This window comes from Erpetoichthys calabaricus, chromosome 17 (genome assembly GCF_900747795.2).
Source record: "Erpetoichthys calabaricus chromosome 17, fErpCal1.3, whole genome shotgun sequence".
Taxonomy (NCBI): Eukaryota; Metazoa; Chordata; class Cladistia; order Polypteriformes; family Polypteridae; genus Erpetoichthys; species Erpetoichthys calabaricus.
Genome location: NC_041410.2, coordinates 66578998 through 66651086, shown reverse-complemented (window position 1 = coordinate 66651086; position 72089 = coordinate 66578998). Strand labels below are relative to the sequence as shown.

Here is a 72089-nt window from a genome sequence, read left to right as displayed (position 1 = left end):
ATTTGAGGTGTGGTGCTTGCATGTGGAAGATTTTGCTGTGAAAAGACAACATGTGGTCAAAGGAGCTCTCCATGCAGGTGAAAGAAGCTGCCATTCTTAAGCTGCGAAAACAGAAAAAACCTATCCGAGAAATTGCTACAATATTACGAGTGGAAAAATCTACAGTTTGGTACATCCTGAGAAAGAAAGCAAGCACTGGTGAACTCAGCAATGCAAAAAGACCTGGACGTCCACGGAAGACAACAGTGGTGGATGATCGCAGAATCATTTCCATGGTGAAGAGAAACCCCTTCACAACAGCCAACCAAGTGAACAACACTCTCCAGGGAGTAGGAGTATCGATATCCAAGTCTACCATAAAGAGAAGACTGCATGAAAGTAAATACAGAGGGTACACTGCAAGGTGCAAGCCACTCATAAGCCTAAAGAATAGAAAGGCTAGATTGGACTTTGCTAAAGAACATCTAAAAAAGCCAACACAGTTCTGGAAAAACATTCTTTGGACAGATGAAACCAAGATCAACCTCTACCAGAATGATGGCAAGAAAAAAGTATGGAGAAGGCGTGGAACAGCTCATTATCCAAAGCATACCACGTCATCTGTAAAACATGGTGGAGGCAGTGTGATGGCTTGGGTGTGCATTGCTGCCAGTGGCACTGGGACACTAGTGTTTATTGATGATGTGACACAGGACAGAAGCAGCTGAATGAATTCTGAGGTGTTCAGAGACATACTGTCTGCTCAAATCCAGCTAAATGCAGTCAAATTGATTGGGCGGCATTTCATGATACAGATGGACAATGACCCAAAACATACAGCCAAAGCAACCCAGGAGTTTATTAAAGCAAAGAAGTGGAAAATTCTTGAATGGCCAGGTCAGTCACCTGATCTTAACCTAATTGAGCAGGCATTTCACTTGTTGAAGACTAAACTTCAGACAGAAAGGCCCCCATACAAACAGCAACTGAAAGCCACTGCAGTAAAGGCCTGGCAGAGCATTAAAAAGGAGGAAACCCAGCATCTGGTGATGTCCATGAGTTCAAGACTTCAGGCTGTCATTGCCAGCAAAGGGTTTTTCAACCAAGTATTAGAAATGAACATTTTATTTCCAGTTATTTAATTTGTCCAATTACTTTTGAGCTCCTGAAATGAAGGGATTGTGTTCAAAAAAATGCTTTAGTTGCCTCACATTTTTATGCAATCGTTTTGTTCACCCCACTAAATTAAAGCTGAAAGTCTGCACTTCAACTGCATCTGAGTTGTTTCATTTAAAATTCATTGTGGTAATATACAGAACAAAAATTAGAAAAACGTTGTCTCTGTCCAAATATTTATGGACCTAACTGTATGTTCTGATGCATCATCGTAATATACCTGTAATACAACATATGTATTATGTTTTGACCAAAACTTTTTAGCCTTCTAATTTCCTCTTCAGTTCGTGTTTGTTATCAGTATTTTAAAAAGTCTCTGTTATGACCTGGGAAGTACCATCACACATCAATTAGCCTTCCTGAGTTACAGTTTTAAAGGCCAGGATCCAGTTCTTGACTTTGCTACTAAGTTAGTGGAGTCTACACATTTGTCCTACCTTCACATGGCTTTTGTCTAGATACTCTGATTTTCTCCTATAGATAAAACACTTGCGTGATAGTTAGAATGACAATTGTAAGTTAAGGCAGTATGAAGAAGATTTGGAGTCTAACAAACTCCTGACCTGCCTTGTATCCAATATTGAAGAACAGAAATTAATTTTAAAAAATAAGTCAGAAGAGACCTGCAAAATAGATTGATTAACTGAGGTTAATTTTCTAAACCTATTTGTTTTATTTAAGAACATATAAACAGAAGAAAATTGACAAACAAGAGAAGAACATTCAGTCCTTCGAGTTTGTTTGGTTAAAAAAAGCGTGTTAAATCATCAAAGGTTGTAAGTGCAAGCTAAGAGAGAAGTAATAAAGATATTCAGTTGATTCATTCCCCCAGCACAACACCAAACCGCTATGATACTCCATATTTGTTTTGAGGTAAGGTTAGCTTTTTGCTTCTCCTACACTCTCCCACTTCTTCCATTCCCACTGTTCTTAATAACACTCTGCCACACACCCCATCTCTTTTTCTGATGTCACAAATCTTTCTTTTATTATCACTGTGTTACCCACTCTTGAATTCTGCATGTTTCTTCTGAAGTCTCAGAAGCATATGGTTGCTCCCTTCATTATGCACACTTGAAGTCTGTCTGTATGGTCCAGCTAAGTTCCTGCTATTCTTAAGCTTTCAAGATCTCAGACCTTTCAATTCTCTCCAGGATTCATTCAGTGTTCACTATCTGTAATAACCTCACTGGCTGGATGTCTACTAATGTCCTCCAGCTCACCATTATTGAATTGCATATAACAGGATTATTTGGACAACCCAAAATACTTGACTTGCTGAACTATAAAAACTTTGGTTTGCCACTAACATCACTCGTGTCATATGTGGTAGCCACATTCATTGGGCAATTTGACATATGAAAAGGGAGAACACCCACTAGGAATTGCTGTTCATTCGTTTCAGCTGTGCTTCTTCATTTCTTGCTTCCTGGTTTTTGGATATTTTGACAGTCTTTTGTTTATTGGTTTTATATTTTTGACTGCATTCTCCTATCATGAAACTATTTTTGTGATACATGAGAAAAGCGCTATATAAATGTAATGAACTATTATTATTATTATTATTATTATTATTATTATTATTATTATCTTTTACACAAATTAAATAAGAAAACTGTACTCATGATAATCGATTTAGGTCTTTGATTAAAAAATTAATAATTAAGATGAGCAGCAACCAGCCACTACTCATCCCAGAAAGAAAAAAGGAACAAGTTAGACATTAAGACTGGGAACATGGTGTGGACCACCAGTCAACCAGTCCTCAACTAAACTCAAGCAGGATGAATTATGATTAGGCACATGGGTGCCATGACCCCTCTCCACTACACTAGTGAAATCTTTCAAGGAAATTAAACAAGGAAATCAATATGCCCAAAGCTTATTATTTTTTGTATGTTCTGTCTTCCAGTTTGGTAAGCTTGGAACGTAATCGCACCATCTGACTTTCCAGTAAAGTAATCTGCTTTTTATGGTAGCTGAAAGTTTCCACTAGTGTTCTAAACTCGGATGAAATCTTACACATAGGTTTTACTTCTCTCATACCATTTCAGAAAGAAATTGCCAAATACAAAATGATGTGATGATTTCTTTTTGATAATTCTCTCAGTTTTCTGTTTACACTGCATTCACAATGGAGCTCCAACCTGGGCCGAAATTCTGCTTCTTTTAAACCTGGATATACTGTACCCCTAGCCAATATTTCATAAACTGTTGCAGGAATTTACTGGAATTTGATCATTTGCACAATTTGCATTATTCACTAATGAAAAAAGTTCTTAGAGCCCCCACCCTGTCACCCTCGAAAACAGTTTTCATTTCAAGCCGTATTCTGTTCATAAGAATTGTTTATAAATGCTTTCATTACAGTGTCTTTAGACTCGAAAACCCCTCTGGACTTGAAGTTTTGTAAGCCACATTAACTTACCCTTGCGGGTCATCACCTAATGCAATATGAGCAGTCAAAGTTACTCCTTTTCATAAAAGTTTAAAAAAAGGGGGATCGGTAATGTAGGCCTGTGGAGTGTCATTTTATAGTATCACGATGTAGCTGATCCCAAAATTTGAAAATATTTTTGATATTTGATCCTTTATCAGTGGTCCTAGCCCTCTAAGAGTCACTCCCAGTAGGTTATAATATACAAACTTTCAAGCATAAGTGTGTGGGGTTTTACTTTAGACAATTTCAAGGTCAGTGATTGGAAATATGATGTTGTTTTTGATTTTAGATCATTTGCTAGGAATCCACCCCCCTATGGACCAGTATCAGATGGTGAAAAATTACAAATTTCTATTACAATTAAGAACATTTTGACTTTAAACATTTCAATTAAAGACAACATTGTTATTTATTATATACTTCTACCTCATGAAGTAAATCATTACATTTTTTGAACACCCCAAATTAGGGTGGCTTACCCTAATTCAGACTTCTTTCATGTTCTTTGTGGTGTCACTGATATAAATAAATGAAGACATAATTAATTATAAGAAGAAATAAGCAACAAAAGTATATTTCATGATACATTTAATTATTTATGTTCACATATCATTGTGTTTTTTAATCTATTGTAACATTTCACAAAAAAAATGTATTTATTTGTGTATTAATTTACTTGATTTGATTTTGTCCAAAATATCCCTGCATATAACAGAATGGTGTGTTGTGCCCATGTGCTTAACAATACTAGTTCAGGAGAACCAGAACTATAAGCCTGCTCAGAATGGCACACTAGTCCCCTGCAGGATGCACTAGTGTGCAGATTTACACCTGCTCACATCTCGATTTTATAATTCATTAAATTCATATATGCCCAGGTACATCTGTTTGAGGATTTTTTTTTCCTCCCCTTCATTTTCAAGGTGCACACATAGCTTCGCCAAAATATACGTGCCTGGCAGCACTCAGTAACTGCACCTCTGTTCTTGCTGTCGAACTATGACCTCAAAAGTGACACTACTGTTTGCTGCTGACATTTGGCTGCCAGCTGATCTTCCAGGACTATTTTATTTTTTTATTTTGCTAGAAAGGATGCAGGGTTTGGCTTACTTGAACAAGACGACTAGACTGACAATCACTTAAAATGACATGTCAATTTTACAGTTGACCCAGGTGAGTATGCATATGCATGCCTTTTCTTCTAGTAACCAAACTAATGCCATTGAAGTCTGAGCGTGACGTTTTGCTAATTCTGACAATTAATTCCACGAGCCAGGCTCCGCTTACCAGTCCCAGCCAAGGTGACACTAAAGAGCAAACATTATTTCCTTTCATGCTTTTGTGCAGTTTGATAGATGAATAATGAACTTGCATAATGCTTCACAGATAAAGTGGAGACGTGGCACTTTCAAGTGCCTGGATCCCATTTAAATAGCCTGTTATATAGTCATAATTAATTCATACATACAGACCACTGCTGATAAGGTCAGTCTGGAATGGACAAGACTTGTCCGGCAGCATATCTAATCTGCCACTGAAACATTATGCAGTCAAGATAAGATAATGACAGACTTTCAAGAATGATTTTTTGTTTCCTTTTTCTTTATTCCAGAAAGTGTGTGCTCTTTTCACATGTAAGGGAATAAATCAGAATTCTGTCACCTGAGTAATTTAACTTTTAAGGACGCAGTTTAATGGTCTTGTAAGTTTAAAATGTGTGGCACGTGTCTTTCAGGTCAGCTTGCTCAGCCGAAAATCCTTAATTGATAACATTCAGGACAGCTTCATGTTTAAATTAGCAAGTTTTTTTAGTGGCTTACTTCACTCCTACCCCTATCTACAAATCATGAGTCATTTTCACCTTGAGTTTCAATTACGCCAGCTAAGCGTGATTGTGAGGTTAACAGAGCTGTCAGACACAAAGCATTGGATTAGATCGGGTCGGCCACATTTTCTGCCAGTGTAGTCAACACGTCAGTTGAATTAAGGGAAATCAGTTTTAAGAGAGGCAAGAGGACATTGATTTCTCTTTTCATCATGGATATAATAGCTGCATGAAGTCATTTGACTGCCGCTGATGTTCTTGTGGGGGGGAATTTTTAATTACCAGCTGGAAAAATATTCCTGAGTACTGCGTGAAAATGAGAAATTCAGCTATCAGACAGCAAGTGGGTATGCAGATAAGCTTTGTACTGAATATATACACTGTGACCTGTAGGGGGCGTAGCAAGACCTTAACACCCAGACACAAAACTAAACCACACAGTCATGGGTTCAAATACAGCATATTTTAATTGTAGAAAATACTATTTGCAAGGTTCTTCTGTTACCCAGTACAATCACGAATCCTTTCTTCTCCTCCACTCTCCACCAGCGAGTGTTGTCCACCACCTTCCAACTCTCACTCCCCTGATCAAAGTGAAGCAATGTTGAACCCGGGATTACTTCTGGTGTCATAGCATTGCCTGGTGGAAGCACTTTTGAGTCATATGGAAGCTCCACAAAACATGGAGGTCTTCTCTAAGCAGCACCCTCTGGCAGTACCCAAGAATATAAAAAAGGCTGGTCTTCAGAACTAAAGTCCCATTCAGCCCACCGGGTATCCAAACTGAGACCATGCCAGAAGAGCACCTATCATACTTGAGGATGAGCTGATACTGATACACAAACTCCTCCAGTATATCCATTAGTCTTTCTCCAAGACTGGTACCCATCCAGTCGTGGTTGCACCTCCATCCAATCTGTCCTTCTATTTTGGCCTCCTAGCCAAGTAAGTCATTGTTCTCCTTCCCAGTTGGGATGCCTGTCCATTCATTATAGCATCTACAACACATAGGCAGTGCAGTAACGAGGGTATATTCAGTCCACCTTCCCGAGTATGTTCTGGAGCTCCTTTAGAGTTCACCCTTCTGTGTAATGAGCCCATGACAAGGTTGTCCCAGCAGCATCTGGCGCAAGACAGGGAGTAATCCAGGACAGGCCACGTGTCCACAGCACACCTGTAATGTGGACTTACCTGGTGTCGGCAATCTATCAGGACATCTTAGAAATCTAGCAGGAAATCACAATCTCTTGAGCAAATCCAAATAACCACAGGGAACACATAGAAAACCACGAGAAGGATGCTCCATTTAAATCTACATTTTGCAAATTCTGATTTACACGTTAAGTGTCAAAGAATTAACCTATAGGTCAGTCAGTCATTTTCTATCGTGCTTAGTCCTGAATAGGTTTGCGGGGGTCTTCTGGGGCCTATCCCAGCCAGAATAGGGTGCAAAGCAAGAACAAACCAGGGTGCCAGTCCATCGCAGGGTGAACACACATACCCCAACCACATACTAGGACCAATTTAGGATCACTAATTCACCTAACCTGCATGTCTTTGGACTGAGGGATGAAACCCAAACAGACACAGGCAGAGCATGCAAACACCATGCAGGCAGGACCTAGGAAGTGAACACTGGCCACTTTACTGCGAGGCAGCAGCGCTCCACTGTGTCACCATGCCGCCCTAACCTAAAAGTATCTTTAGGTTTGTATGCATCAAAGTGGACAGCTTTACCTTCAAATTAAAGCCTGAAACCATTTTCATGTACATTGCAAACTCCAAAGGCTTTTGCCCATACTGCATTTATGAAATAAGCAGTTTCATAGATGGAGGAAGTCCTTGTTTGAGTGTCACAGCAAAAGATAACATTGAGCCTTGACGTTCTTAAGAAATAGCCAAGGGCTTAACATTATAATTAGAGGGAGAGAGTTATTTTTAATGTTATATCACAATGTCAGATGCAGGGGAGCCCCAGGGGTGTCTGAGTGCACATTCAAAAGGTGCAAATTGTTTATTTTACAATCACAGATGGTGCCTGCTGGCCTTTTAATGTGCTTCACGTACCCTGATAGTCGGACATCCCTGAGGTATCTTGTCACACATCAAAAAGCCAAAAGAACAGCCCTGCATTTAGAGGGAGACAGTCTGTTTTAATTTATGAAATGTCTTATTTTATTCATCAAACAACTGGAAGCTTCATTTATAATTAGGGGGAGAGAGGGGGTCATTTTTAATGCACCACAACCCTTACACAGAGAGACATCCCTGGGGACATCTCATAGAACTTATTAAGCAACCAAAATCTTATTTTACTGTTAGATTGCATCCATCGCTGTAATATGACTTGCAAACCCAGTCAGAGGTGCCTCATTATACCTGGGATGAGGAGGCATTTGTAGACATTTAATTTTCTAAATTCGTGTTTTCTTGTGAAAGTATTACAGATGGGCACTGAACTGGAGTCTAAGTGATGTGAGGCACCAATCCAACCCTTTGTGCCACAGTACTGCCCCACTTTCAAAAAATACTCAAGAAATACTTATATACAGTATGAATGTCCAATTCTTTGTACTTTCCAGATGCAGATATGCCATAGCATCTTAATAGGTGCTTAAGCGAAGAGGCTTTATGTTTACTGGAAGCATACGGCTGTCACCTGACTTTGAGTAAATAATTTAATACAAGCTATTTAAAGCATGTAGTTTACCAATAAACATTAGAATAGTATAAAAAGCACACAATAATAATAATAACTCATTTTATTTGTACAGCACCTTTCCCATTCTCAAGGCATTTATATTCTGAGTGATGTGAAAAAATGTGGAATTAAACTCGGATTAGGCTCATGACAGGAAATAGCGCTATGTTTACTGGCACATCCTTGCACATATCCACACTTGTACTCGCACACACTGACTCAGTTTCATGCATACATTCATCTATTTTCTGAACTCACTTATTACAAAATTTGAGGTGCAAGATTATAACTATCCTGGAATGGCATGTTAGTTCAGTACATGGTACTGGAACTCAATCTTACCAAGCCAATATAAATTGTTTAAATGACTGATGTCACACATGCATGTCTGAGGATAATCATCCAAGCTCTTCTCAGGTATGTAGTACAACCCTGGGCCAAGGGAGGTTTGCTGCCAGTAACAGCCTTGTCATGTTCTTCCTCCACAACCTGGAGAAAACGCCCAGTGGAGGCAACTGACCCCAACCCTTCCTGTCCCGGGACTTTAAAAGGATGACTGCCAAAACAGGGCCATCTTTGAACAAAGAGATGATCCCAAGAGAGAACCTCCTTAGGAGAGTGTGTTACCGGCAGAAGCCTAACAATGTTAGGCCACTTCACTACGTGGCATTTACTTTGTTGTTGTTTACATGCCATTGTATGTTATTTTGTTTAAAAGAACTGTTACCAAATGAGGAGGGCCATGTTCGCACCCCAAACTACTTTTGGCTTATTGACTCTTCTTCCCTTGAACACCACACCTAATATGCATGATTTTTTGGTTGTGTGAAGAAACTAGGGGAACGGGGAGAAAACTGGCAGGAGGAAGTGTAGGAAAATTTGTCTGCACATAGTTAGTGAGTGGACTGAGAACTGTGAGGCCACCCCACAAAACATTCCACTGCTACGCCACTCTTTTCAGAAATAAAATTAATAGGAAAAATAAATCCAACCGCATTTTTTTTGGTATAGTATTTATTTGTACTTCCATAATAACTAAAATGTTCAATTGGTAACTTTTGCTTTTAAGTCGAGTCCTTCCCTAAGCACATCTTCGTAGAATAAGATTTACTTGAAGATGGCAAGAAACAGCAGGCAATCAAATAAAGTCTAATTACAGTTAATGTGTGTTCAGTCTGATTCTAAAAATGTGGTGTGAGTCAGGCAGTGAGGACAAATCAACAGAGGGAAATTCAGTATTTTATAAAAGAGGAAATGGAAGCTATTCCACAACCTTGTGCATTTAGATAAACTGCAGAGAAGGAAGACAGTTAAATTTGTGCTATGGAGAATAACATGCATCTTAAAGGAAATCTCACAGGGGTTTGTTCACAAGAGGTGTGTTTCCTTTTCATTGTTTCACGAATGTCTGGCACTTGCCATCTGAACAAAGAGTATCAGGTTTGCTTTTTATTGATTCCATTTGCTCGATAATCTAGTTAAATTAAGAAGTAAGCTTCTTGGGTAATTTTATAAATATATTAATTTATATTAATATTATTAAAGATTTATGAACAAATATTTTTTAAAGGTGATGAGTGACAGGTTGAGAGCAAATGGGATCCTGTTACTAAACTGGAACCAACCTTGGGCAGAGCACATGCCCATTACAGAGACAACTCATGCACACACCAACTCACACAGAGACAATTTACAGTCACCTATTAACCTAACCTGCATATCTGGGGGATAACAGCAAGAGCCTCAGGTGCATGGGGAGAATAGATAGATAGATAGATAGATAGATAGATAGATAGATAGATAGATAGATAGATAGATAGATAGATAGATAGATAGATAGATAGATAGATAGATAGATAGATAGATAGATAGATAGATAGATAGATAGATAGATAGATAGATAGATAGATAGATAGATAGATAGATATTATGGGGTATCATATGCTACTTTTCAGTCTTTAGGAATTTCCCTGCAGTGCATAAAAACATATCTGTCAATGCATAAATATAATGTGCTGTTTAAATGATGCATAGGGGAAGGAGCTGAATGTGAAATAGTTTCATCACTGTTTTCCCTCTTTGCTGTCAGGTACAAAAACAATGACTCAGAAAATGAACACTGGACTCCTCTCTAACTCTTAGTAATCTTAAAATGACTTAGTAATTCAATCATATTTCGTGTGCTAACCTGTGAGTGTAAATTTTGCACAAACATTAGGATTTTTTTCTTCACACAGAGAACCATAGACACAAGGAATATGTTACCAAGTACTATGGTAGTCAGTAGGACTTTAGAAATTTTTAAGACTAAACTTGATGTTATTTTGGAAGAATTAAGTGGATAGAACTGGCGAGCTTTGTTGGGCTGAATGGCCTGATCTTATCTAATGTTCTAATCACATGTCCATAGCACTTCAATAGCACTACTTTTCTGTACTTTCTTAGATATCTCTACCACTTGTGTTGTACCTCTGATTGCCTCATTTCTTATTCTGTCATTCTTTGTATCTCCACACATCCATCTCGACATTCTCATTTCTGCCAAATCTAACTTCTTCTCTTGCGCTCCCTTTACTGCCCATTTCTCAGCTCCATACACCATTGCTGGGCTTAACACTGTCTTAAAAACCCTACCTTTAACCTTTGCCATAATTATTTGATAACACAATACTCAAGATACCTTATTCCAATTGTTCCATCCACATTTCACTCTATGGGTTAACTCTGCATCTAATTTTCCATCTTGGGCTACCACTGATCCTTGATACTTAAATTTATCCTCTCTTTTAATTTCTGAATCCTGATCATCATTAAACCTTGTCTATTCTGTCTTCTTCCTATTTAGCATTAATCCTCTGCCTTCCAAAGCCCTTATCCATTCTTCCAACCTTGTCTCTACTTCGTAATTTCTGGTGCTACACAACACAATGTCATCAGCAAAAACATTGCAACAGGAGGATTATCCAATGACTCAAAAGATCCATAACCAGATCAAGGAGGTAAGGAATTAAAGAAAACCCCTTGTGCAGACCTCCTCTAACTGGGGTCTTGTCTGTTACCCCAACACTGCTTTTAACCTGAGTCCACAATCCTTCATACATATCCTGGACAATTTTCACAAATTTCTCTGGTTATCTTTTCTCTCTCATGCACCTCCAGACCTCTTGTTGTGGCACTCAGTCATAAGCCGTCTTCAGATCAATAAACACCATATTCAAACCTTTCTGTTTTCCTTGATGAGCTGTCTAAATGCAAAGAATGCTCCTCCTTATGGTGGTCTCTTCCCTAAGCCTTATCTCTATAACCCTTTCCCAATTTTTCATTATGTGTGACATCAGCTTTATTCCTCTATAGTTTCCACAATCCTGACTGTCTAAGTTGGTGTCTGTCCAAAATTGAGAGTGTTACTGTAAGTGTAAAACTTGGCCAAAACCTTAATGATGGGATCAATCCAAATAGCTGTGGAAAAATTCAATGATTCAGTGATGTATAACAATAAAATGTGAAATCCTCTAATGGAGGTGAGTACATTGTATACTGTGTATCCAGGAAGGAGTCTCTATTTAATGGATATATCTGTTTTTTGGTTCTTTCCTTGGACGACTGTTGGGAATGATGATTCAGTTATCCTTCTGCTTTATGAATTAAATGATTTTTTATCTACTTGACCTTTACCAAATCAAATTCAATGCATCTGTTCTTGCTATACAAATAAAATAAAATAAAGGTAGCAAGGCTGCCTCACTGTCATTGTCTGTGTGGAGTTTTCACATTCTCCAAAAAATCTCATTCCTTCCTTTTCCCAGTAGTGTGTACATTAGTTTTGTCATTGACTTTAAATGTTCAGCTACAAGACACTGTGGGTGTCTGCCTGACTTCTTTCTTGGTTCATGCCCTATTTCCTGCTGTACCGAGACAGATGTTACTTCTCAGCAACTATTCTAATGAATGATAGCTTCAAAAAAATAATACAACAATTGGGTAGCCCAATGGTGTTTGATTCAAATCTTGGTTTGATTCCCAGCTGGGGTACCTTCTGTGTGATGTTTGCTAGGCAAACTCTGGAGAAGTGGTAAATGGTACTACGTTGGGGGAAAACTGCTAAGGAAAAATAGCCAACCAGGACTTGAAAAAGATACAGAACCCACACTACCAATTGCAGAGCACCTTAGAATACTGATGTGGGAAGAGTTCTAGAGAGTAGTATTTCCACAATGTTCCTTGTAAGTGAGTTTTTTGAGGATACCAGAGGGGTAAGAGAGGGTCTGAATAACTGGATGGGATCAATTACAAGTGCTCCAAGACAATATTTCTGACAAGAGACACATAATCATTGGGACCTTACCACCCTGAACAGAAGGAAAGGAGGCAGGCTCAGGAGTGCAGGGACACTGCTTTATGTGGACACCCCTTATCCCGAGATAGAGAGTCAGTGGAGCTTTGCCTGAGAGTAACTAGAGGATGAGATTTAATGTCTGTCATTTGATGGTGGGGTAACTGAGGATGGAGTCAGGAAATTAGTGGAGTGAATACATGCTATTTGAGAAAGGCGAGGCTTGGGTACTCTAAGACTTCTGTCTCATTCTGGAACATTTGCAGAACTCACTTTTGAGACACTGGCATATAGGGAGTGCTCTGCAATTGAGAGAATTGACTTATCTTAATTCTCTTAACATGTCAAACACCAACCTAGTACTCCTTTTGCCCCTGACAATTTCTTGGTACTCACTTTGGCAATCCCTTACAGATATTGTAGCTGTTAACTTTTGTAAATGATACTTATCAAGTGCCAAGTCGAACTCTAACCATTAGGTTGATGGTTTAAAATGCTATTTAGCTGGCTTGTGCCTTTCTTTCTTTCTCTCTCTCTCTCTATCTCTCTCTTTGTCCCCTATAAATGAAAGGATTTTCTCCCATCAACCCAAAATGTAAATGAAGTCTATCTATAGAGTCCACTTCCCCCAACTCACCTCCTCACTGCAAATTACTCAGTGACTGAATGAGACAGAGGCCCACTGCAGATGATGAACAGATGAGTAATCAACTTTGTGTGTGCTTACTGCACCTATGTAAACTGTCCTTTCTCTAACATCTGAAGGAGCCCTCTGGCGTGCACACATTTGCAATCTCAGCTGTGTTTGAATTCTTTAAGTCACTTTGACTTGTTTTTTCTGGGGAGGCAGGGGAGATGATCTTCATTATTGTTTAATTTTTACACTGCGACATTTGAACCATAGAATTCTGACTAGCCTATCAGTGTTCCCACCCCCAGAAAGTGAGCCTCATGTTGTTTGTCTTAAACAAGAAGGAAATATAATGTGATTTTGAAAGTGTTTTAAGCAGAACCGAGACAAAACGAGGAGATGATATGGGTGCCTGTCAGTGCTGCTTTATCTTCCACGCTTATCAAAACCAAACTGTTGAAACACACAGATTCCCTTAGGTTTGTTTTTTATCATCTGCTTTACCCTGAGCTATCAGGCTACTTCACACAGTTGCAAAAAAGATAATGGCAAAACCTTCTGTGTCCGCAGGTGGTGACATTTGAATAGTGATGAACTAACAGCAAGAAAAAAGCCTCATTCAAATCTGTCGCAGCAAGCTGGTGCCTGAATTTGCTGTAGTGGGGAAAAATAAATAAAAAGACAAAACGCAAAGGGTGATTTTAGCTCCAGACACCAAACAAATCAACTATTCAATCTTTACTATATACATGTTTAAAAATATACATACTGATTATTATATACTTCACTATATACACACTCCCTACACTCATGCTTGTCAGTGTAGCATAGTGGTTAAGGATTTGGACTTCAAGCCCTGAGGCTGTGGGTTCAAATCCTAATACTCACGTTTTGTGATGCTAAAGTAGTCTCTCCTCCTGTCTGTGTTTCAGTTGGAAAAAGAAATGTAACAAATTGTATCTCAACTGCTGTCACTTCGGATAAAGTCAGTCAGTCAAATGAGTAGATGTTAATGTTAAAAACATTAGCTGGACCCATACAGAGTTGCCAATTAACTTACTGTTTGTATCTTCTGGATTTTTGACTTAAACTGGAGTTCCTGGAGACAATAAAATTGTGTAAACTCCAGAAAAACATTACCTACAAGAGAATGCAAGCCCAGGAATTGTAAGAGAGCAATGTCAATATGAATAGTTACATAATACTATATATCCACATTATAATAATACACTAAAGTCTGTGTGTTGCAGTCCCTCTCACAATCTGATTGCTCGGTTTGGCTTTGATGTGATTGGTCAGTTTGGCATTGGTGACACAATGAAAGAGATAGTGCAAGTGTGAGATACTTGAGGAGTAGTAAAGGCATATGAGGTATGTTGACAGAGTAGCTTTTAAGATGGAAAGTATAAAGCCGGACAAGAGGCGAGAAAGGCTCCTCGAAAATAATGACAGTCTGAAAAACAGGCTTTCCAGTAATGTGTTCAAGAAAGGGAGCACCGATTAGGAGACATTTACGCATGCGAATACAGAGGAAAAGCTCTGAAAGTACACATAGGTCAAGAGAGAACAAATAAAGTATTATGAAATTATTCTATTACCGGTCTTCTACAAGTGCCATGACTGGTATTAGATACACCACCTCTGACTTACCACTCTTGGACTCAATATTCCAGCCTGCACTGTGTCTGTGTAGAGTCTTCCATTTCACATTATACAGTATATTTTTATGTTTCCTCCAGGTTCTCTGGTTTCCTTCTACATTCCAAAGATGTGCAGGTACGCTAAATGATAACTCTAAAATGGACAAGGGAGTGAGGAAGTGTGCCCTGACTGGTTTATTATTAGGTTTCAGTTGCTACCCTGCACGCAATGCTGACCAGGATAAGTTCTGGAATATTATGGAAGAATGGAGCCAATACTCGAATGGAAACACACTATTTAAAGTGTAACCCATTATGCTATCTTAAGCAACAAATATCAAACTATCCATCCCTTCTCTAAACCCACTTACTCATTACAAGGCTGTAGGGCGGTGAAACCAATCCCAGCAGGTTTGGGTGCTATGCCAGTCCATCAAAGGGGGCACTGACATATAACTTAGCTGCATTTCTTAGTATTTCAAATGGTTTTGTTGAATTGATGATTTTAAATAATTAAACAGAAAATACAGTGTTTCTTACATATTCAGTTTGACATCACTCTAAACTCTAGCCTGAAGAGGCACATGTTCTAGTTTTTTCCTTTAAAGAACATTCTAGTATCCTTATTTGGAAATTCTGTCATTGTTTTGCTTGTACCACCTGAGTTACACTTTCTTTTCCAGGATCTAGCCTGAAGTGGATATAATAATTTACATTAATAAGGAATATTGTATATCAATGGCTTCTTAAATGTGTATTAGTTAAAAATAAAAGACTATAATACATATGATAGATTAAGCCTAAAATAAACTGTTAGCAAAAGGTTTATAAGGCACGAAAGTCACACTGTGTTAAATTTCAGAGCTAAGCAAAAACCATAACTCTCGAAGTCACACTTGGAAAAGAATGTTTGTACTACCTTCAAAACATTTGCAATTTTCACCAGACTTACAAAGGAACAGCTGTTAAGTTCAGAAGTTACACTTTCAGGTATAAAGTGTCTTTATTAATTACAGCTAAGGGCAGAATGGTGGCTCTGAGGTTAAGGATCTGTGCTGGTATCCCGAAGGTTGTCGGTTCGAATCCCCGTCACTGCCAAAAGTGATCCTACTCTGCTGGGCCCTTGAGCAAGGCCCTTAACCTTTAATTGCTCCAGGGGCGCTGTACAATGGCTGACCCTGTGCTCTGACCCCAAGGGGTATGCGAAAACTAATAAATTCCTAATACAAGAAATTGTATAAGGCGAAACAAAGCATTAAAAAAAGAATCTAAGAAAGCAGTATGCCTAATGACTGCATGAGCTTAATTGCAAATACTGTGTACTACAGATTCTTATCTTTTAAAATGATTATAAAAGTTTTTAATATTAAAAACCTGACACAATTACCGGGTGGCATGGTGGTGCAGTGGTAGCGCTGCTGCCTCTCAGTAAAGAGACCTGGGTTCGCTTCCCATTTCCCATGTCTGCATGGGATTCCTCCAGCTGCTCAGTCCAAAGACATGCAGGTTAGATGCAATGGCAATCCTAAATTGTCTTTGGTGTGTGTGTGTGTGTGTGTGTGTGTGTGTGTGCGTGTGTGTGTGTGTGTGTGTGTGTGTGCCCTGCAGTGGGCTGGCGCCCTGCCCGGAGATTTGTTCCTGCCTTGCGCCCTGCATTGGCTGGGATTGGCTCCACCAGACCCCCATGACACTGTGTTGGGATATAGCGGGTTGGACAATGACTGACTGACTGACACAATTACCAGACTGGAGCTGCATTATAAGCAGTACAAACAGGGATTAACAACAAAGTTTTAATATACCAGACAGTTATGGACACACTTATTTCTCTTAAGTGAAAAATAGATTGAAAATCATTAATATTTTTTATGTGCCTATTATTTTCCTTTTTCTGTAGTGACGTAAAACCTTTGCATTCATCCCATCCTTTGCAATGGTGTCTGCTTCATGCACAGCTATTCACTTGACTAAAAAGTGTGACTATCAAAAAGTAATAAATATCATCATTTTTTTTCAGTAATTAGCTACAAAATTTCCCTTGGGGGGCGGCACGGTGGCGTAGTGGGTAGCGCTGCTGCCTCGCAGTTGGGAGACCTGGGGACCTGGGTTCGCTTCCCGGGTCCTCCCTGCGTGGAGTTTGCATGTTCTCCCCGTGTCTGCGTGGGTTTCCTCCGGGCGCTCCGGTTTCCTCCCACAGTCCAAAGACATGCAGGTTAGGTGGATTGGTGATTCTAAATTGGCCCTAGTGTGTGCTTGGTGTGTGGGTGTGTTTGTGTGTGTCCTGCGGTGGGTTGGCACCCTGCCCAGGATTGTTTCCTGCCTTGTGCCCTGTGTTGGCTGGGATTGGCTCCAGCAGACCCCCGTGACCCTGTGTTCGGATTCAGCGGGTTGGAAAATGGATGGATGGATTTCCCTTGGGTGCAAGTTGCAAATAATTTTTCAGACCACTTAGCTTTAAAGCAAAACAATGTGAAAACAGTTTACAGGTATTACACTAAATCCAGAGGAACACCATAGGTAATCCATATTGTTTATCATAATGTCTAAATCAGCTGCAAATTCACAGTTCAGCTACAGGGAGCTGCAAATTCACCAGCAATGAAAAAAGAGAAATATTGATTTCTGTGATAATAATAAAAGTAAGAGACAAATATTGAATGAATTTTGCTACTCTAAGATAAAATCAATACCTTTATACAATAACTCCTGATGACTTGTAGAGAACCCACATACATCAATGAGGTCAACTGTAAATATTTATATACAAAAAATGAATTTGGTGAACAGCAAATCATTTTTGTGGGACAAGAACAGAAACCGGATTTTATGACTCAATGAGACTTGTAAGAAAATAAATCTGCTCATATAAGAAGGTCAGGAGGCGACAAGTGAAACAAGGGCTCTTGGGCCACCGTGGGAAGTATTAACAGCAATGTTTCAAAAGAAAGGGGCATTCACTTTCTCAGGGGTGTTCAAGGTTAGATGGGACGATTAGGGGATAAGCAGGTTAGTTCTGACTTCTGTTAAAACCAATTAAGAGTTTGTGCAGTCATGCAAAGAACTGTGCAAGACAAGAAGCATGCATGGCAGCAAGTAGTATGAGCCTTCAGGGGGGCGTTATGCTCAGTCACACATATAAAATAAAGAAGACCGAAAGGCATGTCACATGCACTTGAACTAGAAGACCGGGCTGGAATGTCTTTACAATTAGATATGACAGCCATTGGTAAACTTTTCTACCAAAATCCAGTTTTGTAAAGCACAACTTTACTTTTCTGTAATTCTGTTCTGTTCCAGTGTTACTTGTAACAGGGCCTTCATAGCCAATGGGAAGCACCTGGCAAGCCTATATAAACATCACCTTAGGGTCAAAAGTGGCTTATGTCACAAGCCACCTCAGAGCTTCAGTCAGTAATTTCCAATATCTACAAAAATGCAGCTTCTTTCATAATTGATCAGATAATGCTTTGGGCTATGGATTCACAAATCACTGAGGGTCCTGGAACCCTTAAGTGCTCAGCATCACCAGCTGCAACAGGTATGGTGTCCTACTCAAAGTCTGTACAGATGTAGACTAGCATCAGGTTAGTGTCAACAATCAATCGTCCTTCTCTGAATTTTGTATTAAGATATGTCAGACAACATTCTTGAAAGGCACAAAGTCAGAACAATAGTTGTCATGGTGTGAGATGCCATTAACTATAACAGTTGCTTCTCATTCCTTTCAGGGCATCTGATGATTATGCAATGATTTATTGAGAAGCTTGTGTCATCTACTATACAACCTTTTGTTGAAGCTTTGCCTTGTGCTTTTTTCAACCAGGCGAACAACCATACATGGTTGCCACCATTTATTAGTTAGGTGATGGGTGTCCAGAATTGTTTCTGATAAAATACATATTACACCAACTACAGATGGGTCAGTGAGCTCCATGGACCTTTTCCTGTCTAGAGGAGTAGATGCACAGCGCTTTGATTGGATGCACCATAGGACACTATTCTGCCCCTGTATGACTCCATACCATGACACACATGTTCACTGTGCTCAAGCAGATGAGTCATCTCATATATTAAATATGCCACTGTACCCAGTTGTATCCTGAGGTAGTTTTTCTCAATATTTGACTATTCCATCACATTACATCTGCATCTCTGGATTATAAAGAAGATCTGACAATCTTACAAACTCATCACACTCAGATGTTCTTTAGTGTGAATTTGGGTTATACATAAATAAATTGTATTGTATTAATTGTATAATCCTAAATGGAATACCTCCCTATCCGTTCATCTATATTCAAGCCAATGTATAGAATAAAGTTATAAAATCAAGGAAGGTGGTAGCATTATCTGTGAGTTGATACCAACACTGGATTTAGTGCCTGTCGATTATAATGCATACACTTTTAAAAATAAAGATTCTAAAATAGCACTTTACTGGGTTGTGTGTTTCCTTTAAAGAATCATTGCTGGGCAAAGAACCATTTCATTTTAGGAAGGGTTCTTTGAATATGAAATTGCTTTTTTGGGGGTGAGTGGGTTGAAAAGGTCTCTAACATATGGACAAAACAGAAATCTTAAATGTATACCTAGGTGGACACTGGCAGATCAGGAAAATTTGACCTTAGCCTGTGCAATTGTATGCAGAGAGGGTCATTTAAAATCATGAACCAATTGATATTTTACACTCATGTATATTTATGAAACCGGTTACGAATCCTTCATGTGGATGTTCTTTTAGGAACCAAAAAACTGCATTTCCTATGGCGTCACTCTGAAGAACCACTTTGGCACCTTCATTTTTAAGAGTGCAGACGCTGAGGTTCTGCGATCATTATTTCTTACACAAGTCGTTTTTGTTTGCGCTGAACTTAAAACTACTCAAATTAAAATCACTTTGTTTCACAAATCTGCTTTTGAGTGTAGCAAATTAAAAGGAAATCCTACTTGCGTGCAATTTTGTTTTAACGCATAATTAAGTCCGTATATACGATTAGCTGCTGTATTCTCCTCATTCTTTAACCACTTCCTGAGCAATCTTTCCAACGATCATACATAAACGGTCTAGGTGCAGATAGCTGTTCTGTACTCTATTTTTTTCTCTCTCTTTTCCTAAATTCTCGCGCCATACGATTAAACGGAGGTGTTTAGTCGTGCCCCGCTATGAATATTCTTAAAGACACTAAGTCGGTAGCCGCGCATCAGGTTTGCACTTTTCTCCCTATCCCAGGGGGCTGCCAGTCATCGCGTACCCCCGCAGCTTAGCATTCGGCGCTTTTACTATTGTGCTGCAAATGATGAGAGAGCAGCGCGGTTACACCTCGCCTTAAACTTTGCATTTTAAGTACCCCTTTCACTGCCTAAGCGGGTCGCTTATGACACAAATGGAGTGAGAGAGAAAAACTGAGAGTGAGAGAGCGCTCCGCGGCCAGCTTTACCAGGCTCATTCTCGGCATGTAACATGCACAGCAACATGATTGGAAAGCTGACGATTTACTCATTAAAATCACGCCGCACCGCTGCACATCACGAACGAGGCGGCAACGTGGGCTGAATGAGTTGCGCAGTTGTGCCTGCTGTTTGTTTTTTGGGCAGCTGGGACCCCGCGATTTGCTCTGTCAGTGCAACAGATCAGAGCTGACAGTCCTGTCGTGTTCCAACATCTCGCGTAACTGAGACTGATCTGGGAAACCACTTTAATTTCACACATAGCTGAAGAGACATTGCTGTGGCCGAGAAATGCCACGAAGTGGCCGGTATTTTACACCTAGATGAAGAAGTGCACTTTTACGCTTGGGCTCTGGAATATCACAGCTTTGCCGGGCATCTGTCATTCTTTTTCCTTTTCTGTCTGCCCTGGTGTATGAGGGTCCGATTGGACTACACCCACCCTAAATCGCGTAAGCAGCTGAGCTCAGAGCGCAGCGGGAGTGGAGAGCCCCATGCAGCCGCCAAGGTAAGCGCACAGGAGGTACCAGTCAGTGAGCGCACCGATGCGGGCGAGACGAGCTCCGCTATGTGTGCTTGTGTGTGTGGGAGGGGAAAGAGGCACAACTTGGTCCGTTTTCATTCCACCTTGTGTGCTCAGGTTTGAAAGTTCCACGTTGACTTTGTACAGTTATTTTACTGTGACCCTATTCCTTATAGATTGGTACTATACGTTTTCTATAAATAAACGACGTCTCCACTATCTTGCTGGGATTCCTCGGCGAACGCAGGCGTCACTACAGGCCGTTTAGAACGAAATGTGTAATTACAGATTATCCTTACAGATAATCGTGCATGATAAATAAGGGTATTGCAAGCTCTGGAAAGAAATCTAATAATTAATGGTGACATGTTAAGTGAAATTTGTATGTGATTAATATAGTCGCGAACACTCGGTTTGCTTTACACATAACATGTAATTGCCCATTAAGAATAAGACCTTTAACTTTTTAACCGATTAAATCCAAACGTTACGAAGTGCCGAACGAGTATTAACAGCCTCGCACGTATACACAACTTGCATAAACGAATAAAAAAGGGCAAAACTGTAAATTAAAAAAAAAACCTTGCGGAAATCATTTGAGTTGTCAATTTATAGTTTAGGGTTAGCACTGGGTGACATTTATTTGCACGTACGTAAATATTTCACAGTATTCAATGTCAATGCATTTGTACGTTTAATTTAGTTAGATTTTAATCTGTGGTATGTCATTTTTATATCTGCACCATAGAAAAAATATATAACTGAAAAAAGTTGAGCAGGGGTTAATATTGCAGTAGACAAATTCATAATTCTCTTAAGGGAAGGCAGTTGTTCAGTTTATTTAATATCGCAAAAGACAGTTTTGCTGGCAACAATTACAATTAAAGAAATACACTAGACACGTTTTTTTCCCTCTCACACTACAACAATCACAGATGGTCCACTTTACGTTTTGTCGAACACGATCGCCATGAAATAAATTCTTCACCGCGTGAGAAATTCAAGCAAGCTGCGGATAATTTATGTCAGGTCACTAGCCATTGTGTTTCAATTCTAAAGCATGCATTGCTACTCTTCCGATAGACGTTCATGATATTTTAGCGACATTCTCGTGTCTTTCTTCTAATTGCAAGTGTAATAACGTGACGATTTAGTGCATAAATTGCTTCTTTGCGGTTACAATGCAACAGATTAAACTCTAAAAGTGTTTTGATCCGGTTGGAATTGTTGTCGTAATTGCGATACAATTGCTCTGAGGTAGAATCAATTTCCCCAAATTGAGATTTTAATGTGAGCTCAAGTCGCTCCGCTGCAGAATGCCATGTGTATTTGTCATGGTGTTGAGTTTCACGATTTTTGAAATACAGGGGTAATCTTTATTTAACTGCGGATACCAAAAGCGCCACCTACTGAACAAAACTGGGCAGGATGTCTGTTGTCTGATAAAATGTCTTTGTGTTATCTTTCAATAAGCTTCACACGTCCCTCAGCCAGCGCCCTAACAAGTGGAGTGAATTGGCTTTACCTTACCGTGGGCGCTAAAACCTGGCATGATGTGAAGAAGGCGGGCGGGCAGCCACCCGCGACTAATTCTGGTTCACACGCCCCTACCGCGCAGGTGCGTTCATTTGGCATCCAGCTGCAAGGACCAGTTTTGCATGGGAAGCAGTTTTGTCCTGATTTTCCTTAGGGACTTAAGCACGCCTGGGAAAAGAACAGTTTCTAGACGAGAGTAATTTATTAACTATCTCACGAAGCATTGCTGTAATAATGCCCGATTTAGTCCAAGTGTCTGCTGTTCAAAATCTTTGATCTTCTTGCCGACATATAAAGTGGAATGTTCGGGGGCTTGACCGCTAAAAAAGTCCAGTCAGAATTTCAAATTGGTCCCTCTATCGAAATTTTGAAGTTGTCTAATAAATCAAGTAAGGATCCCAATGTGTTGGGAGTACTGTATATCCCGGCAGCATTAGTCACAAGGCAGCGCCGATCTGTGTCGAAGCGCCAGTCCATCGCAGAGTACACTCGCTCATTGTCTTTTAAAAAACAATCAACATGTCACAGAACTTTGTGTAATGGGACAGGAAAATAAAGACACGGGGAGAAAGGTGCAGATTCCGTGACGGAGCTGAGGTCGGAAGGTATAGTCTCCACGAGGTGTGAGACAGTACGGCAAGTCGCTGTTGCTTATGTTAATTTGAGAATGTCGTGTATATGAAAAACGTAAACAGTTGTCTGCCTCAGTAAATGGTTTGTACTGGCTTTAACCTTATTTTGTCAGTATAGTTTTGCATTGGATCAGGGCTTATCTGAGCCAGAGTGGATTCAAATTTAAAATCTAGCCGTGAATGTAATGCCCGTCCACTGCAATGCTCAGTCCCCAAGCGCACTAACTCAAGCACAGCCGGACTGCAGTTGCCAGTTAAGAGGACAAACCGCTAAGAATATTCGAACTCCACACAGAAGACATCATTCAGGAAATTTAATATCACAAGTTTTATAACCGAGGAAGAGTGGATGCTTGGCAAATTACTTAATCTTTGTTGTGTTTCATATATTATTATTTGTCTGACGTCTTTAACCAAGACAACTTGTGACATTTCAGATACAGTTGGTCTCATTTCTTTTGTTTTTTCATGTGGAGCACAGGCAGGTGAAGTGAGTTGCTCAGGGTCACACAGTGTCTGTAATAGGAATTGAACCTCAGGGTTTGAAATCCATAGATTTAACCACTATGCCACACTGCTAGCTGGATTGGATGTTAATTCACCATAAACAGCTGTATAGTGCAAAGAATAAAAATGCAGTTTGATTAACGTCTCCAGCAATTTGTAATGCCCAGAAGCTGAGACTTTCTATGAGCGTTTGCGTGTATGTTATATAATTTTAGTCTATCAATAGAATTTTCTCCAGTCAAATTAACAGATTTCTCATTTCCATTGGTGTACTTAAAAAAATGAAACAAGCCAAATCCAATAATATACACTTTTATTGTTTTACATGATCTAATATTTTAAACATTCATGTTAATGACAGAAAAAAACTGTGAAATTTCTAACCTGAACGTCATTTAGTTTTTTCCTGGACAGTGTAGTGAATCAAAACAAAAAAGGAACAGTTTGGACATTAGTATGTGAATTTCCCCTTTGGGATTAATAAAGTATCTATCTATCTATCTATCTATCTATCTATCTATCTATCTATCTATCTATCTATCTATCTATTTCAGAGTAGTGAACCTACTATATTGCTCCTGTAATCTATATAACATATTTTATATATATATATATATATATATATATATATATATATATATATATATATATATATATATATAATATATATGGTATTTTTATCATATCATATATTTTAAAAAAAAGAGTACAAATGGGATTTATTCTCAGTCCCCTCATTCTGAATAGTGACACGTACTGTACTTCTTCCTTTTCGTCACAATCTTAATTTACTAGTCTCTGCTATAAAAGAGTTACATCAATTTAGCTTTATTTTATGTGGTATATTTTATGATTTGCATGTTTACAAGCTTCATTGCAAACAAAGTAATGTTGAATTATAAGGTAATTTAACAATACACCAAATCTACATAGCAACAATGACACACAAAAAGGAGACAAATGCAAAGATATGTCAGATTTTGATGCTTCCCCACAGTATTTATTTGTTAAAACTTTCCAGTTCCTCTACACTTCATTGACACATACCTGGAAGTTTGCACTCAGTAAAGAGACGCAAGTTGTTAGGTTAATGGAGGAGTTGTCACTACTGGCAGTCTGGCACAGATGCTGATGGGGCAAAATCTGGCAAGCTGAGTGTATGAAGGTGTCAGGACTTAGACTTTCCCACCTTCTGGTTCTCAGTCCAAGCGTTGTGTTCTTTATGGGGTCTGCTCAGGAGGTGTGTGTACGTGTGGGTGTGTGTGAAGTGTCCTTTCTCACAGCAGAATGGCATATAGGTACACTAATACACTGCAGCCAGCTAGGAACGCAGCCTGACTAAAGTCAGATATGCTTTGGGTGGGGCAGGAAAGGTTTTTATCGTACCTCCTTGGTGGAACAAACATGATATCAGACTTTATTTTTCCACTTTATCACAGTTCAGCATTCATTTGGGAGTTAACACACATTTCTGTTGTTGTATTGAATACATTTTTATTTTACACTTTTGTATATCTGAGAGTTGTTTAAAACTTTGTTGTTTTTTGATCACACAACTTTATTTCTTATTGAAATTAATGTAGTCAGTATGCACATACTATATTATTTATTTATTTCTATGCTATAATATTAAAATCGGGACAAAAATGGGTCAAGGAGGGACTACACCTTTTAAGTGCAACATTACAATTTAATGGCCCATTGACCATTATCAGACTACAACACCGCTGCACTGAAATAGACTTGGTCTTTTTTTATATATGTATGCTTAAACTTTTTGGCATTACTTAGGCAAGCAAAGCTTTGCATTCTCCGTGTCTGTTGTAGAGATGCTACTTCCCAAGTAACATTTTTATTGATTGTGTGTAGTGTGTTTTATTTTAAATAAAAATGCCTTGACAAACTTTGAAACATTACTGCAGTCTTACAGCATTATCCATTTTTTATGTAATAAATGGTAGTGGGTAAATATTAAATCTCATTATGCCCTCATTTGCAAAAATTCCCAATAAAAATGTATACAACAGTGCAAAGTGTAATTGTAAGATTGTGTATGAGGCACAAAAATAATTCAAAAATTGTCAGGTTTCACGGTCATGAATTAAGTGAGAATGTTAAGATGTTTACCATTTAAGGTTTTCTCAGTCCTGCAACACATCCAATTTATTAACTGTGTTTGGTAGTACTGTACTAGGATTTTGTACCGTGTTAGCCATTATGAATGTAGTGAGAAGTCAGGCAAAATGATTCCTTTTATTGGCTAACTAAAAAGATTACAATATGCAAGCTGTACTAGACTTGAACAGAACAGAACAGATGTTACTGCTGTCACCTCACAGCTCCAAACTCCTGGTCGATTCTGCATGCTCTTTATATGTCTGCATGGTATTTCTCTCAATACAACTGTTTTTCTCCCACATTCCAGATATACTCAGGTTAGGTCATTTGTCAGTTCCTAATTGTCTCAGTGCCAGTAAATGTGACCCAAGATGTGCTGACATCCTTTTTGCGAATGGTTCCTGCCTTGCACACAAAGCTGCTAAGTAACACGCCAGCCCCTGTAGCTCTGTAATCATGCAGTTGATACAAGGATGATAATGAAGTTGTTGCTGATAATACATATTCTGTCTGGACACTTATTTTAGCAGAGAGTCATTGAGAGCCAGTGCCTGTCCTGGTAGTAAGAGACAAATAGCAAGAATTCAACTACACATGAACATATCAGTCCACCACGGGACACACTTGTCTCACCAAGCTAACTGTGAGTTGCCAATCAAATTAACAAAGAGTTTTATCTGTGAGGACAAATCCCACAAACAACAAAAGAGGAATATGAAAACACCACAAAAATGGCATCTTATCAAGTAATCAAATGCTATGAGATAAAGATGCTACCTACTACACCACAGTGCCAAGTTAATAGTGACAGTTCGTAGTTATTAACTCTAAACTGTACACCAATACAATCATTAAAAGATATGTAATAACAAAAAGAACATTATTTGCATTCACATTTAAATTTTAGTAAGTAAACATCACACCGTTGCAGTATCTAATGGAGCATTTATTCTGTGTGAACAATGACTTTTGTGTTGCTCAAACAATGCAAAGTAATTTCATGACAGTGAACATGGCATGCAGTAATCAGCAGAGCAAGACAAGAGCGTGTTGTACCTGTATATGATATTAGTCACGCTTATGTAAATAAGGGTCATTCAGGATTGTTTACATTACCTTTCATAGTAATGCTAGTGTTAGAAATGATACATAAAGTCTTAACACAAGAGTCATTTTTAAATCTAAAAGTAACATTAGCTAGAATTTGTTCTAATGAAAATGAGTGTTGATGTGTGTGTGTGAATACACTCTGAAAAATAAAGGTACCAGAGTGGCTCTTCTGAACAGCTTTATAGGGGAAACATTTTCGCTTCCCAAAAGAACCATCGACAGGCTCCAGAAACAACCTTTATTTATGTAGATCCATAACAGGCTCTTTCAATAGCCATGATTACTGTGGATGATGATAGATTTGTGAAATACCAATAAGTTCATGATTTTAAAAGCACTGTCACTGTATGCAGTAACACAGGCTAAGTTCATGTTTTCTTGATCTATTAGTGTCCTGCTAGGTACCCTACCATACATTAACAATTTCTCTTTTATCAACATATTAGGAACCTTTTCAAAACCCAAATAATCAATTTCATATTCAAAGAACCCTTTCCAAAATTAAATGATTTTTTGCCAAAGTGGTGTGGAGTGGTAACTCTGAGGCTAGAGATCTACACCAGTAATCAGAAGGTTGTCAGGTCAAATCCTGTAAACGTCAGAAGTTACTCCACTCTTTTGGGCCCTTGAGCAAGGCCCTTAACCTGCAATTGCTTGTCTTGTGTGTGACGTTAATCTGCATCCAGCCCTGCAAGCAGGAAAACTTGGAGGTTTGTGGCAGGATTGGCAATTCAGCCACCGTAAAAAAAACCTCACATTGTTCCAGTGTGGTGCCAAGGTGTCACCCACTGCACTCCGGTCTCAATCCAAGTGTGTGGTGGGTGTGGTAACGTGCCATCAGCACATGCTCTCAACCTTTGCCCAAAAATGATCATATAGGAACCACACAACCCAGTAATGTGCCATTTTAGAACTCTTATTTTTAAGAGTGTATGTACTGTTATCAACTGGCATGCAACCCAGGGTTGGTATCTACCTGTAAAAAATACTGCCAAGATAAGCTGCCACCTTCCTTGACACTAGTACATAGATGGGCAGATAGGATGGTATTCAGTTTAGGATTGTTTGAATTTGTGACTGCCAGAATATGCTTTACCTTTCCCCAAACTGAATTTAAAAAGGCAAATAAAACTGATGGATGATTGGATGGGTAAAACAACATTACTACACATCCTAGTTTGACCAAATTGAAGTTAATTCATATAATGTGCTGCAGTAAAATTGTGTCTAAATTATTGAAAGTATATAAAATTGGATCTTGTATTAATTTCACAACAAACAAAAAATATACTGTTACTAATAAATTGTTAACTAGACCCCTTTTTACTGCCAAGACAGGTAAGCCTGAAAGAAGCCTTTTGCAAAACACCAGGCCATAACACTCAAACTACCACACTGGGACAATTTAGATGTTCTAATCAACTTTGCACCCAGGTTTTTGATGGCAACACTGAACCTGAGTCTGTAAAGGAACCTGGATGGACAGTCGACACAGAAAGCACCCCAGACAGAAATCAAAGTGGAGGTGGCAACGCTATATGTCCTCACAGGTGGTGCAGTGGTAGTGCTGCTGCTTTGCAGTAAGGAGACTGTGGAAGATTGTGGGTTCACATCCTGGTTCCTCCCTGTGTGGATAGCGCTTTGAGTACTGAGAAAAGCGCTATATAAATGTAATGAATTATTATTATTTGCTGCTGCACCACCATACTCTCCTACAATATACACTCTTAAAAATAAAGAGTGGTTCTACATAACAATGCTTTAAAGAATCTTTATTTATTTAGACCTGTAATGGGCAACATATAGTAAATAACCTTGACTAGATGGTAACAGATTGTGTTGTCATTATTTTAAAGGGGCTCTCACTGCATATGTACAGTAACACAGACTAAGTCCAGGTTTTCTTAATGTTAGTGTCCTGCTAGGTAGCCTGTCATACATTAAAGATTTAAGAGTTGTTTTTTTTTCCTACATATTAGAAAGTTTTTTCAAAGCACAAAGAAGTGACTTCATAGGCAAAGAACCTTTCCCAGAATGAAATGGTACTTTGTCAAGTAATGGTTCTACGAGTAACCACACACCCAATAAAGAACCATAAAATGCCATTAAAGAACCATTGTTTTTATGAGTGTACTTGCATGAAACCATCCATCCATTTTCAAGTCTGCTTATCTTCTTCAGGGGTGGGGGAATCCTAAGTCATAGACAGAGTGGATGTTTACTGTAGAGGTGGCACCAGTCTAATGCAGGATATTACTCACACTGGGCTTACAGTGTCTTTGGAATATGGCAGGAAAGTCGAGAAAGACACAGACTGTAGAAGAAGTGCAAACTCCACATAGCAGTGCCAGGACAAGGATCTGAACAAAGGACTTGAGAACTCTGGTGCGGCAGCACTAACCACTGTGACAACATCAATTTAGTTGGCTGACACCTTTATCCAAGGTGACTTACACCATTTATAATACAATTGGTTACATTTCTTTTGGTTTTCCAGTTGGAGTGCAGGTAGGTCAAGTGACTTCTCATGGCCACACAGTGTCATTAGGAGGATTTGAACCCACAACATCAAATTTTGAGGTCCGAAGCCTTAACCACTACACCACACTACCTGCGCACCCTTCACTTAAAAAAGCTGTGTACACTCTCCAAACAATTACTTATGTTGCATACTTTTTCCCCATTTTGTGTGGAGGTTTTGTTATTATTGTATTAAGGCAAAATAATATATTTAATGGTTGCATATGTTTTTTTTTTCTTAAGCTTAAACTTGCTACCTGTGAAATGTTCAATGTAAAAGAAAGAAAGAAAGAAAGAAAGAAAGAAAGAAAGAAAGAAAGAAAGAAAGAAAGAAAGAAAGAAAGAGCACCCTGCTCTGCTAGAGTGTCAGCAGCAGCTCCGCAAGGTCGGCCGTGTAACCCGAGTCGGGACGGTGCTGCAGGAGAGCCGAGTCGCTCCTCATTCGCGCACTCGGAGGAGGAGGGAGGTGCCTTTTTGACACCAAGCGGGGTACAAGATCGATTGTCAGTTTTTTTCTGTTTTGTTCCAAGATTTCGCAGCTGAAGTACAGGTCTCAGACGATACTGTTTCTTTCTTTCTTTCTTGCACCTTTTTTGCGTGCATTTTTTGAGTATGTGTTTTTAAAAGATCTCTTTGCCCTTCTCTTCTCCTGAGTCAAAGGGACGCGTTGCTGTTGCCCTTCAGTCGCCGTCGTCGGCGCTGGATTTACTTTTGCCAAGCAGCTTCGGATCTTCCCATGTGCTCGTTTTTATTTACTGTGCTTTCCCCACCTCTCTTCTTCTCTTGCCGTCACTAGGGAGAGGAGAGAGGTGCGACCCCGAGCTGAATGGATGGGCATGGGGAAAGGGCCGGGACCCTCAGCCCTGGGAATCGGCGAGATCCTTTTGGTGTTTGCTTGCATCTTCCCAGCAGGTAAGATTTCCTCAGTCTGTCCTTTCTGGGGCCTCTTGCTAGTTCGTCTCTGGTTAGTCATTTCCTCGTGCTGGGTGTTTTAAAGGGGATCATTGATGGGCGACAGTATTCAAAGTAGATCGGGAAAGCAGTTTCAAACTAAAAAAACTAGATTGGGTCTCTACGGGAGGGTTCTCCCAGAATTGAAATCAAGACTCGAGCCCGTATTTTTCTTTCTCCGCGTCGGCCCAGGTAACGTAATGCCCTCCACCGTAACTCGCACGGTGTTCAGCCCGCGCCGTTCCAGTCGGAGGTGTTGGGTACACACTGTATGGGCTGAGCGTGAAAGGCCAACGTGGGCTCGACTTCCAGGTGGCTCTTTCGTTTTGCAGGGCGCTACGGAAGAAGAGAGCATTCTTCTGTTATTGTGTTCCGTGCTTTGGGCTAATCGCACTCGAGCCGTGCAGAAATGCATTGTTTAGCGCATTTCAGCGAAATGCTGCCCCTCAGCTAGACCCCCTCGGGTAACGATTATACAGAATTATGTCATGCGATTGTCGCGATTAGGTTGAATTGGCACCCTGTTATCTGCAGTCCATGAGAATCTCGTTTCTTGTTAAGCAAGGTTCTAAAATTAGCGGCTTTTACTCGTGCACTGGGGGGCAAAGTTTTGCACCAATTGTAGAGAAAATGTGTTTTTAAACTTGACGACTTACAGGACGCCGAATGCTTTGCGTGGTGAAAATGACGACTGCGTACTCGTTCGACCTGCTGCTTCATTAAAACTAATTCGTCTTGCAACACTTAAAGCTGATTAGTGTACGCCGTGTGTGCGTATTGAATGCCGCATGGCAATTTGACTAGGTGGTGTAGCCGCCAGTTGCTAAAGCCTGCAATGTTCGGTGTTTTAAGACTGAATCTTCTTTTATTATTATTATTTTTTTTTTTTTTTTTTACAAAGAGTGTCTCGTAGTCTACAGCCTGCCGTGCTTTACAGTAGGATGTGTGGAAATTTTAAAGATCGTGATATCTCAATAGTGGATTGACAAAATATCTTTAAAATAACACAAGTATTAATATTGGTAAAGACAGAAGGAATGTAAGCATTGACTGATATTTCACACGAATGTCATCCTGCAGTTTAAAAGCGTCCGAATTTAAGACGGACAAAAGAAACTCCGCACACATAAGAGCTCGCTAGTAAACTCCTTAAATAAAGTCGGGAATTAAAATGTTGGTGCTTAATCTTCTCCGCACATTTAATAACGTTAAATATGTATTTAACGACTAAACAGAGCATAAGAATTCTACTCCGAAGAATAATCAATTATACAATTTAAAAATAATTTTTTTTTTTTTTGGAAATAAAGAAAATAACATGTACAATGGACGACATCTAAGCTTTAAATTAATCAAAAACTGCGCGTTATTAGTTGATGCTAGAATATATATGAAGAAGGTTACATACACATAGCATTAATTTTTTGAAATTTCAGACTGCGATAGATACTAACTTCATTCAGATGCCTTTTCTGCTGTGCTCAAGTATTCCAAAACATAATTTAGCACAGTTTTTAAAGGGGTGAAAAAAATGTTTTATCATTGGGTTTCTCAAGTGAGAAAAACAGACTAGCTGTAAATTTCAGAGCAAGAGTCATCTGTTTCTAATGAATCCCCGCAGCTTCACACAATACTTTTGGCAGCACCCCTTTCCTTGCATTCCTTCGAGCCCCGACTAATGTTTTTTTGGTGGGGGGAGGGTGCTCTCTTTATTCACACAACATTGTAAATGTTGCCCATACTGTGATAATTCCAATTCTTCATTTACAATTAAAACTAATTTCTGTTCATTAACGCATCTATTGCCCTAAACTGTTTCATCTATAAAGGTTTTATTATTAGTAATTAGGTATTAATACAGTTATATAACGAGCTGTAAGAAAATGTGTTTTATAAGACTATCAAAAGAAAGCATATAGAATTGTATACTTGTAACTCCTGTACTGGACAAGAAGCTTTAGTTTACTCAACCCCCAATCATTGCCAGTGTACCAACTTCTAAAGCGATTAAGCCAGAACTCGAGTGGCTGCCGATTTTTCAACTTATTATTATGTTAGCACCTTTTGACTGTTGGATAGTCGCCGGAAAGCCTTTGGTTTTTTTTTTGGTTTTTTTTACTGGGTATTTCTTATTCATTGAGCAATAATGCTATCAGATGGACACCGAGAATGTTGTTTCTCAGCTTCAGTTCAAAAATATGCCGCCGCGGTTACTTTTAGTAGATCTGTGTGTACACAGACTGATTGATTTTAACGTACTGTCAATGTTTCACTTCGTTATTTCTTCAGACATATCTATGCTGATCACTTCAGTCGTTCAAGCTGGTGGGTATTCACTTGAATTAGCTGGTGGGCATTCACTTAAATTAGCTGCTGCCTGTTTTAATACACGTTTTACAACAAATGGTTTAGAAAGTATGCAAAGCAGCAACCGCGTAGCAAGAAAGCAGTGTGCGTGAAAGAAAAAAAATGAGTGAATTCTCTTACAGTGCTCAGGCATTAGCACGGTCCTTTTTCTGGTTCTTTATCGTTTACTTCGGATCGAGTTAAGCTGGTCATTGAATTAAACGTGTGTATGCGATTGTGAGAAGTAGCTGTGGCCACTTTCAGTTTAAGAACATCTGTTAGAAATAAATGAAGTTAACACGTTTGGCTAGCTGCAGACATTTGTGACTTGCTGTGTACCCTCGGGCAGGCAGTCTGTGTCTTCAAACTATGTTGAGCTTCCTCTGTCCTTTCAGTAAATATGAGGCCGTGAAACTGTTGACCCTAATGGTGTGAAAGAGTTTACAGGAATAGCTCAATCATCGGAGCACCCCCTGTTGAGACTTCAATGGAACAAAAGCTCGCTGATCTTGGACCCGTAGCGCCGTGAAAGCCATTGAGGGGCTGGAGTGTCGCATAATCGCTTTGTCACCAAACATTCTCAAACCCTCTTAATCCAATACAGGGTCAGGTACGTAATTGCGTGTATTTAGATGAAAACCTGCATTGAGTGGCCCACGGTTTACGTGTATTTATTTGGCCGACGATTTTGTTCAATGCGACTTGCATTGTTGTTTGAGATACAGGCAGGTTAAGTGACTTGCTCAGGGTCATATTCGAAACCACAACCTCAGGGATTGAGAGCCTAAGCCTTAACCACCGCACCACACTGTGTACCGGTTTACGTTTAGTTTTATTTATTCGTCTTTTAAAAGACGTGGTGCCTTTGGTATACCAGAAAGCAACACAATGCAACCGTTGACACATTAGAAGCAGACAAAAATGCACTTAAACAGCTGCTCGTTTTTTTCTTGTAAACCCGTCATCCGTTCACATATAGACATTGAAATGTCACACTTTTTACTTTAGTTTTTATGTGCCTCTAAGAGTTTTTAACGTCTATTCAACGTCCGGTTTGCTCTTTAAGCAACGACAAAGTTGTTGTTTTTGTTCTTTTGTTTTTTTGCATTCAATTGCGATTTAGTTTATTAACAGCTCGGCCTGCCTCGTTTAGGATTCAGATTGTGGGCAAGTATGAAGTCGCCTACTCATAAAAAGGCGCACTTCGCAGCTTCCTCTGCACTTTGAAAGATTAGGATCGACACCACAGTTATCGTACTGCCCTGTCGATAACCTTCTTTAGGGAAGAACTGTGGTGTGAAATTCAAATTTCGACGGAATCAGGCTTTATATCTGGGGGTGTGGGAACAGTCGGACGAGGGCAAAGAAAATTATCAGTGGTACCAGCCATCCGAACAAGCGTTCAGGTAAAAGCTGCCGCTGCCTAAAGTCCAGTACAGAGAGACTGAGGAGGAGCTTCTGACCACAATCCATCGGCATCTTGACTAAGGAAAGTATCTAGAAATACATCATGCCCTGTTATTAACACTTACATTATTATCTCATATTTAAAATTCTGTTAATGATTTTTGATATTTTTAGTCATGTATTCTTGTTAGTGCCCTTTGCTAATTCTTTTTAAAGGCACAGTCATTGGAGTTGAGCAACTAAGCATTTTACTTCATATAGTATTGTATGTATAATTTGTATGTGACAAATAACATTTGTCTAGTCAAATTGCTTTTTAAAGCAATCAATTTGAAAACTAGAACCTAGTTAGTGTCTTATAGCCTCTGTTCTTCAAGGGCTCTTCACTGCAGGACACAGGTGGGATGTTAGTATTGCCACAAAAGAAAAGTATGACATTAAATGTGTATTTAATTATTACATTCCCTTGAATGATATTATTTTATTAACTTCAATAGTAATAATAATGTTCATCACCATGTGAGGCAAACACAACCCTCTACTCTACCAGAATGCAGGGGTAAATCTCGTTACATGTTAACAGTCTCGCTTCTGCTGCAGCCCCATCACTTGTCCTTCAGCAAACAGCTAATCTTATATGGTAACACTTGGACATCCAACTACGCCTACATCTGACCACACTCACGCACAGCAAGGCTGCTCACACTCTCACCCCTGGTGACTTTAGAGTTTCTAACATACAACAAAGTATAATTGCAGCCCACAATGCCTATGCAGTCAGTCCCATAACACCCCAACATCACATGACACCTACAACGTCAGTCACAAAATGCCCATTGAATGCCCAGTTACAGTGTTTTTTTAGGGTCGTAGGAGGATTATCCAACTCGGAGGATGTTTCGTGATGCTGTGGAAGTTATGCAACTTATGCATTAACTATTGCATGCCGCAGTTAGACCCATATCCTAACATTTGATGTGGGAGGAAATCAAAGTACCCAAAGAACGTGCATGGTGTCACAAGACGACTGTTTAAACTCCACACACACAGTAGCCTAAAACAAAGTGGGGAAGCAAACTCAACAGCTGTGAGATCAACCTCCACAACATAATATTATAGACAATTGTCAAACCTGTTTTGAATATTTCAGGTTGGCCGGTGGTCAACAGAATCAGGGTTCAAGATAAGAAAATTTAGGCAAGATGCCAGGCCATCTCAGAGCCTACTGATGTTCACTGGGGTCAATTACCTAATCTGTACGTCTATGTTGGTGTGAAATTAAAACCACAAATATAGAGGGAACGTACCTGCTCCTCAAGGAGAATGAATGAGATATGAGCCTTGGACCTATTGAACTTCTATGTCTTCCCCCATACCAAAATATAAAAGAAAAAATAAATTAACAAAATAATAAATTAAAATTCCATGGAAGGTCAACTAGAAAAAGAAGTAACACACTTTTCAGAATCTCTATTGAGACAAAAATATAAGCATAGGTTTGGATTTATTCTACATGTGGTTGTCTCACCATATGATCCAGCTCCATAAAACAAATGCTAGATAAGTAGGTTCAAAAGACAGTTAGGTAAACAAATAAAAATGTGACATTTAGACAATAAAGAAAAGTTGATAACCAAATCAGATATTCTAACAAGAAAGGAGATTTAACATACAAAAAAATAATTTAGGGAAAAATATATTCATCCATCCATTTTTTGAATCCATTTAATTCAATGATGGGGTGGAGGGTTTTGAGCCCATCTGGAAAGTATGGGGCACAGCAAAACAGGAGAGTTTAAGTCCATCACAGGACACAGTCCCACTCGGCCAGTTTAGAGTCGCCTGTTTGTGTCTTCAGAACAGAGGGTAACTTGCATTCCCCATAGGCTGTGGTAGAGCCTCCATTCAACACCAGTCACCTGAATCTATGAGGCACCAGCCAGAATAACTGTGGCTCCTACACTTTAGAAAAAGACAAGCGCCTGAGTCATTGCTTACTTGGATATCACTCCGCTTGCCTGTTAAGATTCGTTTAAGACTAGACAGATAACTAATAGTTACAAAGTTCTATTCCTCGCATCCTATCCCTAATTTTTTTTTAGTTCTGCAAATTTGTTTATCTGTGCCATTTAGTGTCCCCTCAAACAACAGTCTGTGGTGTCTCAGTTTACTTCTAATAATCACTTTAAATGCCAGTTTCTTTAAATACTTGTGACTCCTTCCATGACTTAAAGTAACGCAGTCCTGCCACATCTATAGGACAGCACAGTGGTGAAATGGTCCTGGTTTCTGCCTAACAGCTTCAAGAACTTGGGTTTCATTTCTGCCTGTATTACCATCGCATGAGGTTTGCACATTCCTAGTGTGGCTTTTCTCCTGGGATTTCCGTTTCCTCCCAAATTCCAAATATATTTTGGGTTCATTAGGAGGCTGTAAATCGACTCAGTGTGTAAATGTGCTTGTCTGCTCAGCAATCATCCAAAGCTGGTTCCTGCCTAGATACAGTTCAATTCCCTAAGAGTGTGTGCCAAAAACAGAAGGTTCAAAGTGTTCGTAGTGCTCATTGTTAAATATGTACCTGTTATGAAATAAAGATTGCTTGAAGCTTTCTGCAGCACAGGTGGCAGTCTTGCTGCTTCACTGCTTATGTATCCTCATTCTTTTCCTGACTGTGTTCTTTTGTTTTTAGAATGTTAGAATGGTTAGTATCTCGAAAGAGGTCCATTGTGAAAACAATTATGAACTGTGATGAACAGGCATCTCATCCAGCATGGGATTCTTCATTGAACTGTTTAATTTGGGGCTGTAGCTCCTCTGGGATTAATAAAGTATCTATCTATCTATCTATCTATCTATCTATCTATCTATCTATCTATCTATCTATCTATCTATCTATCTATCTATCTATCTATCTGTGCAATGAGACAACGAAAACAATCAGCAGTGAATAGATAGAGAGATAGAGGTTAGGAGCACATCGTGAATAATGAACTAAAAAAAAAAAGGGTCATTATCCTGCAAAGGGCCACATGGGCCAGAGCCTATCCCAGCAACACTGGGCTGTGCACCAGTCCATTAAGCCAGATTGTAATCACCAGTTAACCTAACTTGCACGTCTTTAGGGGTGTGGGAGGAGAACCCATACAGATTTGCAGATGATGTGCAAACTCCCCATGGGCATAATTCAAGATGCTGTGGGAGAACAGGGCTGACCACTGTGCTACTGTGCCACCCAACATTATCAATAGTTTAACTATAATAATTCAGAAGCCTTATTAGCCAGGCCACAGTAGAGACCCATCGTAGTTACTTCTATTTGTACATTTTTTCAAAGACTTGCTGAAGTGTTTTGTTTTTTCTGTAGTGGACTAGTGTCATGTTTAGGGTTGGTTGTCTGCTTTGTGTTTGTTTCTTTGCAATCTATTATAGTACAGTGTGACCTTGCACTGGATTAATGCATGTTCAGAAAATGACACACAGCTACACAGAGGAATGTTTCCTTTTCTCCAGTTTGGTGCATTTCTCAACAAGCTATAAAAAACTTATGGAGTACAAAATAGTTTTTAATGTATGGCAGATGTTGACAGTGAGACTGCAATGCATCAGTGTGTCTAATTAAAATGTCATCTCTTATCCTAAGAAAATGATAGCAGTCCTTAGTTATATTTTTCCTCAAGCTGAATTAATTACATGGGTACATAACCAGTGCTGAAAACAAACTCTGTTTCATCCTTATCTTTATTTATTTATTTATTTATTTATTTTTGTACCATGATTATCTAAACATCATCAGCATGCTTCCATCGTGAGACCTGCTGGCCACGTAAACATTGGCATGGGATTTGTTAGAGGAAAAATGAAATGTCTACTAGTGGATGAAGTCAGCAGGTTTTATTTATGACGTCAACACTTTCAGTTTGTATAGATTTATCTGCTAATGTGTTAATCGAAACAGTTATACTGTATGTTCATTCTTTTCTTTCCTGTCTCACCATATTTGAAACAGAACAAAAATTCAGGATGGGAATGATTGTGGAAAGCAGATGTTTGGACTTTCTTCCACTTGCTAAGAATTATTGTAGCAGACTAGGTAGCTGCATTGCTTTCATCCACAGTGACTGCTGTAATGCTGGTGACGTCCTGCACACACAACACCCATAATCATAAATTAACAAAGATAAAAATGAATGAATACAGAGAGTAAGTTAGAAATAGTAACAGAGAAAAAGATGTATTATTTTAATCACAAATATACAGAAATGTTTGAAAACACTTTTGGAAGATTACTTTTTTTTTTTTTTTTTAAATGAGTAATACTTAAGATGAGCGAGTATCTGTATTCACTGTTTGTGCATTGGATCCCCCCAAATTAGTAAGCAAACCACATCTTTCTGTGATTCTTGAAGCTGTCCTTAAATGCACTTTTATTGTCATACAGCTACCTTAACGTTCCAGAATTCATGTCAGTGTAAGCCATACTGCACATTCTGAACAGGTGCAGCAACACTTTATTCGATTCATCCAAATTTAAACATTTAAAACTTGTTTTTTCTTAAGGAACTGGATGGCAGTAAAGCACAACTAACTAAAGCTCGGGTAAAACTCAATCCATTACGTGCCAGAATATGTGAAACAATTTGAGGAGACTGGCACTTATTTTTACTGCCGTTGGCCAGTGATTATCTGTATGCAGCCAACATTCCTATTATAAATGCTACGTCTTCCACAGGCTCTTAAATTTTAAGACCTTGAAGAAATGAGAAATAAAAAATACATGAAATATGAATAGCTCCTGGAAAGACATTAATTTTTTTCAGGTATATCTTATGTACCTTGCAAAAAAAAAACATATAGCACCATTAATACAGCCTCTGTGTATACCTTGTGACAAGATTTAAGTTCAACATGAATTGGTTCAGACATTTACTCAGATTTCACACACTCTCTTTTCTTACTTTAAAATGATGCCATAATGTTAGTTCCAGCCTAGTGTGAAATGTTAAACTTTTTGCACACGTCATTTACACATCAATAAAGCATTGCATATACAGTACCATGATGATTAACTAATCACTTTATTCATCCAGTAAGGTAAGCAGCAAGCATTTAAAGCAAAATACGGAGCAGCTGCCTGTAGTACTCACAGTGCAGTGACCTAAAATGTGTGGTAACAAGATGGCAGCTTAACTGTTTCTGCATTTAGGTTTGCACTACAGCAGAAAATCTATTGCTTTATTACTTGTCTGAACCCTTTATCCAACATTTAAGAGATACAATTGTTTTGTTTTTCCAGTTGGAACAAAGGTAGGTAAAGTGACTTTTTCCTGGTCATATAGTGTCAGTAGTAGGATTGGAACTCACAAACTCAGGGTTTGAAGTCCAAAACCTTAATCAGTACATCACGCTTCCTGCTAGATGCCTATGGTGTCTCTGATCACCTTCCTTTTATACAACAGGCATCCTAGAAAGGAAGGTTCACCAGGTTTCCAAAATGCCACAGACTTATTCCTCAAGTTTATGTTGGTCAGACAATGGGCATTGCTCACTATAACCACGGAACAAAAAAGCAAGAGAATGAGTGCCCATTAAGCTCTGGTGACCACTTTAGGCTGCATAAGTGTCAGCTTACAGCAGTCTATACACTGTAGCTTATTTTTTTGTTTCTCATTAATATCTTCTCCTTAGTACTGTTGTGCTATTTTCATGTACCGGTTTTCTAATTTAATGTGAATTGATAGTGCTTTATGCTAATGTATCTGGACTGGCCAATGCTGAAGAAACAAAAATGTTTTATAACAGCCTTTAGTTTGAGGCATTTGGAATAGAGTGATCTACTGTGATGTTTCCTCACATGTCTGTAATAACTGCTTCTTTGTCACAGAGAAAAAGTGGTTATTATCCACTGGTGTGACAAGGTCTCTCTTCTTTGCTAGTACTTGCTTGTCAAGGGGCCTTTGATTTATTTTTTTATATTTTGGTACTAATTATTGCATAGACTGCCATTACTGGATTGGTCCATCTTTTCCATGAATGGTCAAATATGGTTTATATTACTTGTGCATGAGTGGAAGAGACTAATACTACGCAAATCAGCCATTGTAGGCAGTCAAGGGGCTGGTAGCAAAGAAGAAAGAATGTAATTAATCAAAATGTGTATACAAAATAAATCAACAGTCCAAAAGCTTATTTCTAAACTTCTTTATTATTGTCCAAGAAATATTTATCTCCTGATTATTAGAATTCCAATGGAATCTAAATTCAGAGGAGTTCAGCCTAGGGGGCTTGACCTTAAAAAGATAACACTATGACGTCACATGCTAAAGCATAGGCACATGTACCCAGGAAAGACGGCCGAGTCCTGCTCCAGTGGTGGCAAAGAAGATGGTGGCAAAACAGTCAAAGAGCAAAATATACTGTAAATTAGACAAAGATAAGAATTAATATCTAAATGAATATTGAAAGCAAGTTAGAAGTAATACCATAAAAGACATCAGTTATTCCCAGAAGTTGATGCTGTGAGCCCGTTACAGCATTGCTACACCAGTCCTTCCATATTGTTTTCTGAAAAGGCAATAATCGACTGCATGTGTCATGTCTGAACATCCTCATGTTTTGAAACAAGAAGTAACCCTATTGAGATTTATTGTAGCTGCTGTGATCTTGAACCATCTGAAATCTGCTTATATGCCTTCATGCATACCTTAGCATTTCAGTGTCTAACAAGTAGCAAATTTGGGTGATGTTCTGGGGCTGTCTCATTCCCATGCAAAGCACTAAACCCCAATCACCCACCCACCTTTAATCGAATATTCATGTTAAGTTAAGCAAGCTTGATATTAGCATAAGGTTGATGGCTACTAAAGCAGCAAAGGCAGTTTGTTTTTTTCAAAAGTTTACAAATGAACAGAAGGTGTATTACTCAAAGTATGCACCTGGTAAGTGTGGTGTGCTGCACTGACGATGTTTTGTGTGGGACACACAGAAGAATTCAGACATTAAAAGGTGTTTTTGCAGGGAGACAGTCAGCACGCCAGATTGTCCATGAATGACTGAACAGAAAGATATTCTGTTGATGTTCTTTATGGTTCTCTGAGGGCATCAGAGGCGAACTGAAATGTGACATTTTTCCACATCAATTTATGATGATTATCAGTGGAATGGAAACCAATCCTTCAGGTAGTCCTTGACACTCTCTGTAGAGTGTTTCAAGGGGCAGAGTGTATCCATAAACTACATCTACAAAAACATGAATCATGGCAGTAGATATTGTGATAAATAAGCCTTGTTGCCTGCTTTTAAGTGGCTGGCTATAAAAGCCAAAGGTACTGCTGCAGATCCCCTTTCTTCTTCTTATCGCCCCTTATCCATGAAATCAGTAAAGGTAGAAATTGTGTAGTCTTCTCTGCCAGCAGGCTCCATAGATCTTTTAAGGCAGGTTCAGTTATTTTGGCCCAGGTGCACAACTGTTTTTGGCCAGTTGTTTCTGCAGACTATGTCAATGCCTTGTTTCAGTTGACCAGGATCTCTCATCACTCTGGTACTTTGGAGCTCTTTGAACTGATAAGATGTCTGAAGTTTCCCACATTGAGTCTCAGGGAAGGACAAGTATGTCCAAAGAAGCGTTAGGGCTTCAGCTGTCAAATTCAGTTTAATCTCTAAGAAAAATCTGTGTGTGAAACGCAAGTTAGTAGAATAAAATGTTGTTGCAGACTGCAAATGTTATGCAAGTGAAAAACTCAGTAGCCTGGGTCATTTTCCCTAACATCTACTGGTCAAATGACCTCAAGACTGTGAAGGAAGAGGATGGCGTTCATCCATCTTGGCGAGTATAGGTGCAAGAGAAGAAGCAGAGTGGAAGTGGCAACATTCCCTATCAGAATTTTGCACCAGAGAAGATATAAAATGGATACTGAGTGTTTTATCAGCTCAAAATACCCTAGTGCATCCATAAAACAGTCCCTGTAAGAGGCCCACTGTGCCTCCATGTGTGACAGTAAAGATATTTGGTAAGTATGATGTCTTCCAAGTCCTCCTTAGGTGGCTTATCTTTGTGAAATTTTCCAGTTCTGGCTAAGAGAAAACACAGGTACAATCATGTATATTTTGCACAACTGATGAATTCACGGCTGAGGATAACAATATGCCTGTTTCATTTTCTGATAACATGGCTGTTCTGAAGGCACATGTTATGTTAGCTTTTCCCTCCAGGGATATTATGACATTGAGCTGTTGCTGTGGAACAGAGTGCCCCTCGACTTATATAATAAAGCACATGTAACTATAATAATTTATGTGGCAGATTTTAAAGCAAATGTTAACAATGGATTAGCGTAGGAGGATTGATTTGTTTGAAGTGTCTACTAAAAGCGAACTGTGAAAAAAAATTTTTTTAAAAATGTTGAAAATGATAAGAATTTAGGTGAAAAATTAAATTCTGAAACACTCATTAAACAGTGGCAATAACTGCTCTCAAAAATATATTAAGGGATGAGCTGACTGAGTGAAGTGATTTCTTTTTCTTTAATATGATAGTAAAGAACATGCTACAAAACTGATACTTCAAGTCACTAAAATCCCTCTATCCAATTTCTGAATCCATGTACAGGGAGTCCTCGGGTTATGACACAGTTGCATTCCTACAACAGTGATGTAACCCGAATTTTGGTGTAAGTCGAAACACACCCTAGCCTAAGTCACTTACCTATCCTAACACATTTGCTAAATCATAATCTAGAACATAAAAACACAACTAAGCCACAGAAAAAGGTAAAGGACATAAATATGCTATACTGTACACTGTACTGTAGTAACAGAAAAAATGACAAAAAATTAAGTGTAAAAAAAAATTTCTTACCTTTATTCCTTCTGATCTCTTTACAATGTCTAATTTTCACTTCCATCGTGATGGCTTTCCTCTTCCTCGAAGCACTACCATCTGAAGACTCTGACTTTCGTTTAGGAACCATGATAAGGGCCACAAAGTCGCCAAACAAAGCCACACAAACGGAACACTTCCTCAGCGTGCAACGAAACGAGTTCGCCAACTCTCTCACTCATACGCTACGTTACTGCATTTTCTTCCACTGTGCGCAACCAAACTAGTTCGCCCATGTAGTCTGTAAGTACAACGCTAACGGCGTGAGCCGAAACACTCATGTCTCAATTTTTTTAAGTTTTTATGGGAGTGAGCGTTGTAAACTCGAAACGTTGTATGTCGAGACGTTGTCACCTGAGGAATCCCTGTATTCCATTACAGAGTGTGAGAGCCCGTCTCTGCAGCATCTGCTGCAAGGCAGAACTCGAGCCTGCGGTAGATGCTTGTCTATCACAGGGCATATTAATACACACTTACTCATGCCGGGCCAATTCACAGTCATCAGTTAATCTAACCATCTTTATGAAGAGGGAAGGAAACTGTGTGAACAACTGGTGAACGTGCAAACCGGAGTCAGTGACTGTGTGGCAAAGTGGACACGAGCCACTAAATGTGGTGCCACACACCAGAAAAACGCATTCCTTTAAAATGTTTTTATTACACAGAAATTAGAAAAGAACTTTTGTACTTACTGTACATTTTTGGTGGTTTGAAAAAGCAGTTTTGGAAGTGATTATTTAATATTTGACATGCTGTATGATTTGAACTAAATTATGTGGTATAATCTCCCAACTAAGTGAATTTGGGGCGGAGTGGTGGCTGTGAGGCTTAGGATCTGTGCTGGCAATTGGAAAGGTTGCTGGTTCAAATCCCATAAATGCCAGAAGTGACTCTACTCTGTTGGGCCCTTGAGCAAGGCAACCTGCGGTTGCTTTATCCTGGGTATAACATTAATCTGCATCCAGCCCTGTATGCAGGTCCTCAAACTTGCAGGGAAAACTTGGGGGTTGGTGGCAGGATTGGCACTCCAGCCACCATAAAAAAAACAAAAAACTTCAAACTGTGCCAGTGGGGTGCTGAAGTGTCACCCATTACACAGCTGCACTTGCGTCCCAGTCCAGGTGGTTTGACGTGTGGTGGGTGTTTCAGGGCATGCTCCCAACCTATCTCTCTCTCAAAAGTGAAATTGGAAGGAACTTTTACTTAAAGATTTCCAATGTGTGATTGGCTGGTAAAGCAAAAAACATTGGCTAATAAAATAAACAAATGTTGAAGGCTGGCTGTGAAATGTATGGCAGGAGAATGCAGTAAATAAACTGTCCAGTTCTTTTTAAGCTGAGAGCATATCATTGCTCTGTGCTAAATAATAAGGATGATAATAAAGCAGATAATTTCATTTCTGTGTATACACGAAATTGACCCCTGTCTCCCTTGTCTGTTCAGGTTGTCTCAAAAGTGAGACAGTTCTTTCATTTTCTGGAACATGGAGTGGCCTGCTCCTCCTCCAGCTTCTCCACCAGAATCTCTGAGCCACCAATCTCTTGGCTGGTGTTAGGTTCGCTTCTCCTCTTCTTTTGTTAATTTTGAACAAAACTGCAAGGTTGTTTTCACAAGATTAATTATTAAGTCATTTTTTCTTTATTTGAGCCATGGTTCATCAATATAAGCATCCTGGGTCTGAGTTTCATGATCAGTCATTGTATTTCTGAAGTTCTTATGTTGCCCGGGTGTCTGTGTGGTTTAGTTCCCAACACTCCAGTTTTGTTTCCATTTCCTCAAAAGATGTGGATGTTAGTTTAATTGGTCATTCTGAATTAATTTCATTTGTCCACTTTCTTAATTAGTAGTCAATTGCTACTGATAACAGAACTGACTTTACACTTCCAAGTTATGGCTTCTAATTCAATAATTCTAATATCAATAACATGAAACAATTCCTGTCCTCCAGGAACCGAGTTTGACATATCAGACCATTCTAATGTTTATTTGTTTTCCAAATGATTTTTGAAACAGCTCAGTACTTATTGTTAACTGACAGCTGCCAACTTAGATTTTAGAATTTTTAAATGTCTATCCATTAAAATCAAGTCTGTTTGATTAGTAGCCGTAATTGGCTATTAATGTAGAAACTGGAATAAAAACCTACAGCCACTGAACCCCCCAGGAACTAAGCTTGATACCCCTGGTGTATCAAAGTTAAAATTTGACTTTGTATATTCAGAATTTAGAGATGGGGATTCTTCAAGGCATTTATTTAGTCCCGATATCCATCTTTGAAGCCCGTTTGATCACAGGGTTTTATTCTCACACTGAAGGCCCAGCTAACATTCTTTAATGAAAATATTGAAACTTGGTTTATGCCTTCCTGCCCTTTTGTATTTTATATGATGTCTGTACTACAGAATACATTTGAGGCTTTGTTTAATATGTCCTGCTTAGTGTTTGATTGTCCTGTGACTATCTAGAGCATTTTGAAACATCGCTATATTCCTGAATTAGCTCATTTTATTTTTATTATTGTTTTCTCCAATATGATAAATGGGATGTATGTGTTTGATTGATCGCCTACTCTCAATTGTGTAGGTGCACTTTCCCAATTGATGGGCAGTGAATGGTTCTTGGGACGTGGAATGTCACCTCTCTGAAGGGGAAGGAGCCTGAGCTAGTGCGCGAGGTCGAGAGGTTCCGGCTAGATATAGTCGGGCTCACCTCGACACACAGCTTGGACTCTGGAACCAATCTCCTTGAGAGGGGCTGGACTCTCTACCACTCTGGAGTTGCCCCCGGTGAGAGGCGCCGAGCGGGTGTGGGTATACTTATTGCCCCCCGACTTGGAGCCTGTTCATTGGGGTTTACCCCGGTGGACGAGAGGGTAGCCTCTCTCCACCTTCGGGTGGGGGAACGGGTCCTAACTGTTGTTTGTGCGTATGCACCGAACAGCAGTTCGGAGTACCCACCCTTTTTGGAGTCCCTGGAGGCGGTGCTAGAGGGCATACCTTCTGGGGACTCCCTCGTACTGCTGGGAGACTTCAATGCTCACGTGGGCAATGACAGTGAGACCTGGAAGGGCGTGATTGGGAGGAATGGCCCCCCCGATCTGAACCCGAGCAGTGTTTTGTTATTGGACTTCTGTGCTCGTCATGGATTGTCCATAAGGAACACCATGTTCAAGCATAGAGGTGTACATATGTGCACTTGGCACCAGGACACCCTAGGCCTCAGTTCGATGATCAACTTTGTGGTCGTGTCGTTGGACTTACGGCCAAATGTCTTGGACACTCGGGTGAAGAGAGGGGCGGAGCTGTCAACTGATCACCACCTGGTGGTGAGTTGCCTTCGATGGTGGGGGAGGATGCCGGTCAGGCCTGGTAGGCCCAAACGTGTTGTGAGGGTCTGCTGGGAACTTCTGGCAGAGCCCCCTGTCAGAAGTAGCTTCAACTCCCACCTCCAGCAGAACTTCGACCACATCCCGAGGGAGGTGGGGGACATTGAGTCCAAATGGGCCATGTTCCATGCCTCTATTGTTGAGGTGGCTGACCGGAGCTGTGGCCGTAAGGTGGTCGGTGCCTGTCGAGGGGGCAATCCCCGAACCCGTTGGTGGACACCGGCGGTGAGGGATACCGTCAAGCTGAAGAAGGAGTCCTACAGGAAATTTTTGTCCTGTGGGACTCTGGAGGCAGCTGATAGGTACCGGCAGGCCAAGCGGAATGTGGTTTTGGTGGTTGCTGAGGCAAAAACTTGGGCGTGGGAGGAGTTTGGGGAGGCCATGGAGAACGACTTTCGGACGGCTTCGAGGAGATTCTGGTCCACCGTTCGGCGTCTCAGGACGGGGAAGCAGTGCAGTGTCAACACTGTATATGATGGGGATGGTGCACTACTGACCTCGACTCGGGACGTTGTGGGTCGGTGGGGGGAGTACTTCGAAGACCTCCTCAATCCCATTAACATGCCTTCCAATGAGGAAGCAGAGCCTGGGGACTCGGAGGTGGGCTCCCCCATCTCTGGGACTGAGGTCACCGAGGTGGTCAAAAAACTCCTTGGTGGCAGGGCCCCGGGGGTGGATGAGATACGCCCGAAGTTCCTCAAGGCTCTGGATGTTGTAGAGCTGTCTTGGTTGACACATCTCTGCAACATTGCATGGACATCAGGGACAGTGCCTCTGGATTGGCAGACTGGGGTGGTGGTTCCCCTCTTTAAGAAAGGGGACCGGAGGGTGTGTTCCAACTACAGAGGGATCACACTCCTCAGCCTCCCTGGAAAAGTCTATTCAGTGGTTCTGGAGAGGAGGGTCGTCGGATAGTCGAGCCTCGAATTCAGGAGGAACAGTGTGGTTTTCGTCCTGGTCGCGGAACAGTGGACCAGCTCTACACCCTTAGCAGAGTCCTGGAGGGTGCATGGCAGTTCGCCCAACCGGTCTACATGTGTTTTGTGGACTTGGAAAAGGCATTCGACCGTGTCCCTTGGGGAATCCTGTGGGGGGTACTCCGAGAGTATGGGGTACCGGACCCCCTGATAAGGACTGTTCAGTCCCTGTACGATCGGTACCAGAGCTTGGTCCGCATTGCCGGCAGTAAGTCGAAACCATTTCCAGTGAGAGTTGGACTCCGCCAGGGCTGCCCTTTGTCACCAATTCTGTTCATAACTTTTATGGACAAAATTTCTAGGCGCAGCCAGGGCGTTGAGGGGGTCTGGTTTGGTGGACTCAGGATTGGGTCACTGCTTTTTGCAGATGATGATGTCCTGTTTGCTTCATCAGGCCGTGATCTTCAGCTCTCTCTGGATCGGTTCGCAGCTGAGTGTGAAGCGGCTGGGATGGGAATCAGCACCTCCAAATCCGAGACCATGGTCCTCAGCCGTAAAAGGGTGGAGTGCCCTCTCAGGGTTGGTAGCGAGATCCTGCCCCAAGTGGAGGAGTTCAAGTATCTCGGGACCTTGTTAATGAGTGAGGGAAGAATGGAGTGTGAGATCGACAGGCAGATCGGTGTGGCATCCGCAGTGATGCGGGCTCTGCATCGGTCTGTTGTGGTGAAAAAGGAGCTGAGCCACAAGTCGAAGCTCTCAATTTACCAGTCGATCTATGTTCCTACCCTCACCTATGGTCATGAGCAATGGGTAGTGACCGAAAGAACGAGATCGTGAATACAAGTGGCTGAAATGAGTTTCCTTCGTAGGGTGTCTGGGCTTTCCCTTAAAGATAGGGTGAGAAGCTCGGTCATCCAGGAGGGGCTCAGAGTAGAGCCGCTGCTCCTCTGCATCGAAAGGAGTTAGATGAGGTGGCTCAGGCATCTGATCAGGATGCCTCCTGGACGCCACCCTGGTGAGGTGTTCCAGGCACGTCTAACCGGAAGGAGGCCCAGGGGAAGACCCAGGACACGCTGGAGGGACTATGTCTCTCAGCTGGCCTGGGAACGCCTTGGGATTCCCCTGGAAGAGCTAGAAGAATTGGCCAGGGAGAGGGAAGTCTGAGCATCTCTGCTCAAGCTGCTGCCCCCGCGACCCGACCTCGGATAAGCAGAAGAGAATGGATGGATGGATGGATGAATGGTTCCTTGCAAACTGCATGAAGTGTATTCAGAAAGGTAGGAACAAACCCTGGACAGAGTGCCAGTCAATCACAGTGATTCACACTGGATGTCTAGGCAAACACTAAGCCATGATGTCCAAGGAACTCCCTGTAGACCTCCATGATTAAACTGTAGAGAAGCTTTGAGTATTCCCAGTAGCACGGTGGTCTCACTAATTATGAATTAAATAAAGTGTGGAACCACCAGGATTCATCTAGCCAAACTAAGTAACCGGACAAGAAGGGCCTTGGTCAGGAAGGTGACGAAGAACCCAGTGGTCACTGTAAAATAGCATGGCAACCAGGAATGGGCAACTAGTATACTGCAGGTTACTCTTGCATCCATACCAGTCCCTGGGTTAATTTAGCAGCAATAGTGAACATTCAGTATATATATATATATATATATATATATATATATATATATATTTGTCTTAGGGACAAAAATCAGCCGGGAAATCCCTAGAAGGCTTATGAAATTGCTGGCTTTCGTAAGAAAACACTGGCAATACCATATCTTGGATGTATCACTGGTATATGAGTACTATTAATTTTTCCAGATAGACAATGTTTTTAGTGAAAACTTTAAGCCTGGCCCTCCGTTGCAGAAGTGTTTCACTTGCACTTTGTTGAGCCTCGGTGTTTGATGTTGTGTCTCTTCATGTGTGTCATTAACATGATGTTGATGTTGTGTGGTGGCATTTGCTGCACACAGGTCTTTTGTAGTGAGAAGTGAGGTGCATGCAAGTGTCAAAAAGTGTGAAAGTCACATGCATGTGCCATCGAGTGGCTGTGGTTGAGCGGGAGTAGAGCAGACTGCTGCATACACACACACACACACACACACACATTATATATAAAATGTGTGTATGTGTGTGAAAAAGGTTAATTCCATGGGAAAGAAAGTTAAATACGCATCATTTATCAGGTGTGTAGCCACAATATATAATATGAGAGTAAACACAATAAAAATGTGTAAGGTCCATTTAGTGACCTGGTCAGGATTTTAGAAAAGGTCCTAGAGCTGTTACTGTTCATCACTGTGTCCCTACAGTGTCATTAATGAACCATATATTTTTTTTAAAAGATGTAATATTTTATGTTAGCAGTTCTAATTGGAGATGGAGAAAAAAACCGAATGTGTATATGGGAAGTTTTTTTTTTTTTTTTACTCACTCCAGCCTCTGGGTTTGTTCCTGGGTAGTAATTTAAGTCACAGAAGAATGAACAGTGAAATTAAGTTGCCTTTAATTACAGTCCTGCTCTACACAGGTAGATATCTTATAACCTGTTTGACCTATGAAACTCCAAAGGCCTTTCGCTCATCAGTACTTAGATCTCAAGGTTCAGGCAAGACCACAAGGGAAAGAAGGAAAGGATCTTGTTTCTTTAAGAGGGCTTTCAACCCCAAGCTCCCCCCATCATGCTTAGACATAGTAACCCGACCTAATCCCTTTACACATGGGTAATTTATTGCTCTGTCCGTCTCTTCTCAATGGCAAATTACGTTGTCTTCAATCACTGCCTTTACAACCCCCATTCCCTTCCCCTGCCACCACCACCAAACTCTCTGTCTCACTCCTTTTTAAGCACTTCACTGTTAGTGTGTGTGTGTTTTTTTTGTTTTTTTTTGCTAGCAGCCTGCTCACACCCCTTGGAGGGTAATTCACCCACATCAAAAAAATCCTTTTGTTATGTAAATGAGCTCATAATAATCAGCCTATTATTCTTAGTGATTACCTCTGATTAGCAGTTCAAATGCTGAACTATGTAATGTTAATGTATGGCGATCTTCCATTCGAGCTCTCATCTGTTGGGGAGTTTAGTTCAGAACTTTTAACAGTTGGGTGCGTTCTTATGTTAAGAACAAAGAGACACTTTTGTTTTTGCAGAAGAAAAGAGTGAAGGCTGAAGGACAGAAAAAAAAGTGCTCCTGTGCTCCTACTGTCTACTCAAGCATAGATCTTATTGGGGGGGGGGGGTGTACAGAACAATGCTACTCATTTTCAGGTTGAGAGTGGGCGTCAGGGGCTAGGGGTTTGATGCTAAATCTACAAGACTTAGAAATAATTTCTAATGAGTTACAATGCAGAATGCAGTCCTGTTGGTGTAAATCACTGACCAGTTAAATTAGTCTTTTTAGTGTCTTTCATGCTAAGTGAAGTGCAAGACTTTTATGATACAACTGTCATTAACTGTCAGAAAAACTATCTGAGGTCATAGTTAACCAGAAGAAGTTATGGTTAAGTGCTACAGAAAGAAATATTTCCAGTTCCCCATGACTGTAGTAAGACTGCAATGTGGCATTAAATGTTTAATTATGGGGTGACGTTGCTATTTCCCAGCCTCAGTGATACTGTCACCTTTTGAGAACCAAGAAGGAGAGAGAGACACAAATGTGATGATTTTTTCCTTAATCAATAACATAAATAATAATTTGGAAAAATAAGTAAATGTAGACAAATTGTACATAAATTGAACCCTGACCAACCTATGTGGTAGTAAGTAAGTAAATACAGCTTTTTTTATAAGAAGTGCTTACTTCCTGGCACAGTGGTAGCAGTGCTGCCTCACAGTAAGGAGTTCACATCCTGGGTCGTCCCTATGTGGGGAGCGCTTTGAGTAGTGAGAAAAGCGCTACATACAGTAAATGTAAAGAATAATAATCCATCCATCCATCCATTTTCCAACCCGCTGAATCCGAAGAGGGTCACGGGGGTCTGCCGGAGCCAATCCCAGCCAACACAGGGCACAAGGCAGGAAACAATCCTGGGCAGGGTGCCAACCCACCGCAGGACACACACAAACACACCCACACACCAAGCACACACTAGGGCCAATTTAGAATCGCCAATCCACCTAACCTGCATGTCTTTGGACTGAGGGAGGAAACCGGAGCCCCCGGAGGAAACCCACGCAGACACGGGGAGAACATGCAAACTCCACGCAGGGAGGACCCGGGAATCGAACCCAGGTCCCCAGATCTCCCAACTGCGAGGCAGCAGCGCTACCCACTGCGCCACCGTGCCGCCCAAGAATAATAATAATAATTATTATTATTATTATTATTCTTTCCTTTTCCCCTTCTCAAACACCACTCTGCAGAGTGGCCGCATTTTCCATTGCTCCAGAGAGCCAGCTCTCAGTGTCCTGATCTAGGACTGTCAGTGGCATTATAGACTTTAGACTTGTGCCACATCTGCGGTCAGAGAAAAAGCTACTCCATGGTACCGTATGCCTTATTGTTGCAAAGGACAGCTGACTTTGTGTCGCCCTGGTTTGATTCCTGCTAGCAATAACCTTGTAGGTGGAGTTTTGCATATTCTCCCCTGGTTCTCCTCTAGGCACACCCGTTTCTTCTTTTTTGGCACAAGCCTTGACTGAACTCTTTATACTAAAATTTACATACACCAAAGATCTGATGCTGTTCAAAAACCTGATAGCTACAACACATTATATCGTGTTAATAAATTTCCCATTGGGATTAATAAAGTATCTATCTATCTATCTATCTAATACCAGTGGCACTGTGCAATGTTGAAAGTAAACAAACCTGTAACTGATTTATTGCCACTGTCCATAGGCAGAAAACCAATTAAACAAACATCAGTTTATCCTGTAAAATCTGCACGGTTGATCAGACAAAGCAGATAGGAGTGTGATGAGCTGCATGTGCCTTGCCATCAACATTCAAAATACACTAATGACCTGACAGTAAGCATACAGGTAATGTGCTTAAAAATTATCAGTATTTAGAGAATCATTGTAAATGCCATCAGTAAATACACTGCTAATTCAGCCTTACCCTTATTGCATAGAGGTAACCGAACCCCAAATAAAATTAAACACAAAGCCTATCTTCGGCTCCATTAGCCTGTATTACTAATCACTTTTCAGGCATCGATGCTCACTATAGCCTAAAGCTTATTACTCTAGTCATCAGTGAAAAAAAAACATTTTGGCTTCAAAATCCAATCTAAGCCTTCACACTTGGATTACATTCTAAAAATCGGAATCATATTTTAAGAGAGGTCCATGTTAGCTCCAATTCGGTGATCAGGTCCCGTGTGTGTAAGCTAATCAGTTGTAACTAAGTGCGCCCTATACTGGACTAGCTTTGCTTCAACATTCTGGGCTCTGTCTTCCTTCCAAAAGAATGTAAATATTTAGTGTTAATAGTAATTGCGTAGTTACTAGTACAAGAGCCTGTCATCATCAGACACAACAATTTGTGGTAATTTGTTGCTTCTGTGATTACATCAAGTCATTTTTAAGCATTGATAAATTAAATTTGGTAGTAAACTTCATACCTGTAAGCAGTATTTTAGACTAAATTAAGGCACTCTGTTTGTTATTTGTGATACTGACTACCATCGATACTGTAAAAGTCTGTTTTTATACTATGTGGTGACACAGTGGTTAGCTCATCTTTCCTTAGTCTCCAAACACCCGATCACAGTCTATCCGTAGTTTTTCATATTCTCACCTGGTTATTCCCAGATTCTCCTGGTTCCCTCATCATTCCATAAGCACATATGTTACTGTAGATGAATTGGTGGCTCTTATTGCAGGGTCTTTATTATCATGCATACATAATACAGGGTAATTTTTCTTATATATGCTAATCAATGTGCAAAATTTTGCCACTTACCACTGCCAAGATTGTTGAGTAGAACTGCTTACTTCAAAACTTCTGTCTTCCTTTCCTGAAAAATCTCAGAACACAGTTTACAACACTATCTACAATTTGGATTTCACAACGTAAAACTAAAATAATCCAATTAAGCAATCAATAACTGAAAAATTAGCAGGCCAGTATGCACAAGTATGCTTTGAGATGAATTGCTTTGTGTCCAGAGTGGTGTTGGCTCAGTAATAACATTTTTGACTTCAGCATCAATACCAACTTTCAGACCTCGGTACCGGTACCAAAATGGTTCCAAAGCAAATAACTGATAACTCCAAAACCCCCTTTCATACTCCAGGCTACCTGGTGTGCTACACCGTAGTACTGCATTATGCACAGATTCCCTTTTGATGGTATTGAATTCCTGATTATATGAAAGCAATGGGTTGCTTTGGGGTCAGTGTTCCCATAAAGTCTCAGATCTCATGAAGCAACGACTCCCCGATCATGTCAAAGCAATGCCAAGAGGGGCTGCATAACCCTTACCCTAACTTGATCTTGCCCAAGTGTGTAGTTCTGTTTCATGAAGACTACAAAACATACATTTTTCCACAACTGCAAAAGCAAGTGTTGAGGCCTAGGCAGGTGATTGAGGGGAACCTTGCTGATGTTTACTTATGGCCCCAAAATTCTTGAAATTCTGCTACAGTGCCGTTTTAAAATTTGGATTTTTCAGTACTTTTCCAGACACACAACCCTGGTCCAGAGTTAATTTCTGATTATTCCCTGATGTAGACTGGTTAGGTTATGTCCCTCAGAATATGCTGTTATGAAGATAGATGGCTAAAAAATAAATAAATTAATGTATTAATATTTTACTGCTAAATGGATACATCTATAGCATTTATATTTTATTATTACTGGAGTGAGCTTTGTTATTACAGTTCTAACAGTATCCCTGTTTTGTACCTTTCAAAATAAGAAGCAAGAAGGAGAGCGTAAAAGTCCATCAAAGCACCTCGTTTAATACAAACAGAAATAAAAATAGTGAAAGCCCAACGAAAGCAAGTCCATCATCCTACGACACTTATGATTTCCTGGCTTATCCTAAGACACCCATGCTGTTTTTGGTTTTGAGTGTCTCCTCCCTCATTAGAGACAGGTTTGCTGGGGAACGCTGGCTCCCAGTACCATTGCTGTTTAAACAGATCCAGGAGTGGAAATGGTAAAACTTTCTGGTAAAACCTAGGAATGACGTCAAAGTTGGTCTGAATGAAGGAGATCTTAGCGGCCGCAGATCCTCAAACCCTTGTGACGGCAGTACTTCCTGGTAGATGCTCTCTATGCACACATGTAGAACAAGTTATCCACTGTTTGTTTGCTAAACCTGTTTAATTCATTTTTGTATTATAAGAAGCCATAGCCTATTACAGTCTCATCCGAACCAGCATTGGACATCCATCAATTCATACACTAAAATTCTCATTATAGGGCCAGTTTAGATTTGTTATTTAACATAAGCTGTACATCTTTTAAGTTAAGGAGTAAAGCCCATGGGACACTGGGAAAACATGCAAACTCCTCACTGAGACCAAGCTAGTATTCAAACCCCCATCAGTCTTCATTGTTTATAGCACATCTTTTAGAAGATAGAGGCAACTTGAAAATAAACTTTGAACTGTGGTGCAAATGAGCACATGAAGCAAGGCAAACATTTAAGAGTCCTGCAGAGGAAATTCATTTTAAAATTGTTTCTAAATTGGTTGCTTCATATCTTTAAGCTGACAGGTGGCTTGTCTGCGGACTCTTCAGTGGAAGGCCTCAAAACAATTGAAACCCCTGAAGTTCACTCAAATTGAATTGGAGGGTTTTTGCTGTCAATTCTTTGCCAACTTGAGGAAAATTTACAGAAGCCCAGTCTTTTTATGGAAAGAGCAGGGGTGCCACTGAGAAACATAAAACTTTCTGCTCGCTTTTTTAAATGCATAGTTTATGCATTAGTCTTTCTGCAGCCACATTTTACCTTGACTGTTGGAGTGTGATTCAAAAGTGTGTGTCTCATTTCCTTAAACAAACAATCTGAGGGGTCTCACTTCCTTGCCTAATCCCCCCCTTAGGATCCCTTAGGCGCTCATCCACTCACTGCTGTGATGAGGGTTACTATGGATCCCCTGAAGCCAGGACCTATAGCTGGACCTTCCTGCTCATTTAGTTCTCTTTGCCAAGGACATAAAAGGAAATGTGTTTACTTTCAGTTAGTTTTGCGATGTCCAAATGCCCCAGGTTTACTTGCATGGATGGAGTTGCAGCAGGAAATAAACAAAACAAAAAAAAAAGAATCTAAGGACCCATGAAGACAGGGTATTGCTTTTCTAATATATTAGGTCTGTCGTCGTCATCGCTTCAGTTAACTTTTCTAAAAGAAGTGATGAGTGATTGAATTTCACCTCCAGGTTTTCTCGCTAACATCCTGTAAAGCAGGTTTAAAAGCAGTGCAACACAGTGGAAATTCTGTGTCCAAAGATGAACTTTCTGTAAGTGGAAAATGTCTCGACAAATTACTGCATTTGTAAAGCCAGACAGGTTGCAGCATTCAAGGCACTGATAAAGCTGGACATTTGTAGTTTGACACACATTTTTAAGAGAGTACTTTCGGTTTTTGTATCGTCAGACAAGCAGTTTTTCTTTCATTGTAACAAGTATCAAGAGCAGAACTCTCATTGCCGTGAATCATGTAGAACTGAGTTACAGCCCCACTACTGCCTCCATTTAACCTAACAGGAAATCCCCCAACTCAATTCTCACACACATCAATTTAATGGGATGATTAAAAGCCAGTCCCCATCAAGAGCTGAAAGGCCCCATATGGACAAGGAACCTGTCCAGACCTTGTAGTCCTATATGTTTCAACTTCATGGTGCATCAGTTGGGGAAAAAAAAGAAGTTATTTATATTACCTGCAGAACTCCATCCAGCTCAAATGCTTGGCATCATTCTGAATGTGTTTTCCCCACAAATCCCCCTCGCTATGCCAATTTCACAAGATATTCCATTGAAATAAAGAAGGCATCTCAATTCCCAAGAAGTTTTATTTTCTAAGCCTGAGTGGGCTCTCAACCCTTTGTATCACTCAACTACCAGACCATTATTCTTCTCACAGTGATATGGTGAGAACCCATTATAAGACAAGCTGCCAAAGATGTGTAGGTACTGCTTTGTATATGAGGGGGGACTGAACGTTCCTGTAATAATTAAACGTTAGAGTAGAACTTGGCCATTATGGTGCAGAGGTGTCACCCGATGCACTTGGGTCACAATCCAGGATCTTCATCGTGTGGTGGGTGCAGCAACGTGCTGTCAGCACATGCTCCTAACCCCTCTCTTGCATCAATTCCATTGTAGTCACCTTTAAAAGTACTCCCCTTGAGGTGCGATAATGTCCTGGTGCTTCGTCCATTCCCCGGAAGCATTTCTTGCACTCATCTTTTGTTACTGTGACTTGAGCTCCAGTGCGTTTTTTTTTTTTGTTTTTTTCCTGGATTTCTTCAATGGTAGCAAGTCACCTCCCATAAATTTTAATTTCAGGAACAAAAAGAAGTCACAGGGAACAAGAGCTGGTGAATTTGTGGGGGTGGTGCAAAGCAATAACCACATTGTTTTTGATCAGAAAGTCTTTGACTGACAAGATGATGTGTGCAGGTGCGTTTTCATGATGTAGCGGTGTGTGCAGGTTCATTGTCGTGGTGCAAAAAGCAATTTTGCATGCACCACTGCTCTGATGTTTTTTACCTGATGGTTTCGCACATACTCCTCAGCAGTTCAGTGTAATGTTGCTGACTAACAGATTGTCCACAGTGAACAAACTTTAATAGCAAGTCCGTCAATCCTGAAAAACATGATCATCGTTATTCTTGATGTTCAGTATTACCTGAAATGTTTTTTTACCAGCTTGTTAAAAAAAATTTCCAAAGTCACGCACTCAATTGTAGAACAAATGTCAGAAATACGTACTTGATCAAATCAGTACGATAATGATTAACAACACTGCAGACATATAATATCTAGCGGCATAGTCGATAACTACTCCCTACTACCTGCTATTGACTGTTTCCAGGAACTTTTGGGTCTCCCCTCGAACTTTTGGGTACTATGCTATTGCCTTGTTTTGGTGCTGTGAGGTAGCCATACTTGTAAAATGCTAAACATTCCCTAGAGCCATATTCAGTTGTCTTATTTTCACTATGTTTGTGTGGGTGTCCTCTTGTGGTGCAATTCAATCACATTCAGCAAAGTTGATTGGAAAATCTACATTTGTGAATGACTGGTCTTTCCATCCAGAGATGGACCATACCTTGCTGTCAGGATGGGCTTCTGTTACCTGTGGCTTTATATCAGAACTGACTGGATGGTATTGTGTTATCTTGCAAAAACAGAAATGCTTCTAAGTGGCCTGAAAATGCAGACTAGAATACGGTCCATACTAATACAGTACCTTTCTGCTGCCAACGTGTTAAACAAGCCGTGTTTTAGTTTAATTACTCAGCTCCACAGACTGATCTTACGTGGTATATGTGGAGTTCCTTTGGTACCGTGGGTTCTGTATTTTCTCTTTACTTCATCAAAGTTAACCAATGTTATCTTAGCAATGCATGTTGAAGGCATGTGTACATTTTGTTTTATACCTTTATTTTTGTTGCAAACAATTACAGATAGAATGTGCAGAATACCTTTGGCCATAGCTCTTGCAGTGTGAACGAAGTAAATGCCTAGGAGAGATGTGGCAGTGTGTTAAGGCAGAGCAATACAGTCCATTTCTGAGTGCCAGCTGATTTTATTGAACACTTGGCTTCTGTCTTCTTGCGCCTTTGTATATATTGATTTACTTTTATACAGACAGTACATCTGGTTGGAATGTATGCCAGAGCAGGGTTTAACTACCATAAATGGAGGATTTAGGATTCTGCAGCTGCAGAGAGAAACTAACAGCAGCCGTATCTCTGCTTCCTTTTGCAGTGAGTTTGCAGTGTAAGATCCTGAAGTGCAACGCTGAGTTCTGGACAGCCACTTCTGTCTCCCACAACTCTGGAACTGAAGAGGCCTCGGAGCACTGCACAGCCTTGCGAGCATATGCCCACTGTGTTAGGAGGACGGCGCGTACCTGCCGGGGAGACCTGGCCTACCATTCTGCAGTGCATGGGATTGAGGACCTCATGAGCCAGCACAACTGTTCAAAGGAAGGCCCCACATCCCAGCCACGCACCCGCACTTCCCTGCTATCTTTGCCTGACAGCCAGGAGCGCTCCGATGGCCCTGAGATCTGTCATTATGAGCGCAGTTTCCACAAGCACTCTGCACCTCCCAATTATACTCACTGCGGCCTGTTTGGGGACCCACACCTGAGAACTTTCAGTGACATCTTCCAAACCTGTAAAGTCAAGGGGGCCTGGCCTCTCATAGACAATAAATATCTATATGTGCAGGTGACAAACTCTCCAGTGTTACCACAGTCAACGGCAACTGCAACAAGCAAGGTAAGTTTCCTACACAAAGTACAAGGCTGCAGCTGATAGATTGGTAGGTGCAAGTTTTTGTAGTCCAGGTGTACCAAACAGCATATCCAGTGCTTTCCATATATTGCCCACAAGCACTGCTTCAAACCTGCAGGTTCCCTTGTTTCAGCTGTTAAGTGCCTTGCTTATACTTGGATGCTCTTTCAGTCAATATTGTTGATAGTGCAGTATTTACTGTTAAAGTGAGGCTGGGTGGTCCTAACATCTCTTAGGAGAGCCCAAGGTTGGGTAGCAAATATACACAGACAAGCAACTTGCCACAGTTTACTTAAAGGCCCGTACTGCAACTCAAGATGCAACAAGTTGAGATCCATGGCAGGCCGTAATATAGCTGAGCCAGCCGTAGCAGAAGTGGGAAATTAAATCTGATGAATGGCAGACTTGAGTGGCCCAAGCATCAAAGAAGCCTTCAGCCTTGTCTTAACTTCACTTTTTGCCAGGTGCAGGTCCTTTACACAGAGACATACCTAACGCTTCCTCATTCTCGCACGGATCAGAACACCGAGCATTGGCATCGGGTTTCCAAAAAATGCAAAGCAAATCCACACAGAGGCGGTGGCCACCTGAGTGCAGCTACTCTTTTGTTTCTAACTGGGTAGCTTTGCCTAAGAGTGTTCCTTGTGCTGCAGGTTTTATTTGTGGAAGCTTTTCAAACAAGACAAAGGCTTTTCTTCAGAGAACATTGGATTACCTTAGTTTTTATAGGAATCAATTAATTACTATAATGTTAAGTTTAATACATTCTTGAATACAATGTCCAGAATTAGGTGGGGTGGCAGATTTAAATACTCAGTTACATAACACATATTTTAAGGTTGGAAATAGATCTGTTAGGAAATTTTCCACTGTTATTTAAGATGAGGTTTTTGTTTTAATGATTTGTATGTTCCACCCTGCTGTTCATCCAACTTTCTAGTCTTTGGCCCATTATATGTTCACACTGAGTAGCAGTTTTCCTTGGCAGTAATGGGCACAAGAAAGAAACCAACCTTAGCCATACACCACTGAAGATCATAAGAATATAACAAGCTTGACTTATCACATCTTCCTAAACATCCAGTCTTTAATCCTCATATGGTTTGCTAATAGCTGACATGTCTGAATGTCTCACCGAGATTGCAGGTTAAAAGTTGTCAGGGTTTACACTTTAACTTCATGACCCAGCATTTTCTTTCAGATTCACTCAACACTTTGTGAAGAACAAAATGTAACTGGAAAATTTTTTTCTGCTGTGTCATAGTCAAGGCAGGATGGTACCAGAGTACTTCATTACACACTACACACTACTGTTAGTAAGGTTGCATGTGGTTGTTTTTAAGATGGTCACTGATATTTCATAAAATGATGCGATCAACATGCTGTAGATCTTAAGATGTTCCTGTAAACTGAAAAAGCAACAGTTGACAGAAGCCCTCGCAGTAAATTCATTTGGCAGCATTTAATATGAAATACTCCTAAACAGACAGTCCTTTTGATAGGGCTGGCAGGAACATTTGGAAATGTCTATAAACATGACAAAACTATTTCCACTACTACTATTTCACCATGCATTTGAAATATCTTTAAATGTAAAGATAAAGATAAAATAAGTCTTGAGATTACTTAGAACATCTTTCAAATGGGAAATCCCTTCAGAAAAAATCTACACAAATTTCACGTGAAATACAAGTAATTCCTGAAGTCTGTCTTCATATATGATTTAAATTCAGAATGACAGAGATGCAAACTTGTGTATGGAATAATCTAAAAAAACATTGTCCAACAAGCAAGATTTGGTACTGTAAGTCAAAGGGAACAGATCACTAAACTAAAACAAAAATCCAAGCAAAAAAAAGCCAAAATTCATAATCCCAAATTGGTTCTTTTTATTGAGATGCTTTCCTAGAATATTTAAAATTTGGACATCTCATATGGCACAGTCATCTTTGTTACCATGACTAAAATGGTGACTTTCAAAAAAAACACAGCAAACAAAATTGCAGAAGCCATGAAAAACTTAACAAAATAGTACTGCAGTGACTTCGTGAAATAACAATAAAATAAATGGATAAAAAAAGTAAAAAATATTTTTGCACAAAAAATTACACCAGTCAGTCCAGTTAGGTTGCTGATAGATTCCTGTTTCAGAACCGCTATTGGTTCCCTAAAGAACCGTCCAGGTGATGGTTCCAAAGAGGTCCTTTATTTATTTAGATCAGTACCAGGCTCGATAAATAACCATGAATAGTTAATTTCATGTTTATAAAATGCCAATTGGTTCGTGATTGTAAGACGACTCTTGCTGCACACAGAAACACAGGCTAAATGCAGGTTTTCTTGATCTGTCAGTACTCTGCTAGGTAGCCTGCTATACATTAAAGATGTCTTATTTTTCCACATATTAGGAACCTTTTTAAAGCCCAAAGAACCCATTTCAGATGTAAAGAACCCTTCATGGAATGAAACGGTTCTTTATCAAGCAATTGTTTTATGAGGAGCCACACAACCCAGTGAAGTACCATTTTAGAACCTTTGTTTTTAAAGAGTGTAGTGTGAATTACATGGGTGCCAGGTCAATGTCCACTACTGACATCCTCTGAAACCTTCTTGAGGTCACATATCCTACAAAAAATCAAATTCTATGTATATGGATGATGAACAGTTATAGTCACTTTAAATAAAACTGTGAAATTACAAATTCATGTAAATATAATGTAGTGGTTTCTCCCATATATTGGAGTTTGATCCTGCATTTTATCCCTAGTGCCAGAATGCAGCATGAATGAATGTTGCTGTAATTAATTTGCATTCATTTAATTATGTTAGTCTGAAAAATACATTGCAAAACATATCTAGATATCTATCATAACTAATCACTGATGATTATTTGACTTGCTTTACAGCATTTTGAATTGAGTGCCCAACTAAGGTATTTGCATTTTGAAGATCATCCCCTAAGCTATTGACACTCAGCTTTTTCTAGCACGATGAGCCTCTCTGTTGAATCCTTTCTTCTGAATGTATGTCCAAAGTATTATAGGAAGAACTGGCAAATCTTAGTACACAACCTCATATGGACGTTAATTTCATGTGGAGCAGAAACATTGGTGTACTGAGCTGTCCAGGATATACTGAAAACTCCACTATGAACCCAATGGCATTTTATGGGCATTTATTCAGTACCCATCTGCCTGCTCTGTGGTCCAGGTGTGTATGTAGTTATAGGGAAAATAAGCAAATTAACAAATTTCAATTTGGACTTTTCAGTGTTTGCAGATTTTCCCCATATGTTAGTGAGTTGGACTGTTGACAATTTGGCAATTATGAGGTGTTATATTTTTTCTTCTGCATATTCCCCATTGTTGGTGATGAAGGAGCTAAGATTTAAGTTAGTTTACTCCACTTACATGTTCTTGGTTATTTTTGGTTTGATCCACTGTCATCACTGCATTGAGGTAACCCATCCAGCACATTCCAAGCAAAAGGGCATACAAAGTGTGGATACGAAGGCAGCTAAGGATAAGAAAACGCTTCAGCTTTGACCTAGTCAGAGATTTCATAATCCTCAGGAGTGCTGATAAGTTGACCAACCTGAATTCTTCCAGTAAATTATGTACTCAAGATCACTTCTGAGAATTAAGGAGAAAGAGTATTAAAGAAAAAGAAACTGGGAAGCACAGAGTCAAATGAATCTGGAATAAATCTCATGTGGTTGAAATTGAGGCCATAGCAATTTTTGAAAATATACATTATACCATTAGGAAACCCAACAAGCCTAATGGACAAAAGTGGAGTGCTGTCATTTGTAAAATGTCAGTGATGTCCCATCAATGTGCCACTACTCGAGCATCATCCCGCTATATAGAGGTGACAAAGCTCTATTTTAATTCAAAGCTTCATTTGACAAAGCTTCATTTTAATTGAATCCACCTTCTTCAGGCCCTTAGATGGAGGATTTATCAGTTCTCATATGTTGGGTTTTGATGTTTCTGTGCTGTTTCTGTTGATGTTAATTATTTTTTTTTATGACTTGATATTTTTAAAAATGTAGGTGATAGATAATGATGAGCATGTAGTGATGAATTACTGTTTTGTGTCCAAAACTATGTTTTTACATTCATCATTAATAATTTAGCAAAATGTGTCATAATGGTAAGGGTTACTGAACTCTCTTTTTAACATTTTCTCCTTAGCTTACAATCATCTTCAAAAATTTTCAAGAATGTGTCGACCAAAAAGTCTATCAAGCAGAAACAGATGAGCTTCCTGCTGCATTTGTCGATGGCTCCAAAAATGGTGGTGATCGGCATGGGGCAAACACCCTACGTATCCTGGAGAAAGCTCCCGGGCAGCATGTAGAGATCCAGGCACGTTACATCGGCACCACTATCGTGATTCGACAAGTTGGCCGCTACCTGACATTTGCCATCCGCATGCCTGAGGAGCTTGTCCATTCGACTGAGGACAAGGAGAGTCAGGGACTGTACTTGTGTCTCCGTGGCTGCCCACTAAGTGAACGGATTGACTTCCGGACCTTCCGGGCAAAAGCAGCTGAAAATGAGCCGGCAATAGGTGGAAGCAGGCCACCTGTTTCTGCTGAGGGATTCACATATGAGTCAGCCACAGCCAAGTGCAAGGAAAGGCTTCCTGTAGAGGATTTGTACTTTCAGTCATGTGTGTTTGACCTGCTTACAACAGGAGATGTGAATTTCACCATGGCTGCTTATTATGCCTTTGAGGATGTCAAAATGTTACATTCAAACAAAGAAAAATTTCACATCTTTGAAAGGACCGGAGATCTGACACCAGGGAACTCTGCTCCTGGGAGGCCAGATGTGAGAAGCATCTCTTCCCTATGCATCCTCATGGTGCTGTTTTGGATTCAGTGCTGTTTAGTGCATCTTTAGTCGTGTTTATTTTGTGTCCTCTTAACTAGGTGGTTTGGATCTGTGAGAGACACTCGTGCGTTGGGATTGCACCTCCGCACTGCAGACAGAAGAGGCAGGCTCTTGTGCCAGATCAGAGCTGGGATTCCCGGCTCTTGTCCTCTTGCATCAAGCCTGTTAGATGTCTGTTGTGTCGGTGGCAGGGATGGAAGATGCCTAGTCTTCCTAGCCACAAAATCTTTGTGTGTTAACCTCCACCAGAAGGCCAGTGAACTAAACATGGAGTGAACCTGCAACTTCCTTTACAAGATGCACTTCCTCTCAAGTTGTTATTACTTCCTGTGTGTTACCTGAGCACGTTACCTGAGCCACATTCCCTCCCTATGTGATTACAAATATCTAAATACTATTTTTTATTGCAGATTGGTTCAAGTAAGTGATCCCTTTACAGCAAATCCCAAAAGAAAATTGACTCTGAGTAGAAGCTGGACTAGGAGCAGTGTGTACATTTGATCCAAAGTAGCCTTCTTCTTTACACTTATTTTAGGTTATTAGGAGTCCCACCAACATTTTAGACTTGTGTCACCGACAGCCTATAATTCTAATCTTTGGGCTAGCCCATGTCTACCTATTGCTGAGTTTTCAAAAACAAACTGACAGAGCACTGTAGGGTCTGAATAGCTGTCGATTCCTTAGGTAATCCTAGTCATGTGGGAAGACCAGGCTGATCGCACCCAAACACTGTCTAGAAGTGTCAGCCAGTTTGTTGACAAAATATCAACAATTAGACAGTATTCGAGCAACTAACCCCAGATACCAGCCCACCAGGTCACAGATGGGCAACTACTAATTCCCTAAACACGGTTGTCATAATTGAGCGATAGAACTTCATCAGCAAGGTGTTTTAGGTCAAACCTTGGACTGTTGAAAGGACTATAACTATTGGGCTAACTGGATGCTTCCCAACATGGCATCTGAATCCCAACCTTCCAGATTCTTGGTATCAGATGGAAGTGCCAGACATAAAATTGTAGAATGAAATCCAACTGCAGGCTACCTGAACCATTTGATTGTGCAGTGATCTAACATGTTTGTCAAATTTAACCTTTTACTTCAACAGCTGTGAGATGCATTTCTTTAGCTGAAACAGTTATGCCAATTCTAAGCTAAAACCTTCCACTGGCAGGACTATATAACAAACTCTTTGCTTGCCTGCCTCGCATGTTTTTTCATAAATAATTCTAATCCTTGCTGTTAGGGCAGTTAGCACACGTAGATGTGTGCCTTGGTTGATATTGTAGGTCCACCTTGCTCCCCAAGCTCAGAGTGTTGGTTCAAGCTGCATTAGCTCCATTTAGAATTAAGAGTCATCACTTGTACAGGAGCTCATTGACTTGAAAGAGGTGTTTGCTGGATAGGGCATGACTCTCCAGGTGTAGCATTTTAGTTTCTGTCCATACATATTTAAAATATTAACTGTATTATTATATTATGCATTATTTTATGATGTATCATATTTTATTTAAGATGGAAACTAATCTGTTAAAGTGATTGCTTATGGGCTTGCTTTGGCTAAAAATAAAACCAGCCCCATATTTTGGGCTGTTGCAGTCAAGTAGCACTGAACCTGGCGAAAGTGAGTGCAGACTGCGCCTGTAGAACTGAGTGTGCCTCGAGCAAGTAGCTGACAGAGAGGCGGCACTGCTGGGCCTGTTTTGACACCTGTTGCTCCCTATACCTGGGAGACGCTGCTTTGTTCTTTGCCAAAGAGCAGGACCCGCTGCCAAGAAGTTCTGAAGCAGCTTAACCTTTTCCATTCCACCCATTAAGAAGCTTGGGAGTGTATTTCTCATCTGGAATCTCAGGATGACTAAATGGAAGGGGTACCAAGGCGGAACAGATTGCATAGGTTAATATTAGACATGGCTTGTGCATTGAGAAAGCAGCGATGCTAATCATTGTGAAACGTCTGAAAAAAAAAAACGGTAATAACAGGTGGGCACTTTTAAATGTCAAGCCAGCCAAGTTTCTCAGTCCTGTTTGTTCCCTCCATCTCTGTCTACTTCTGTTATAGTCACTTACTAGAAGGGGCTTGTTATGGGAGTTATGATTTCCCACCCAAGTTTGGTGACTTGTAAGAAACTAAAATAATAGGAGTCCAATCAGACCACACAGGTGAAGTCGTATTTGTCAAGCCATTGTAGGTTTCACCTGTGGCAGTGGTCATTATCCAGTGTTTTGATTTAGAAGTGATGAGTTAATCTACAGCTAAATCTCCATATTTATAGAAGGGTGTGGTTTTATCTGGCTGCATTTTTAGCATTTTAGATTTTTTAAAAAGTGAAATCATTTTATGATCTGCATGCTAAATGTACTGAATGGGCTTGATATGGCACCTTTCCTCCCACTTAATCTATGATATGTGTGTAATATTATGTTATCAAACAGGGAGTTACGATTCAGGCCAGAGTTAGAAAGAGCTTTCCAGGAGATGTTGGAGTAAGGGAGTAATCAACTTTCAATTTTTTTTTGTCTGACACCTTGATATGATTTCTGCCACATGGCATATAATTGGTGTAAGTATCCAGGCCGAATTGTGGTTCACAGGTTCAGCTCTGGGAGGAGTATGGTAGATTTGTAAGTTCAGTGATGGCTAAGCAAATTCATACACAGAGAAAGTTGAGAAAAGAAGTTCTGAACACCTTATCCAGTAGATGATCATAGAAGCTGGGGTGTAAAGTATGCTCTATCAGGGTATCATTGAAAGTGTGCTGTGGGTCAGTCTTTATTAAAATGATGGAATAAATGAGAACTTCTCACAACAGATAGCCAGAGACAGGTGGTCATGAAGGCAAAGGTTTCTTGTAACCTCTTCAAACATATCAAAATGTCCATCCAATTATTGTGCCCCCGTGTTTTTTAAGTAGATCAACCCTGGCTGCACAAGACGCAGATTAAAAAAACCAGCCTGGGAAATGGCACAAGTCCATCACAGGTGAGGAGCTGTGAAATAGCAGTGCTAGTCACTGGGCCACTCATTCACCAAATAGCTCTAACAGCATTTGGTAGAAAAGTTTTAAGAAAGGAAGTAAATGAGTTACAACTGTCAGATTATCTCTCAGAAACACTTTTTTTTGTCGATAATCACATTTTGCCAATATTTTTTGTATCTGAGTGGCTTTCAAGGTTAAGGTTTGAAGGCAGCTGTGGTTTTCATTGTTTCTTTTTGTATTACTAAGATAATTGGAACTGCATTTTGGAGGACACGTGGAAACTCACCCCCAGTGGAATATCAGATTTCCCATTTATTAGGGAGCATCGCCAAGTCAGCCAGACACACAACTTTTAATCAACTCTTTTCCATCGTATATTTCACCGTGTTGGGTTGTCTTGCACAGAAAACAAAGAAAATGGTTAGCATCGCCCTGAAGTACTGGTGAATTCTACCAAACGCCGTTCTACAAAAATGATTGTAACGTCAAGACTTGCTTCACTTGTTGTAACTTATATTATGGATATAATATATAAACCTCCCATGTGACTGTACATGAAAAAGTGGTAAAAGTGTCCAGATGTATTTTTCTTTTGGAAAAAAATGTGTTTACCTGTTGTTTTCAAAGCTTCTATTGTGTAAAACCGATTTTGTGACTGTGGAGGGTGGGGAGAGGGAAGGGTGGGGGGCTTTTCATAAAGGGAAATAAACAAATTGGAAGGTGACACAAGCATCCAGCTTGCGCCTCTGCATCTTTCTGTTGAGTTCTCTTGAGAGTGAGCTCTTTTGCCTCAGGAGGTGTTGTGGCCATATTTGTCTTGACTTGTATTCTTTTACTCCTTCCAATGAGGATGTCAACATGTTGAGGAGGACTCATAATGTTGGAATTCACTTTATAGTTAATGAAGACCCCAAATGCAGTTCAGCTTTTTGCAAATAATCCCTGTGGCTATTATAAGGGACAGATTAGTGTCAAACAGAAGTGACTTATAAAAAATTCAAAGCGGGTAAAGAGTAGGCTACTTTTTAGTGCACTCAGCCCTCTGTACTTAACCATCAGAGCAGCTACCCCACTTACCCAGCTATTATTTTAGTATCCGTGTCAGGGAATCCTGCTCCAGATCCAGAAAGCGATTTGTTTTTTTTATTCTTTTTTTTCAGAATTAATGAGGTGTCCATATTGTCCAGGCTGCACATATTTGATCAGAGGAACTAGTCGTCATTAACGCTGGAAACACAGAGTCCCTGCCAGCATTTATGTATATTATCCTCAGCTTGTTCATAACATCCCTCAGCCACTCATCTGTCTCTGTGTGTTATAGTTGTTGTTCCGTGTGAGGGACACTGAAATTCACTCTCGAGAAAACTCACAGATTTTTTTTTTATTTTTATAAAGCTGTATGGAGTGTTGTTTGAAATGTGTGGTGCACTTCACTGAAAACTGTACTGTTGGAAATGATCTCACTATGATTCTTGTGAGAAGGTGCTGCACTTCTGATCTATGGCTACCAGGGGCATTAGTCCACATTAGTGCACCCAGAATGGTTGGATTTTGCCATGTTGTTTTGCTTCTTTTTTAATGAAAAGCACTTTATTTTTTTCTTCTTTTTTGCCCATCATTGGGTTAAGTTCTTTGTGTGAATAGTGAGCAGCAAATGACTGCTGAAAAAGTTCCATATGATTTATGGTAAAAATAATTAATGGATAAACACAGTGAAAGTCTATCCCATGAAAGATCAAAGTTGTGTTTGTATGTAGAAAAGAAGCGGACTGTGACCGCATGTATATAGTGTAAATTATTTATTGAGATGAAAATTAAAGTTTGTTTTTGGAACTGCCATTCTTCTTTTATCTTATCTTATTTAACTTTTTATATTTGAAATTTGATTCTTTTTTTTTTTGTGTGTCACATGTCATTTTTGATGCCCTAGAGCTTATCAGACCTGCGTCGGTTTCAAGTTCTTCCAGTGACATCCAAGCAGAAATAACCAGGCTTTTAAATTAACTTCTTCTGCAGGTAAACTGTTCATAGTAACAGGTGTAGTTTTTCATTTTGACATACCCACTTGTACTTTTATTGCTTTGAGCAAAATTAATTATTTAGGGAGTATGGTTTAGTGATATGCAGCATTTGTTAACTTTTGGCATTGGAGAAGCAACACCATCTACATGCTTATTACTTGTATTTTTGTCATATTCACATACCTTTGTTAGAGCAAGAAAAGAATCCTAAAGCCCTACTGCTGTGTTAAGGTGCCATCACTTCATATTCCACTGCATTTTGTTTGTTGCAGACTGAATTACTGTAGCTGCAACTTGAAAATGCTGGAGTGTTGATATTTATGCACTCTAAAGTACAGCTGGGTTTCCGATAATTACTGGTTGATTGCTGGTCTGTGTGTTTACATATGAAATATATGTATTGATTTATAAATCAATATAAAGTGTGGTCCACATCTATAAGGTTAATACTCGTAATTTAACAAAGACAGCACATTTTGGGTCACATGCGTAATTGAGCACTGAAAAGATGCAGTTATTCATTTTAACCATTTACCATTACTAGAACTTAAAGCTTCAGAAGATTAGAACAACTTTGAAGAGAACGGGCCATTCAACCCAGCCAACTTGCCAGTCCTATTTACCTAATTTTTCAAAAATATCATCATCAAGATTTTAAGGTTACTAAAATTCTACTCTGGGCTTCATTACTTGGTAATTTATCCCATGTGTCTGTGGTTCTTTGTATGAAGAAATCTTTCATAACATATGTGTGAAATTCCCTTTAATAAGTTCCCAACAATCTCCATGTGTTCTTATTGAAAAATTCATTTTAAAGTAGCAACTGGGATCCGCTGTACTAATTACCTTCATAATTTTGAGCAATTCAGCCATGTCATCTCTTAACCTCTTTTTCTAAACTCAAAAGTTTTAAATCCTACAAGCTTTCCTCATAACTTATACCTCTTTGTCCCAGAATCAGCCTAGTGGCTCTTCTCTGGAGTTTCTCTAGCTCCATCATGTCTTTTTTTGTAAAATGAGACCAAAACCGAACACATTGCTCCAGGTGAGGCCTCACTAGTGTATTATATAATTCATGCATACTCTCTTTTGTCTTGCACTCTGCACATCGTGATATATACTCTAACATCCTATTAACTTTCTTGATCTCTTCTGTTCACTTGTTAGATGTAGATAGCAACAAGTCAACGATGACTCCTAAGTCTTTCTCATAAGGAGTACTTTCATGTTTCCAATCAGCCATTGTGAATTTACATCTAATATTTTTCCATCCTATGTGTAATACTTACATTTACTTACATTAAATTTCCTCTGCAGCAAATCTCCCCAGACCTATAAGGAGTCCAGGTCATTCTACAATAACTTAGCTGATTCTATAAGGGCGAACCCAAACATTTCCAGAATTGTTTAAAAAAACTTATAACAACTTCCTTTCAGTCAGCTTCACTTTACTTGAGATGCAATAAACTCGTTCCAGTACAATTCCTGTTAACATATCCTGTGCTCCTATTCTGTTGCTGAGTCTAGAGCCTCTGGCATTTATTCCTCTATTTCTTCCACGGTAGCAAATCCTCAGTCTCAATTTAATTTCAGGAACAAAAAGATGAAAGAGGGAGCAAGATCTGGAGAATATGAGATGTACAAAGCAACAACAACATTGTTTTTGGTCAAAATCTCCTTGTCTGACAACGAGGTGTGTGCAGGTGTGTTGTCATGGATCATAATCCAGTTTTGGGTGCTCGAGTGCTCCAAATGTTTTTTTCCTGCTGCTTCCCTGGTGCCTCAGCACTTCAAGTAATGCCATTGATTAAGAGTCTGTACATGGGGAAACAAACTCTTTTATGAGTTGGAAAACACAATCATCATTATGTCCTGAAAATCTGCCATGGTGGTTGGAGGAAGAAAATTGCTGACGTCATCTACGCGATTGTAGAATAAATGGCAGAAATGTGATCAAGCCAGCATGGTACCACTTAGTGGACAAATTAAACAGACAGTAGGCATACAAAACCTAGTACCATATTTAATAAGTACATCATACTCATGCAGTTTCTTTTTGAGTCCCTCCTCGTACTTTATCTGCCCTATCACCTAGTTTAATAAAATCTGCAAATATAACCAGTTTGTTATACGTATTCTTATCCATACCACTGATTTATAATAAAAAGAGCAGCAGTTGCAGTACTTATGCATGAGGAACACCACTTTTAACATTACTTAATTCTAAAAAAGTTAATCTTCCCAATGTTTTAGCCAACTTTGTACCCACTTACACATAATGCCCTGTATTCCTAATTTTTTTTAGTTTGATCACTAGCCTCATATGTGGTACCTGATCGACAGCTGTCTGAAAATCAAAATAAATAATATCATGTGCATCTTTCTGGTGTCAGACAAACAAACGTGCAAGGCTATGAAATATGCAATACCACCTCCAAGCAGGACAGGGTGCTGTCAGTAACATTCTTTGCCACCACCCAGAAACACTGACATCACTTCCTTAGACCATACACTTGAAGTCCTGCCTCTTCCTTCCAGGATGTGATATAAAGAACTCTCACGCCAGAAGAAGGTGTTCAGTTGTTGAACCTGTGTCTGTGTGTGAACTGGTGTACCAGGAGCAAACTTTTCTCAGCCTTGTGTGACAACGTAAATGGGCATACCTCTGGGTATCCCAAACTCTTTTCTCTGTCTCTTACTTTTCATTACAATGGTCAAATACTTTTGTTGCTACTTCACAAAATTCCAACATTTTAGTGAAACACAGACTCTCCCGTCTAAATCCATGCTAACCATTGGCTTAAACACTTGATCTTGCCATTGGAACCTCAACCATTCCTTGACAATTCATCGTCATTTAGTCATATTTAGGGATAAATAAAACGAGTGGTAAAGATAACTCTAATGTGTTTACAAACTTCTGTAAGTTAAAATAGTTTCACCAAAATGCAGTAATCCAATTGGCATGACAAACAACAAACAATGGTGTATCAGTCTAGTTTGATCTACACTTGGATGTCGGCAATACTGAGTAAACCTCTGTGGTTGACAATCAGCATGTGTCATGGCATGGAGTCAAACAGACGATGTACCCTGAGGCCTGTTCAACCAAGCATCGTTTGGTGTCTCATCTGTGAAGGGTGCATTGATCCCTTGAAACTTTGACACACACTCTCCAAGGAACAGCACTAATCGGGTTAGACTGCTGATGTCACATAACCTATCTCAGGAGTTGGCAGCCTTGTGTGGTAAGATATTCAGGTGTAAGATGGAATTACTGCCAGGGAAGGTCATGCAGTTGGTGACAAGATTTCCTTGAATTTATTGTTATGCATTAAGACTGTTACTAAAAAAACAATAGATTCCATTAGCTATCATAAGAGATGGCGGCTCACTACATAACAGCTGCTGCTGTTCATGCTGCATTGTTGTTAGCTTTCCAGGTTTGCAGGGCTACTCCTGTGCTGCCAATAGGCAGGAATCTGAATGCTACTTCTGTGTCATGAATGGCTGGTGCTCCACTTGCACTATCGTTGCAAGGTGCCTCAAAATTTTATAGATCTTTGCTTAGATACAAATGAAAAACAGAAAATGACTGATTCTGTAAGCATTCAATGAGTCAACATTTGGCAGAAATAGCAGGTATTTCGGATAGGTCTCTGCAGGCTTTGCACATCTGTACAATGCAATTTGCTTATTTATCTTTCAAAGCTGGATGAGAAACATTAATGACCTGCATTTTTGAACTTTTT

At 39.9% G+C, this 72089-nt stretch overlaps 1 protein-coding gene across 1 annotated transcript; it reads left to right on the top strand.

Annotated features, from left to right (window-relative positions):
• Window positions 1-19944: 19944 nt before the first annotated feature.
• On the top strand, window positions 19945-68151 carry rgma (repulsive guidance molecule BMP co-receptor a). The gene is made up of 4 exons (XM_028823827.2): window positions 19945-20681; window positions 29916-30031; window positions 57902-58419; window positions 62631-68151. Exons 1-4 carry the CDS (start codon window positions 20668-20670, stop codon window positions 63342-63344), a joined length of 1362 nt encoding a protein of 453 aa, XP_028679660.1. The 5' UTR covers window positions 19945-20667; the 3' UTR covers window positions 63345-68151.
• The last annotated feature ends 3938 nt before the right edge of the window (window positions 68152-72089 follow it).

Coding starts and splice junctions, on each gene's coding strand:
- rgma (XM_028823827.2), top strand. Junction 30,032..57,901: donor TGCTTGCATCTTCCCAGCAG/GTAAGATTTCCT, acceptor TTCCTTTTGCAG/TGAGTTTGCAGTGTAAGATC. Junction 58,420..62,630: donor CGGCAACTGCAACAAGCAAG/GTAAGTTTCCTA, acceptor TTTTCTCCTTAG/CTTACAATCATCTTCAAAAA.